This window comes from Oncorhynchus mykiss, chromosome 3, assembly GCF_057628025.1.
Source record: "Oncorhynchus mykiss isolate SJ-2025 chromosome 3, ASM5762802v1, whole genome shotgun sequence".
Lineage (NCBI taxonomy): Eukaryota > Metazoa > Chordata > Actinopteri > Salmoniformes > Salmonidae > Oncorhynchus > Oncorhynchus mykiss.
In genome coordinates this window covers 67734554-67787922 of record NC_143024.1, presented here as the reverse complement: position 1 = coordinate 67787922, position 53369 = coordinate 67734554, and the positions used below count along the sequence as shown (strand labels likewise).

The window sequence follows — 53369 nt, the reverse complement described above, 5'->3', positions numbered from 1 at the left end:
TTCGAGGTTTGTTAACACAGTGTCCAAAGAAGGGCCAGATGTATGCAGAATGGTGTCGTCTGCGTAGAGGTAGATCAGGGAATCAATCACCTGCAGCAAGAGCGACATCGTTGATATACAGTTGAAGTCGGAAGTTCTACATACACCTTAGCCAAATACATTTAAACTCAGTTTTTCACAATTCCTGACATTTAATCCTAGTAAAAAGCCCCTGTTTCAGGCCAGTTAGGATCACCACTTTATTTTAAGAATGTGAATCTGACCCACTGGAAATGTGAAATTAATAATAGAGAGAATGATTTATTTCAGCTTTTCTTTCGTTCATCACATTCCCAGTGGGTCAGAAGTTTACATACAGGTACACTCAATTAGTATTTGGTAGCATTGCCTTAAAATTGTTTAATTTGGGTCAAACGTTTTGGGTAGCCTTCCACAAGCTTCCCACAATAAGTTGGGTGAATTTTGGCCCTTTCCTCCTGACAGAGCTGGTGTAACTGAGTCAGGTTTGTAGGCCTCCTTGTGCATACACGCTTTTCAGTTCTGCCCACAAATGTTCTATAGGATTGAGGTCAGGGCTTTGTGATGGCCACTCCAATACCTTTACTTTGTTGTCCTTAAGCCATTTTGCTACAACTTTGGAAGTATGCTTGGGGTCATTGTCCATTAGGAAGACCCATTTGCGACCAAGTTTTAACTTCCTGACTGATGTCTTGAGATGTTGCTTCAATATATCCACATAATTCTCCATCCTCATGATGCCATCTATTTTGTGAAGTGGACAAGTCCCTCCTGCAGAAAAGCACCCCCACAACATGATGCTGCCACCCCCGTGCTTCACGGTTGGGATGGTGTTCTTCGGCTTGCAAGCTTCCCCCTCCTCCAAACATTATGGTCAAACAGTTATATTTTTGTTTCATCAGACCAGAGGACATTTCTCCAAAAAGTATGATCTTTGTCCCCATGTGCAGTTGCAAACCGTAGTCTGGCTTTTTTATGGCGGTTTTGGAGCAGTGGCTTCTTCCTTGCTGAGCGGCCTTTCAAGTTATGTCGATATAGGACTCGTTTTACTCTGGATATAGATACTTTTGTACCTGTTTCCTCCAGCATCTTCACAATGTCCTTTGCTGTTGTTCTGGGATTGATTTGCACTTTTCGCACCAAAGTACATTCATCTCTAGGAGACAGAATGCGTCTCTTTCTGAACAGTATGACGGCTGAGAGGTCCCCTTGTTTTAATACTTCTGTACTATTGTTTGTACGGATGAACGTTTGTGAAATGCTCCGCGGGATGAACCAGACTGGTGGAGGTCTACAATGTTTTTTCTGAGGTCTTGGCTGATTTCTTTAGTTTTTCCCATGATTTCAAGCAAAGAGGCAAAGAGTTAGTAGACTTTGAAATACATCCACAGGTTCAACTCCAATTGACTCATATAATGTCAAATAGCCTATCAGAAGCTTTTAAAGCCATGACATCTGTCACGACTTCCGCCGAAGTTGGTGCCTCTTCTTGTTCGGGCGGCGTTCGTCCGCTGGTCACTGGTTTTCTAGCCGCCACCGATCTACGTTTCATTGTCCATTTGTTTTGTCTTTATTGTACACACCTGGTTTCCATTGCATTATTGTTTATTCCCTATTTAACCCTCTGGTTCCCACATGGTTTTGTGGGTGTTTGTTCATTGTTAAGCGTTCGCTATTTTCTGTGAGCTGTAGTATTTTCCCTGCGTGGAATTTATTTTGTTGTTCATTCGAGTAAAGTACGTTTTTTACCCAGTTCTGTGTCCTGCGCCTGACTCCATCCTACCTGCTGCACATTCACATTTGACAACATCGTTTTCTGGAATTTTCCAAGCTGTTTAAAGGCACAGTCAACTTAATGTATGTAAACTTCTAACCCACTGGAATTGTGATACAGTGAGGTATAAGTGAAATAGTCTGTCTATAAACAATTGTTGGAAAAATGACTTGTGTGTCTTGCACAAAGTAGATGTCCTAACCGACTTGCCAGAACTATAGTTTGTTAACAAGAAATTTGTGGAGTGGTTGAAAAATGTGTTTTAATGACTTCAACCTAACTGTATGTAAACTTCCGACTTCACCTGTATACAGAGAAAAGAGTTGGCCTGAGAATTGAACCCTGTGGTACCCACATAGAGACTGCCAGAGGTCCGGACAACAGGCCTTCCAATTTGACACACTGAACTCCATCTGAGAAGTAGTTGGTGAACCAGGCGAGGCAGTCATTTGAGAAACTAAGGCTGTTGAGTCTGCTGATAAGAATAGGGTGATTGACAGAGTTGAAAGCCTTGGCCAGGTCGATGAAGACGGCTGCTCAGTACTGTATTTTATCGATGGTGGTTATGATATCATTTAGTACCTTGAGCACCCGTGACCAGCTCGGAAACCGGATTGCACAGCGGAGAAGGTACGGTGGGATTCAAAATGGTCAGTGATCTGCTTATTAACTTGGCTTTTGAAGACTTTAGAAAGGCAGGGCAGAATGGATATAGGTCTGTAACAGTTTGGCTCTAGAGTGTCACCCCTTTTGAAGAGGGGGATGACTGCAGCAGATTTCCAATCTTTAGGGATCTCAGATAATACAAAAGAGAGGTTGAACAGACTGGTAATAGGGGTTGCAACAATGACGGTGGATAATTTTAGAAAGAGAGGGTCCAGATTGTCTAGCCCACCTGATTTGTACGGGTCCAGGTTTGTAGCTCTTTCACAGCATCTGCTATCTATATTTGGGTAAATTAGAAGCTGGGGAGACTTGGACAAGTGGCTGTGGGGGGTGCGGAGCTGTTGGCCAGGGTTGGGGTAGCCAGGAGGAAAGCATGGCCAGCCGTAGAGAAATGCTTATTGCAATTTTCGATTATAGTGGATTTATCGGTGGTGACAGTGTTTCCTAGCCTCAGTGCAGTGGGCAGCTGGGAGGAAGTGCTCTTATTCTCCATGGATTTTACAGTGTCCCAAAACGTTTTGGAGTTAGAGCTACAGGATGCAAATTTCTGTTTGAAAAAGCTAGCCTTTTCTTTCCTAACTGGCTGCGTGTATTGGTTTCTGACTTCCCTGAAAAGTTGCATATCGCAGGGACTATTCACTGCAAGTGCAGTTCGCCACAGGAAATGTTTGTGCTGGTCGAGGGCAGTCAGGTCTGGAGTGAACCATGGCGCAGGGTCTGACCCAAAACATGACCCTGTAGGGACAGAACACACTGAACACAATTTGACATATGACATCAATGTATCTTAATGTTTCTGAGAAATTGCATATTTATTGCACTGATTAAATAACAGAGTAACTATATAATTGTATTTAATGGTCAAATGAATGTGTGATTAAAGGTTAGCATGCCTTAGAGTATGCCAAATCTACAACAACAAAAATTATGGAGGGTATCCCCGTTCCCCTTGCAAGTTTTTCTTTTTTTATAAATAATGTTTTGCTGAAGGCGTTTTATGTTTAAAACTCATCTGATTAACCTGGATTTTTCTAACACTTCACACCTTTTTGTGGGTGTAATTTGTCCTGTTTTCCTGTATCTAAAGCATACAGCTGCATGTTTGCAAAACCATTGTGAGATAGTAATTTTCTAAGATACAGTGCTGTCACGCCCTGACCTTAGTTATCTTTGTTTTCTTTAATATTTTGGTTAGGTCAGGGTGTGACGAGGGTGATATATGTGTTTATACCTGTCTAGGGTTTTTGTATGTTTATGGGTTTTCCAGTCTAGGTGTTTTTATGTCTATGGTTGCCTAGATTGGTTCTCAATCAGAGGCAGCTGTTTATCGTTGTCTCTGATTGGGGACTGGGGACCATATTTAGGTAGCCGTATGCTTTGGATAGTTTGTGGGTTATTGTCTATGGCTAGTTGCATGTCAGCACTCGTTATATATAGATTCACGTTTGTTTTGTATAGTTTGTTTAAGTGTTCTTCGTTTTCATTAAAGAAGAATGTATTCATATCACGCTGCTCTTTGATCTCCTCTATACGAAGTGCCTTCAGAAAGTATTCAGACCCCTTTACTTTTTTTCCACACTTTGTTATGTTACAGCCTTATTCTAAAATTGATTAAATTGTTTATTTTCCCTCATCAATCTACACACAATACCCCATATTGACAGTATTTTTTACATATAAAATGTATGTAAGTATTCAGACCCTTTACTCAGTACTTTGTTGAAGCATGTTCGGCAGCGATTACTATCTTCTTGGGTATGATGCTACAAGCTTGGCACATCTGTATTTGGAGATTTTCTCTCATTCTTCTCTGCAGATCCTCTCAAACTCTGTCAGGTTGGATGGGGAGTGTTGCTGCACAGCTATTTTCAGGTCTCTCCAGAGGTGTTCCATCGGGTTCAAGTCCGGGCTCTGGCTGGGCCACTCAAGGACATTCAGAGACTTGTCCCGAAGCCACTTCTGCGTTGTCTTGGCTGTGTGCTTCAGGTCATTGTTCTGTTGGAAGGTGAACCTTGAAACAAGCCATCGCTGGAAGATAATGCAACCCAAATGGCATGACTGTGAATTGGAACGGACCAAATCCGGTGCGTAATGCAACCCAAATGGCATGACTGTGAATCGGAACAGACCAAATCCAGTGCATAAATGCAACCCAAATGGCATGACTGTGAATTGGGAACAGACCAAATCCAGTGCATAAATGCAACCCAAATGGCATGACTGTGAATTGGGAACAGACCAAATCCAGTGCATAATGCAACCCAAATGGCATGACTGTGAATTGGGAACGGACCAAATGCAGTGCATAATGCAACCCAAATGGCATGACTGTGAATCGGGAACGGACCAAATCCGGTGCATAATGCAACCCAAGCAGCATGACTGTTCCTAGGTCTGTTAATATTGTCGGAACAGGCCAAGGCCTATTAATACGAGCATGGCATTATTAGGTGCTAGACAGTTACCAACTATTGAGTTATTTGAGGTAAGTAGAAGAATGTCTCCATTGGTACTGAATTATTTCCAAATGAATACCAGGTAAATATCAGTGGAAACATACACTCTTAGAAAAAAAAGGTCCTATCAAGAACCTAAAATGGTTCTTCAGCTGTCCCCATAGGAAAAGCCTTTGAAGAACTCTTTTTGGTTCCATGTAAAACTATTTTGGTTCTAGGTAAAACCCTTATGGGTTCCATGTAGAACCCTTTCCACAGAAAAACATGGGTTCTACCTGGAACCAAAATCTGAGCTTTTATGGGGACAGCCAAACACTTTTGGAAACCTTTTTTCCTTAGAGGGTATTAACCACTATACAAACCGTAACTACAATGTTTTGGATTCCACTTAAACAATTTGTCAATTGATACATTTTATGCAGCAGTTTTGTTGGAGGAAAGAAAATATCAACAACCATTTTATAACATTAGGATAAAAAAGAAATTCATCCACATGTATTAACACTGGGCAAGACCAGTTAATATGAATTTAAAAATTCAGTAATGTGTTATCTTTTTCTAATAGACTAATGTTTGAATCATTATGCTACTATGTTTTTGTGCTTTTTTAAATATAAAGATTTAAATCGTAATAACCATGACCAAATGTCCATTGGGTTTGTTGATATCTCTGAAAAGTCTCGATATGAAGAATTCGCCTTCATACTGTTATTCAACAGAAACAATAAAGAGATGGGCTTTCCTCACAAATGCACACAGCCGCAAATAATGACCCTTTAAAGGCCACTTTGAATTGAACTGTACAGGGTTGGCCTCTGTGTCATATTGCTCTGTCAGGGGTTTGAACAATGGAGCCACATATTCTTTGGCTGTCGGCTCAAGTATAAAAGCGATAGGGGAACATACAGAAAATTGTACAATCCTGAGACCAATACAGTAACCGCAACCATGTCTATGGGAAAGGTGTGGGGAGCTTTGACAGAATTGGACTTTTAAGCTTTTTCTAATTTGTTTATAACAATCAATCAATTGTACTGTACTGTTAGAACTATGATTTGTTTTTGTAAATTATGGTTTTGTTGTGTGTTTTTAGATAATCTTTTACGAGGACAGGAACTTCCAGGGTCGTTCCTATGAGACCTCCAGCGACTGCCCTGAGCTGACCTCCTACCTGAGCAGGTGCAACTCCTGCAGGGTTGAAAGCGGCTGCTTCATGGTCTATGATCATTCCAACTTCATGGGAAACCAGTACTTTGTGAGGAGGGGAGAGTATGGTGACTACCAGCGTATGGGCATGAACGATTGCATCAGGTCTTGCCGTAACATCCCCATGGTAAATTTAATGAATCTGTTCATTGACTCCCATAGGCCATACGGACAGCTCCAGCAAAAGCAATGTGAACGTATATTTTTCACAATTTGGTAAAACCCTTTTTCCCATATCCGTTTACAGCACAGAGGAAACTTTAGGATGAGGATGTACGAGAAGGAGAACTTCGGAGGTCAGATGCACGAGCTGAGCGATGACTGTGAGTCCATGACCGATCGTTTCCGCATGAACGACATGCAGTCCTGCAATGTGATGGACGGCCACTGGCTGATGTACGAGCAGCCCAACTACAGAGGCAGGCAGATGTACATGAGGCCTGGAGAGTACAAGAACATGAGAGATTTGAGCATGCACATGGGCTCCAACCCCATGAGGGTCAACAGCATGAGGCGTATCATGGATTCCTGTTATTAAACGCACCAATGTCTAAAATTTGAGTATAAATAAAATCACTTACCTTTTAAATTCAAGTCTCTTTCATTTTCATTTGAGTCCTTGGTTCGAGGTAAAGGTGCAATCAGAACATAATTCTGCATTTTCATATGGTTCGTTTTCCCAGTGCAACGGGAGCAGTACACCAGGACATGTCCTCCCCAGGTGATGAGGTTGTTACGATACATACCATTTCAAAACTTGATGTGGAGTTAATGGAATTCAAATCTGTTATAACCACTGATCATTACATAAGGTTAATGTTGAATGAAATGTTAGTAAGTACTGTCTATTCTAGTAGTAAGTCAACAATTTGTAGAAAATACTTTGTATCAGCATCAGTATACAGCTCATGCTTCAGCTGCATCAGCTCTTATTATTCATACTGTAAAGGAAAAACAGGAATTGTGGATATTTGTTGGGCATTCCTCTTTGGAATGTTTAAACAGCTAAGAAACAGTAAAAAAAATGTTTTTCTTGAAGTGGCAACTTACTGTAATACACCTCCAAGGCTGTACAACGTATGCTCCACAAATACTGCCATCCACAAGTCACAGCAAACCCAGGAGAGGGCAGCATCTCCACAGTATATTAGCAGAGTTCTGGATTATGTGTACAGATGAAGGCTCAAGAAAAGTGATTCAGTCAAATAACTGTATCTACATCCTGTACAGTGGGAGGTTTATTAGTTTAACCATTAGAAACAATCCTTATAGATGTCAGACTCATCCAAAGACTCGGAGGCCCACATTATGATTTCGATAATTATGATTCCGATAATATTTTGTATTTACATTTTATACTAATATATAATTTTATGTTATAAATGTATATCATATTTATTTATACAAATACAATGTATATATCATAATGTGCATCTATATATTCATGATGTAGATGTGTATACATTTCTATTAATTAAACAGTGTTGACGAATACTAAATAACACTAAATATACTAATTAGATTTAATGAATAGCAAACAGATTCTTTATATATACTATGTCATGAAGCATTTTAATATTGTTCATTAGGAAGCTCATATAGCAACCTGTACAGAAACAGAAGCAGAGTTGTTACAGAAAGGAAGAGCAAGGTGTTGTGGAAGCAGTTTGCTATTTGAATACATTACTGGTGAGCATGTTGGTACATAGTACCTTTTAATAGTTTGGCCTGTTCCAATTCACAGTCATGCCATTCAGGTAGCATTAGGCACAACCGGGAAGCAACCATTCATTACAGTCAAAATGAGTCCCACTGTAAATATTCAAGGTCACTCTCCTGTTGGCCACTGGGTGGTATATTGTAAAACTCAATACAGTCAATCACATGACCTGAGTTGTTGTCCACACCAGCAGCCACTCACTTGGCTGTGGGTCAACTGAGACCACAGGTGGCACGAGCACAAGTTTGGCTGGAAGTATTCCAAAACCTGACCACTGAAACAGTACTGAAACCACCAGGCAAGGGGAGTCAAATCCCACATTTTCTTACTATCCATCATACTTTTATTATAGTGTGCTGTGTGTTTGAAATGTTCATGAATTATATTTATAAGTAGGGTAGCGATGCAGAAAGTAGTATATGTCAAACAATAATGGTAATATTTGTGCGCATCCGATCATATTTCATATTCACCACAGTCAAGGTGATTCATAACAATCAATCAATGTATGTGTATGAGAGCTTACTTTTAAAGATCAAATAAATGCTTGATAAATACATTTTGAATTTTGGTATTCTGTCATCAGTTTTGGGTAGAATATTCTGTCATCTGTTCTTTTAGTTATCAGATTTTGGTTTTCCACTGATAAACATGTGTAGAGTACATGCTAAGTTAATTAGCACCATTGAAGCCTTTGTGTATGTAACAAAAAGGCAATTCACCCTGCTGACAAAGAAAAACAACTGTCTTTTGTAATTTGGCAGCCATGCTGTATTTTCAAAAAGGCTGACATCTAAAGTCAATTGATTAACATAACAATGTCTCTATTCCTATAGGATATAAAAGGACCATGGCTCGCTTAGTCAGTGTTGCAGTGTGATCACATTTACCTAACACAATGGGAAAGGTAAGGCATGTTGTTTCGCTGCACATCTTTTGTCCTGTCACACCTTCTTGCTCATTGTTTGTCTGACAGAACAAAGAACAATGAACACCTGGCTGCGAGATAGACACTCAGTTGTTCGATCCTTTGCATGGCACAAAACTCAATGTTCATTCCATTGTATGCATGTTTACTTCCATTCGTATTTTTAGATAATCTTCTACGAGGACAAGAACTTCCAGGGTCGCTCCTATGAGTGCAACACCGACTGTGCCGACCTGCACACCCATTTCAGCCACTGTAACTCCATCCAAGTGGAGAGTGGTAGCTGGATGGTCTATGAGCGGCCAAACTACATGGGCTACCAGTACTTCCTGAGAAGAGGCGAGTATCCCGACTACCAGCGCTGGATGGGCTTTAATGATTGCGTGAAATCCTGCCGGATGATCCCTCAAGTGAGCCTATATTCCTCTTTCCTGGTATACAAGTTAACCTATCATTGATGTAGGTAGTAATACACATGGCAAATAAACATGAAACTTGAAACTTAATAGTAAAGTGGCTGAATGAACGTACCCATCTTCTCCTCCTTGTTCTCAGAACCAGGGAGCTCACAAGATGAGAATCTACGAGCGCTCTGACTTTGGCGGTCAGATGCTGGAGTTTGCCGATGACTGCCCCTCACTCTACGATCGATTCCATTACAATGATATCAACTCTTGCAATGTTATGGAGGGGTATTGGCTTTTCTATGAGCATCCCAACTACAGAGGCAGGCAGTATCTCCTGAGGCCTGGCGAGTACAGGAGATACAGTGACTGGGGAGCCATCAATTCCAAGATTGGCTCCATCAGACGTGTTGTTGCTCACCCAAACTGAGAGGCAATACATGAAACTGAGCCTAACATTGAAATTAATAAAAGTTAGGTCCACCTGCCATCTTATTGTCTTCTCTAGTGTTCACTCAATAAGTATGAAAACATACTGTACTCTTTACACCTTGCAAAGTTTCAGCAAATTTGTTGAATTGAGACATCTAATAGTTATGTTTCATACTGTAGAGAGAAAACAACTGGTCATAGTCATCATCCAATTATTTTTTAAATGTTTTTCAAGCCATTATCTGAAGACGTAAGAACGCTTACTTCACACACCAAAAATATTTGACTACTAAAGTAAAACCATGAAATCACAACACTCACCAGCATCTCACAATACCTCACTGTGAGTGACAGAGAGAATACCTACTCATTCAATGAAAATCAAGCACAATTCTGCACAGCATAACAGTTAAAACAATTAACTAAACTGAATTACTGTAGTTTCTGTATACTGTATAAAAAATGTAGATACCACACTTTATACCTTGCTCTACATAATATTAGCTCTTTTTTTAGAATGTTGCTCTTCAAATCTGGTTCTTCATCATCATGAACCACACATAAAACTAGAAGTGAATAGTACCCAGTCGGTCACACACACATAAAACTAGAAGTGAATAGTACCCAGTCGGTCACACACACATAAAACTAGAAGTGAATAGTACCCAGTCGGTCACACACACATAAAACTAGAAGTGAATAGTACCCAGTCGGTCACACACACATAAAACTAGAAGTGAATAGTACCCAGTTGGTCACACACACATAAAACTAGAAGTGAATAGTACCCAGTCGGTCACACACACATAAAACTAGAAGTGTTCTGAGCACATTTCCCTTATTTGTCTTCAACCTCCCTCTATGCCTATTTTGAAATTAAACATAAATACACCTTAATCTCACATTAGATTTGTTTGCCAATCAGCAGCCCAACACTTTTTATTATCCTAAACAGACTTGAAAACGTGTTTGACATTTGAGGATATGTTCTCAACTGGTTTACTGTATAGTTTACTAATTAAACGGATATGTATTTGTGCAGATGGATAACAAATCAAAGTTGAATTTGGTGTTCTTCAAGGTTCAGTGCTTGGACCCCTGCTATTTTCTTTGGCTGAAATAATAACAGAACCTCAGGCCATTCTCATATGGAATATCAATCCCGGGTTCATAAATGCAGGCTCCAGATTACGATTATTTCCATTGCAATTTCAAACAGTCTACTAGGGGAAACATGTGCACATATTACGATCTAGTAGGTTCTTTGCTTGCTAGGGTGTTGTGGATGGAGTTAGAAGAAGAGCTTAAACTGTGAGCTACGTCTTCAAGGATCACAGGTTAAGTCCCAGTGCTAGGCACTTATTTTTAGCCCATTTATTTTCTGTTTTAACCCTATCCCAAACCTTACCTTAACCATTCCTAATTAATACCTTAATTTAACCATAGAGTTGAGTTTCGGTTTCACTTTTGCAGAGTCTGACTGACAGCTTACATACATCAAAATATTCCGTATTTAATATGGGCCCACAGTGCTTTAGTAATTGAGTTGCATAATGTTAATTTGACCTCAAAGCATGATTTACAAAAAAGTTTGAGTTTAGCACGTGGACCTGTGGTTTCCAAAATTGATTTGGACATTTATGTACGCTATCCCTTGGTAACATATTCCATAAATATGTTATGCTATTTGTTTGATATGAGGACCATCTACATCCACAGTTGTGGGCCTCCTGTTGAGACGTTATAACATCATCTTCCCATCTGATGTGTGAAATAACACTCTGGGAAATATGCTAATTAGGTCATCCTCATAGGAATATTTTCCTAACTTTAGAATTGTATGGATCAGCCCAGAGTCTGGTCTAGTGGTAGAGCTGCCGACTCAGGACCACAATACCCCCTGGCAACGGGGTTACGAACCCCATCTTGGTCATTCCCCTCTCTCTTACTCACTGTATCTGTCTCCTCCTCTACATTCTCTTTCCATAACACGAGGCTTTAACATATTCAAAATGTATTTATATATATAATTATATGGAATGTAGTTAATTAAATAATTTTCCAGTTGTTCCAATAAAATGCATATTAAGGTAAAGGGATTTCTGTTCATGTTAATTATTAGTTTATAGATCAGATAAATAGCTAAACAGTTATAACCAAATGTTTGAAATGACGTGATTGTTATCTTGGTGCTTGCAAAATAGTGAGTTTATAGATGATTGTAATGTTACTGATTACTGCTGAAATGAATACTAGTGCAGCCATGTAAGCTCAGGCAACCAGTTAACTGACAAACACATCATTTCAACCCTTCTATTATAACTATTTCTTACTGATTTGAAAAACGATCCATGAACTACAGTCAATAACTAATAAACTTTACAAAAGCATTCAGGTATGACCTGAAACTTGGAGGCAGCTTGCACAATTTAAAAGGTTTGCTTGAAGATGTTGTACCATGTGTACCCTACTAGATACTTATACAGTACATGTACATGGCCATGCCCATGTAATCATTGTGGGAATATTTACAAAGCTTCAGTGATATTTTAAATATTGTGTGCAATTTATTTTGCCTTAAGATGAATACTGGTATGAAAATCAGAAAGACAATTAAGTTATGAAAGATCTTCAATTATTTTATTACCATGAACAATTAAAGACATTTAATTGCACATATCATTGATACGCTTCATGCTCATGAACCTCATGGATCCCTGGCTCATGCCTCCCATTCCCATGCTCATCTCCCTGAAGTTCCTGTACTCTCCAGGCCTCATGTACATCATCCTTCCTCTGAAGTGGGGCTGCTCGTACATCAGCCAGTGGCCGTCCATCACGTTGCAGGACTGGCAGTCAGACATGCGGTAACGCTCCTGGATGGAGTCACAGTCGTCCATCATCTCGTGCATCTGACCTCCAAAGTTCTCCCTCTCGTAGATCCTCATCCTGAAGGATCCTCTGTGCTGAAATGCAATAAAAAAGAACAACATTATTTTAGGACACTTATGTACTTTGAATTTTGTATATCTTCAAATAGGAAACTACACTATAATGTATCATCTATGAGATAAGGTGTCTTACCATGGGGATCATTCTGCAGGACCTGATGTTGTCGAACATCATGCCCATGCTCATCATGCGCTGCATGTCAGGGTACTCTCCCCTCCTCATGAAGAACTGCTGGCCCATGAAGTTGTTGCGCTCATACACCATGAAGCAGCCGCTCTCAACCCTGCAGGACTGGCAGCGGGACATGTAGGGGGACATGTCAGGGCAGTCGCTCATGCACTCATAGTTGCGGCCCTGGAAGTTCCTCTCCTCGTAGAAGATAATCTATAGGAAAAGAGAGACATACTGTATAACAATTCCTGAAAAGGCAAAAAATCATCAAGCCTATAGGCTAATTGCATTTTTAGACTCTGTGTAATGTTGAATTACTGAATTCCCATAAGAACTGATTCTTATAACAGATAACTAACTAATGTTACTGTACTATTATATTTACAGAATATAGGATGTACATTTCACTTTTGTAAAACTGTAGCCTACATGTAGCTACTGTGAGTCGGATCAGATTACCTTGCCCATGTTGGTGGTTGGTGGTTGACAGTGGATCAGCTTGTGCTTCTACCATCATTGTGCAGTCGTTTTATACAAAAACCAGGGGGCCATGATGTGTTGTTATTCAAATTGTCCAAAGCTGATGATTGAGCAGTATGACACTTTCGCTGATCAGGGCCTATGAAGTGTAACAATGGTTTTCATCCATACATTTCTGGCAGTGATGACCTGTGTTGTCTGTTTCATTATAAGCATCACTTTTGTGTACGCTTCTCAGTAAGAATGTTCTTTGCATACAGTATGGTCCAGTAATCGAGGATGTACAGTAGAGAACTGAGATGAGGTCGATTTTCAGAACACATCTCTGTTGAACACACAGAGACCAACATTACAGTTATAGTGAAAGAAGAAGTGCGTTTATGATGTCCTTAATCTAGTAGAGCATACTGGTCATGTTTGAACAGCACTTTTATTATGATTTTATGTACTTGAAATAATAATATGTTAATATACAACTATAGAATCTTATTCAAAGCTGTTCTCTCCCTTAGTAAAGGAAAAGGCTGTTTAACCTGTCTGTAAATTGCATTTGTCATTGATCATTTGAGTTTATCCACTGGATAGTGAACAGATAAATAAATTGAAGAATGTCAGTTTAATGAAATTAAGATATTAATTGGTTTTGATGGGTGATTGATTTACAATGACAACAGTTACACCTTCAAGTCACAAGTGTATGTATTTACCTTCAGTCCAAAAATGTAATTAGGTCTGAAAGGGGCTGGCGTTTATGTGAGGCTTGCATGTGAATATATGATTGTTCTGTTAAATTTGGAGTTTTCACTAACCAGGTTTCCATCCGACCTTTTTATGCCAGAAAGTACATGTTGGATAAAAAACTGTCACGACAGGCCTGATGTAAACAGCACATTTTCTGGTAAACTTAATGTCGACAAGACAAAATAAGCTAGACCAGGTGGGATATTTTTGTGTTGGTAAAATTAATGATGCAAGAAATAGCGGTGGAAACGCCTTCATGCATATTATTGATATAAAACCATCATATTGAAGTAAAGGAGATATGTTGTGTGGTCCTCCTGCTATGATTCAGGAAATCATGCAGTTTGTTAGGCTACAGATGAAATAAGTGATGACGAACTTCACAGGGTGGTGAGTGCACAGTGATGAGCTTGATACTTCTTTCCAATAAATATCAAGGTTCTTATTCTGGTGCCATTTGACAAATACAAATGATCTCACTCTCATAATGTAGGCTATACCCTCACTGTATCTGCCAACTGTTGGCTAAAGTGCACATGCCAAGACTACAGTGGACACATTCGCTATACAACACAACATTTCTTCTGACAAAATCATCAGTAGAGTTGAAAATGCGATGGAAACCAGTGGACACTGCTGAGGTGAGGACGGCTCATAAAAATGGCTGGAACTGAGTGAATGGAATGGCATCAAACACATGGAAACCATATTGATACCATTTCACTTATACCGCACAAGCCATTACCACGAGCCAGTCCTCCCCAATTAAGGCGTCACCAACCTCCTGTGATGGAAACCCATTTAACTCATATTTTTTATTCAGCTCATAGGAATTTAACCACAAAATAAATTTTTATGTGCACTACGGCATCATGCACAGACTTACAACAGTCAATTTGATGAAAACATGTGTACATAATGTTGCTACTACCGTCTCTCATGACCAAAAAGAGCTTCTGGACATCAGAACAGCGATTACTCACCTCGAACTGGACGAAGATGTTTTCTTTAATGAGTCCGATGTGAAGGATATACTGCATTGTCAAGACAAGGCCTAAATCCCCCATAATCAGCGTGAAGAAAACATGGAGGAAAAGGGGAGGGCAGGGTGACTTGCCAGACGAGTAGGTAAACCACCACTTCCCAATGTGCAATCACGTGCAATCGTTTGAAAATAAACTGGACCATCTACAATTAAGACTATCCTACCAACAGGACATTAAAAGCTGTAATATCTTATGTTTCACTGAGACATGGCTGAACGAAGACACAGATAATATAGAGCTGGCTGACATCTCTGTGCATCGGCAGGACAGAGCAACAACGTCTGGTAAGACGAGGGGCCGGAGTGTGTGTCTATTTGTCAATAACTGCTTGAGCGCGATGTCTAATATTAAAGAAGTCTCGAGGTATTGCTCGCCTGAGGTAGAATACCTCACGATAAGCTGTAGACCACACAATCTACGGAGAGAGTTCTCATCTATATTATTCGTAGTCGTCTATTTACCACCACAAACCAATGCTTGCACAAAGAATGCACTCAACAAGTTGTATAATGCCATAAGCAAACAAGAAAATGCTCATCCAGAAGCGGCCTTTAATGCAGGGAAAATTAAATCCATTTTACCTCATTTCTACCAGCATGTCACATCTGCAACCAGAGGAAAAACCTCTAGACCACCTTTACTCCACACACAGAGATGCATACAAAGCTCTCCCTCGCCCTCCATTTGGCAAATCAGACCATAATTATATCCTCCTGATTCCTGCTTACAAGGAAAAACTAAAGCATTTGGTACCAGTGACTCGCTCAATACGGAAGTGGTCAGATGACGCGGATGCTCCGCTACAGGGCTGTTTTGCTAACACAGACTGTAATATGTTCCGAGATTCATCCAATGGCATTGAGGAGTATTCCACCTCAGTCACCGGCTTAATCAATAAGTGCATCGACAACGTTGTCCCCACAGTGACGGTATGTACATTTCCCAACCATAAGCCATGGATTACAGGCAACATCCGCAACGAGCAAAAGGCTAGAGCTGCCACTTTCAAGGAGCGGGACACTTGTCCAGACGCTTATAAGAAATCCTGCTATGCCCTCAGACAAACCATCAAACAGGCAAAGCGTCAATAAGATTGAATGCTACTACACCGGCTCTGATGCTCGTCGGATGTGGCAGGGCTTGAAAAATATTACAAACTACAAAGGGAAACCCAGACGCAAGCTGCCATGTGACGTGAGCCTACCAGACGAGCTAAATGCCTTTTATGCTCACTTAAAGGCAAGCAACACTGAAGCATGCATGAGAGCACCAGCTGTTCCGGATGACTGTGTGATTCTGCTCTCCTTAGCTGATGTGAGCAATATCTTTAAACAGGTCAACATTCACAAAACTGCAGGACCATACAGATTACCAGGTCGTGTACTCAAAGCATGTGCGGAAAAACTGGCAAATGTCTTCACTGATATTTTCAACCGAGTCTGTAATACCTAAATGTTTCAAACAGATATCATAGTCCTTGTGCCCAAGAAAGCGAAGGTAACCTGCCTAAATGATTACCACCCTGTTGCACTCACGTCGCTAGCCATGAAATGCTTTGAAAGGCTGGTCATGGCTCACATCAACACAATCATGCCGGAAACCCTAGACCCATTCCAATTTGCATACCGCCCCAACAGATCCACAGAGGACTTAATCTCAATCGTACTCCACACCTTCCAAATATTGAGTTACACACCACCCTCACAGGGATGCTGGCCCATGTTGACTCCAATGCTTCCCACATTTGTGTCAAGTTGGTTGGATGTTCTTTGGGTGGCTTTTACCTGGATCCACCTGATTAGTCTATGTCATGGAAAGAGCAGATGTTCTTGAAGTTATGTATAGTCTGTGTATATACTATTCACACACTTTGTTTGTTTTGCAAATTTGAAATATTTTCCTGAATTCCTAATCCACCCCACTCACATGTTTACTACCGAAACAGTGGCAAAAAGTCGCAATAAAGGGAGAACCGTGCACAGGATGATCATTTAGATTTTAAAAACCTTTAAATTGAATTTAGAGAAATATCATATATATTGTTCTCTGTAAAATGTTCAGTGTTGACTGTATGAATCTGAAACTTGTTGATTGATTGTATTACTTATGCAGCTTATCAATTATGTTGTTAGATGATTAAACAACATAACATTACATTAAATAAATCCAAAATAGAATATGAGTTATATATAGGAAAGACACCAAGAGACAACAAAAATAATATTTACATACTATGAATATGGTATGTATACCAATTGTGCAAGTTCTCCCACTTAAAAAGATGAGAGAGGCCTGTAATTTTCGTCATAGGTACACTTCAACTATGACAGACAAAATGAGGAAAAAAATCCAGAAAATCACATTGTAGGATTTTTTATTAATTTATTTGCTAATTATGGTGGAAAATAAGTATTTGGTCACCTACAAACAAGCAAGATTTCTGGCTCTCACAGACCTGTAACTTCTTCTTTAAGAGGCTCCTCTGTCCTCCACCTGTATTAATGGCACCTGTTTGAACTTGTTATCAGTATAAAAGACACCTGTCCACAACCTCAAACAGTCACACTCCAAACTCCACTATGGCCAAGACCAAAGAGCTGTCAAAGGACACCAGAAACAAAATTGTAGACCTGCACCAGGCTGGGAAGACTGAATCTGCAATAGGTAAGCAGCTTGGTTTGAAGAAATCAACTGTGGGAGCAATTATTAGGAAATGGAAGACATACAAGACCACTGATGATCTCCCTCGATCTGGGGCTCCTCGCAAGATCTCACCCCGTGGGGTCAAAATGATCACAAGAGTGGTGAGCAAAAATTGTGTGGCTATGCACATGTATATTTGTATTTAATGCAATAATTAATTCAATACTGATTGCTAAAGTTATATAATACTGATTTCTAATTTTGTTGAGACCAGAATCAAAGTTATTTATCTTACAATTGCCTCGTTTAAATGTTCTAACATTTGGCAAACACTTTTACGGTGAATCAAACATTTTAGTCCACCAGTGGCAGGATCAAAAATGGTTGAGGATTCATATGATATTATTTAGTTCTTATGGAAGCGATTACTCAACTGATATCAAGTAATAACTCAACTCACGTTAATGATAATGATGGTTTTTATTTTTTGTTATAAATAACTGTGTCACAAAGTCTTTTTTTAAGACATCAGATCTTTACTGTTGTTTAAGATTATTTTCTATATTTTCACAGAAGTGTGGGCTCATTTGTACGTGAAATGCATTATTCATTTCATACTGTACTGGAAGTCTGTATTTGAATGTATATTAACTTACATGAAGAGGCCATTATAAATGTTTCTAAATATGTTTGAATGCTTTACAAATGATTATATGTGCTTAGGAATTGTACTACTTGTAATGAGTAATGAAATATTGATTTCTTAATATTTTCTTAATGCTGTGGTGTTCAACTTTAGATTCAATATGTTCTGAGTTATGCTTATTTCTTCTTAGTGGTGTTTCCTTCTACACATGTTGTTGTCCTGCCTGCCTCCTTAGATAGCCACTTATGGTAGCTAAGGCCATTTGATTTTAGTGTCCAAAAGTCTAGTATTCTGAAAACCCTCTAATTGGTCAAGTCGTTAGAGAGAATTAAGTGGTATTTGATCATTGTTTGTACAAGTAATAACCTGACTTTGATTGAATAATTATTGAATATGGTAGTGTCATTTTATACTAACTTATGAGAAACCACAAAAACACAGTGAACATTTAATGAATATTAGTTATTTAAATCATTAATATTTAAACAAGTCAAAGATCATTCATACACAAAGGGGTTAAAAATTGAACCATTTTAATAACTAAGCATGTATTTACAGCAAGTGCTTGAGCAGGATGGCTAAAAGTCAGTGACGCGTCTAAAGGAGCCTACAATGGCGCAGGTGGCGCACCATTCACGGTATCTTCTGTACTCTCCTGCTCTTAGGAAGTACTGTCGACCCCGGTAGTTGGGATACTCGTAGAAGATCCAGAAGCCGTTCATGATATTACAGGAGTACACGTGGCGGTGATGGAAACGATCAGACACACAGGGACAGTCATCCATGAACTCCATCATGTGACCGCTGAAGTCGGCCTTCTCGTAGATTCGCATCCTATATGAACCCCGGTACTGTGGAACAACAAGAAGGAAAATCAAAATGGCAACCAGTGGATACCGAACGGGATACCGAGATATGAAAAAACATTTCCTGGATAATTACAGGAAGTACATAAATCTAAAGCATAAACAGAGATAATTTGAGAGTGATAAATGATGTTCTTATCCTTGCTCCAACTCTTGTTTTAAAAGTCATCTTCAGGTTCCTTTCGTTGCTTCAGTAAACCTTTCACATATCCAGTCAGAACTTACCATTGGAATCATACGGCATGATCGGATACAGCTACTGAAGCCCATCCAACGCTGATAATCAGGATATTCTCCCCTTCTCATGTAATACTGGTGGCCCATGTAGTTGGGGCGCTCATAGATCATAAAACAGCCACTCTCCACCCTGATGGAGTTACAGCGGCTGAAGTAGGAGTGCAGGTCTGTACAGTCATTGCTGCACTCATAACTACGACCTTGGAAGTTCCTGTCCTCGTAAAAAGTAATCTGCAAATCAAGAAAATCCAATGATAAGTTTCACTTTGGGCTGCCGTGGGGGGTGGGAAAATATACTGAACACATTATAGAGCAGAGAAGAGAGTAAAACTGTCAGAGTTTACAGTTCATTAGCACAGGGAAAAAGCCCTACCTTGCCCATGGTCTCCGTTGGAGAGATTCCACATGTTTTCAGAGCTTTTTATACTACCTCTTGACAAACAAAGTATTGTTATTCAAATGCTCACATAGTTATAACTCAGGGTACTGGCACATGTGTACCTTTTTGTTGTAGCACAACATTGGGTGAGAAATATGGATTTGTATTTGGGGAAAAAAGGATCAATAATTACTGGTTTGGTGCTTTGACATGCATAGACAAAAGAAAAGACTAGTATGGTATCCACACATCCAATGGACAATAGGTACAGAACAATATGGAACAGCCCTTTAGCATTAAATATGTTGCCCAAAGAGGTAGCCATTCACTCTCTCTTCTCATCTGCATTTGCAACCCATTTTATGCAAATGAGTACATTTAGAAAGATTGCATCCTGCGGGTAACACACAGACTATTTACAGTACATCATGTGTGAATATTCAATGTGTCATGGGCTAGTTACTGTACATTAATCACAACCCCAAAATGATTAGGAACATAATATTACTACATTGTTACCTATTACCTACCTATTATTATCATTATTATAACACTTCCACCACTTTTACCATTACTAGTACACTAGTACACCTCTCCTCCCTGTAGTTAAAACAATTCAAAAGTGAGTTTTAACCCATTTTTTCCACATTCTAGCAATTGTTTTCATACCATAACATAACTTACCATATCCACAGCCAAGGACAGTCCAAAACCTCTTTCTTACTGGCCCTGCTTAGCTGCGCTCTTCCCATGACCATCCTTGACTAATTGCAGCTTGCTTTTATGCAGTAAACAAGCCATTTGTTTGTGTCATTCCTTTATCCCCAGAAATACCAATCACCTCTGTGTTTCAATTTAAGCATAAAAGTAAACAATGACACTGTGCTGGAAAGCAAAATGTAATTTCATGAACATTACATAGGTCTCTAGTCAACGGTAGTTGGCTATGCTGTAGGCTTATGTCAATAACAGCCAAGTAATGAAGCCGGGAAGCAAAGGTTGATATAATGTAGTTTGTTTTTTATGACAGGCGATGTATAAGACGACTTATTATTTTGGCAGGCTGATGGAAAACTAACTGAAAAGCCACATTTGCCCCACAATACGTTTAAGAAAGACCTTAATCACAAAGTACTTGTGACATCCAGATCAAAACGTCAAAACACATTTATTAGTCAAAAGCATTGAATCGTCCATAAATGCTCATTGTTGTTCCATAGAAGGCCTGAAGGTTCTACCGTGAAACTGGCGAATGTTAGAGCCTTGTACTTCACAACTTTATATAAGAACTGTCTTGTAATGTGAAAGGGGATGTGAAATAGGGTATAACAAATGACTGGCTTTAGTGTAAACCCAGTGGCCAAAGCTGGTTGAAATGCATCCATTGGACTAGTTGTACTGTCATTTCAACCTGTTTTGCCCACTACGAAGGGTCCAGTTGTACCTCACAACCCCCAGAGACTAGAAGAGTGTCTAGTTATTGGCCATGCTTTGTTGTTGTCTATAGTTAGTTCATGTGCCCATGCAGAGCTGCTGTATCATTCAGAGACTGGGTTCATGCACTGAACAACGAAGTAGTAACTTTTCCATCTCATTTCATGAAGCATCCCAGGACATGAGTGGTGCCTGTTGAACATAGATGATCATGTGACCTGTAAATGTCTTATGTATGACTTGACTCTTGGAACTTTTACATGAACATTGTGAATGTTATCTGTTATCAGAATCTGTCTTGTCTTACCCCACATCGTATTGCTTTATTACTTGGCTGTTAAACACAAGATTACTTTATGTTGAGAGGGGTAAAGTAACGTGTGTCAAGTTGTGACACGATGTGATGCCACTACGAAGACTGTGGTAAGTGGAGCAGAGAGTCAGTTAGGTTTATTGGCATGTTAAGGAATTCTCAAGACGTTTAACACACACTGACCAAGACAAAACGCAGCTTAACAAATATTGCCCTTAGAAATATTGAAATAATTGTATTTTACAAATATTGTTGGTTATAGTACATAGCTCATTAAACTCCGCATCTAACCAGAGAATGATCCAGTATCCTTATTGTTTTCCTTTAAATATTTGTATCTTTCTATTATTTGATAGGTGCGTTCTTGTAAACAAGCTGCATTCATATATAATGAAATATGACATATAAATAAGATCAAAGGAAGAAGTAAGACCAAAACAACCTTGTAAAAATCGGATTCTTCTCGTTTAACTGTAGCAGGTACCGAGAAAGAAAAGGAAGTGATTAACAGGTATTTGAATTATGGTTTGTACAATTAGTAAACATATTTACATGATGTTCATCAATGCATTTTTATGATCCGTAATAATAACTGTATATGATTTAGGCACAGTTAAAGTTTCAATATCACTGCAACTATATGAATGTAGGATTTACAGGGGCACTCATCATTATTGATGGGATGCCTCAAATTCACTACGTTCCCCAGTCAGCACTATTGTATACAGTTAGGATCATGGTATGGATAAATTCAGCCACAATACATGTACAGCTGGCTAATCCCTTATGGGGCACCAAACAGGGAGAGAGCGGATTCATGCTTTGTCTGATTAACAGGCCAAAACACACTAGGCCAAAGTACGAGCGATAGCTGTAACGAAAAGTATTTTCTCACGTATAATGTGGGATTTGGTGATTAATCTCTATTTTTTTACATGAAAAAAATATATTCTAGTAATGATTAGGTGTTTTGATATGTAACAAGGAACATTCATGGTTGTGGTGCTGTGCTGATTTGTGTAGGGTTTAGATATCTACAGCCTACTGTAGAACAAGATAAATAATCTATCTCTAATGCTGTATCAAGAAGCGTATTTGGACTGCATGAAGAGGTTTATTGAAATCAACAAACTTTGCATGAATTATCAGTGAGGGTTTCTAGCAATGGGGTTGAGTTCTGAGAAGATACCAATAACCTTCTCAAAGAGAAGTGGAAGACATAAAAGTTTTTTTGATTACGAATCAAAGTTTATTGTGGACAAGAGTGACAGTTGATAGTTCAAATTGGAGCTCTCGTTCAGTTGAAGTCGGTGATCCTTCTGAGGGAGCCGATCTTGGGGCTCAATCCTCCCCAGTCGTTGAACCTCCTGTACTCGCCGGGCCTCACATAGTACTGCCTGCCCTTGTAGTTGGGCTGGTCGTACATCAGCCAGTGGCCGTCCATCACGTTGCAGGAGTTGATGTCGGACATACGGAAACGGTCCTGGACGTTGGGGCAGTCGTCGCTCAGCTCATTCATCTGGCCGCCCATGTCAGGACGATCGTACATTCTCATTCTGTACTGGCCACGGTGCTGTAACGGGATCAAACAGGTGTTACATAGTTATTAGACAGTAACTGCATAGTTACTGCATAGTTATTACGTAGTTAAATAGTTATTACATGGTTACTGTATGCTCAAATGCAGTGTCATTTGTATATTTCTTACATTGACTTAAATATAATGGTGATTTCAGAGATAAACGTTGCTACAGGCTTTAGTTGGCATTTAGACTAGAATGTTAGAATGTTACATTCAACAAATGTGTGACTGATTCATCTGATGGCAGCTTCATGTTATATGTAGGTAGCTTATTTATGCACAACCACTCTTTCATAATTAATCAATAAAATACATGTAATACAATTACAGAATTCAAATGTATCTGGTTATGACTTTGGCTCTGCTATAAAACTAAATATATGCATATATTTGCATAATTCATTGATAAACTGTTACTTTCCTTCAACCCACCGTACAACGTGTTGGCCCTAGATGTATTACATGTATTACTTGTATTTGTATTTGTGTTACTTGTATTTGTTTTACTTGTATTTGTTTTACTTGTATTTGTGTTACTTGTATTTGTTGTACTTGTATTTGTTTTACTTGTATTTGTGTTACTTGTATTTGTTTTACTTGTATTTGTGTTACTTGTATTTGTGTTACTTGTATTTGTGTTACTTGTATTTGTGTTACTTGTATTTGTGTTACTTGTATTTGTGTTACTTGTATTTGTGTTACTTGTATTTGTTTTACTTGTATTTGTGTTACTTGTATTTGTGTTACTTGTATTTGTGTTACTTGTATTTGTTGTACTTGTATTTGTTTTACTTGTATTTGTGTTACTTGTATTTGTTTTACTTGTATTTGTGTTACTTGTATTTGTGTTACTTGTATTTGTGTTACTTGTATTTGTGTTACTTGTATTTGTTTTACTTGTATTTGTGTTACTTGTATTTGTTTTACTTGTATTTGCATTACTTGTATTTCGAACCTCACTCACCATGGGGATCATACGGCAGGACCTGATGCAGTCATTGATGCCAATCATTTGCTGGTTATCTGAGTACTCTCCCCTCCTCACAAAGTACTGGTTTCCCATGTAGTTGGGGCGCTCGTAGACCATGAAGCATCCGCTCTCAACTTTGATGGAGTTGCAGCGGTTGAAGTAGGAGTGCAGGTCGGCACAGTCGCTGCTGCACTCATGAGAGTGACCCTGGAAGTTCCTGTCTTCGTAAAAGATGATCTGCAACCAACCACATCACAGAACATCATTATCCCTAAGATCTACAGGACTACTGTTGCTGAACTGCATGAGATCTGTCTGCTAAACTAGTAGCATTATTTTATGTATTTGTAGAAACTGTGCATGTAACATTTATTAAATACTATAAAATATTACTGTGAAACTGTTCCGTTTTAATGCATACAAATCTGGAATGTTGTAAAACCATGGCCTTCTTCCTTACCTTTCCCATAGTCATGTTGGCGGTGGATGGGGGTGACGGCTCAATGCTCAATGTCCCTCAATCCAGCACTGTCTTTTATAAAAAAAAATCACACACACAGGGCAGCTGTGTGATTGCACAGCACAAAGTATTGTCATTCAAATATATCCCTCAGTCATAGTGTGTCAATGGTGGAGGTGGGTGAAAAAAATCTGTTTCTGTATAGATGGCAGCGCGTAACCAGTTATTGTTCTCTCCCCCATATTCATCACAATTCTCAGAAAACACTACTGTATACCAGACTGATACAGTACACTGCACAGCATCAGCAAAACCTATCAACACCATATTCATTATACAGTGGTAGCCAGCTAGATGTTAGAGTGCCCATACACGGACCTGAAATGAAAAAATAGTAGTATTTCTTTGAACTTTTTAAGAATCCACTTAGCCTAGTTTATTCATATAATTCAATCTTTGTCAAATAAATACATGGTAATTATCCATTTACAGTAGCATATGTGTTGTATACTGCATCTAATCAGAGTGATGAACATGGCCCACATAAGACATAGATCTACCTTTACCAACATGGTCTTACCTGTCCTCGATATTGAGAAGCCATGCATGGACACCTTTGCTTTATAATTCACTGTTTCATGAAGTCAAGGTTACATCGCATAGGGGCTGCAAATGAAAATAAGCTAGGTAGCTAAAATCCAGTGAAACAATTGTTTTGCATGGTCCCTGACAAATATATCAGTAAGATAAATAGCCAATCAAATAGAGCGATCAGAATATGCATCTCTATAATAAACCAATTGTCTGGCCGATATTTGAATTGTGTGATATGCCATCTGGTAATTGTGGTGGGATTATTGAATAGTTAATTACTAGAATATCAGAGTTCCATGTTTCCATTTGTTTATTGTAGCACTGAGTCATTGGTCAAGAACAGAGCCAGACTTGCTACCATTTGCAGACTGAATGTGATCAAATTATATAGTCAGAGATCATCATTGATAAGTATTGGTCCATCATATACAAATGTCAATATTACATCAAAAATTAAGAACCTGATCAGCTGAACATGCCATAACAATACAGGTATTTTAAAATTGTGAAGTGTTTATTGCATTGGTCCTCTTTGTTTTTGTCTGAAGATATTCCAATTTAAAAGTATAATTTTTGCCCATAGGCTTTGTAATCAGTTGTCTCTCCTTGGAACTTCTTATATCCCATTATGTCGTTGTGGTTTGTTCGACATCTTCTCTGATTTAATTTTCACCTTCTCTATACTTTTATGTTTGTGTTTTATACCAATAACAGGAAATTAGATTATCCATTAACGTGCAGTGAAGGTGGGGTATACAATCTCTTGACTTGAGTGATTGAGCTATTGTCCCACCATGAGTCCTAGCTATCCACAGAGATGCCAGCCACAACGTCCAATTAATTGATAGGATGGTATGTTTAGTAGTCCATGATTCGTCGAATAGAACCCACTCTGGCACTCCTGCCGCCCCATTCGCTGAATCTCCTGTAATACCCAGGCTTTATAAGGTACATCCTCCCCCTGTAGTTTGGGTGCTCGTAGAACAGCCAGTTTCCTCCTTTCACATTGCAAGAGAAAATGTCATTGATGTTGAAACGATCCATGACGCTGGGACAGTCATCCACCAGATCCATTATCTGCCCACCATACTCTATTCTCTCAAAGAGACGCATGTTGTAGGATCCAGGCACCTGATATTGATTTGAGAAGGTGAAAAAAACATTAGAATTGTGCCATCTTAGAACTTCTATCTTTATGTGATAATCAGAGGAGCGTTACAAATCATTATGGTTACACACCCCCACCCCCAACCCCACCCCCACCCCCACACACACACACCTGCACCAACTTGTTACAAATGTAATAAGTGACATTTCATCACAAGATTAAAACCCTTCAAGAATTTAGCAATGATCTCTCAGAATTCCACACTTTATCATTTGCATAATTTATGTCCCAAATTAGAATGCTCCAAGTTTACCTTTTGAGAGTGAAATATATATAGATTCCACTATATATACATCTGAACATACTTTTATAGCGAATGTACTATTTGTACTATGGGAAAGTGAAATAAACATAGAATACAAGTAAATGTTTTGCTTTTATTTCAGGAAAAGGTTAACTGGAGCAATATATTCATGAACTTTTGATAAACTGTTCATGAATATACATTTATTAACTTCATTTTTGTAATGGCAGTCCTACAAACAGAGAGCTCACCGAGGAGATGATGTGGCATGAGTTGATGTTGTCATTTGTGCCCATCCAACGATTGTAGTCAGGATACTCTCCTCGACACAGGTAGTACTGTTGACCAGTGTAGTTGGGCTTCTCATAGATCATGAAGCATCCACATGTCACCTTGATGGAGTTACACCGGCTGAGAAGGCCGAGCATGTCTGTGCAGTCACCATTGCATTCAAAGTGACGGCCACCATAGTCCTTGTCTTCGTAGAAGATGATCTAGGCATAAAGTTTACATCATGTTGTTAATATTCATAAAGACAGAACATTGAAGATTGATCAAGGATTAATACAAAGATTAATTGATCAAGGATAAGCTTAATCCTTTCAATTCTAATCAATGGTGGTACAAGAATACCAGAACACAAAAACACTCACATGAATTCAATGGGAATGCCTGAAATTGATATTGCCATGCACACCCTTTTTACTATTCTACTCTATGATCCCTCATAGCTGTTTCGAAGGTTTACCTTCCCCATGGTAGCTGGGCTTGTTGTGCCTTGTCGGTGTGGTCTGCCCAGCCCTTTGAAGACTCCACCTGTCACATATATAGTGAACATGAATTGCAGACTCTGCATGTGCCATTCATATTGTAATACCCAGTGGTCCTTTGCACATAGTGCCATTGTGTCGTCCTGAAGAGGTCAAAGGGGAGGAGAAAAGGTTGGGTACACCTTTTTTCCCAAATGGACAGGTTATGGTAGCATTTGGCTATGACCAAGAGATCATGTAGCTTTATTTTGTATGTACTCAAACATGGCAATGCATGACCGTTGGTTGGTTTGGTAATCGTAGCTCCTGCAGTGTTTCTTTCTTTTAGATTTCGTGCCAGCCATTAGTTATAATTATTTGAAGTTATTCTCTCTTTATGAAATATACATTTCTCTATTAAATATATTATGTTATTCAATACATTTTTGTGAATATTTCATGAATTACACATTTTGTAATCACAACCATTACACTAAGTAAACCCAGGGTATGGACACCTCTTTGTCAAAAGGTTTTAATGATAGACTAGAGAGGTTAATCCTATAGTGAATATCACATACATCTTACCATTATATAACGAGACAATAATACAATAAGTGGGATTCACACAAGGAAATATTTGTCTGTTTGGTCTTTTTCACCTTTTTGTATGTTTCTGCTTTTCTTCCAATTGAAATGTGATGTGCTTTCCAATGTCTCCACACTACATAACTATACTTTGATGAATGGGTTGAACTGAACTATTTGGGATGGGTGGAATCTATCACACATATTTCTTTCAGTATATAGTATATGATAGTATAGATTCTGTTCAGTATATAGTATATGACAGTATAGGTTTTTTCAGTATATAGTATATGACAGTATAGATTTTTTCAGTATATAGTATTTGACAGTATAGGTTTTTTCAGTATATAGTATATGACCGTATAGGTTTTTTCAGTATATAGTATATGACAGTATAGGTTTTTTCAGTATAGGTAATCTAAAAAACAAATGTATTTGCATGTATGTTATTATCTGTACTTGGTATTATTTTGCCACCCTCAGTATAGAAATAGGCCTACAGTGGGAGATCCTATTTTAAATGCAGTTACAAAAATCCCAAATTGTATGTAGCTTGGCACTTAAAATATATTATTTAATGTTGTATTTTCTTAAATTAAATGTAATTATGAAATATTTTATACATTAAATATTAAATGTGAAGACTAAAGATTGATGTTGAAATTGAAATACAAGTGATGTATGTTTACAAATGCATGTCTCAAAATATAAACTTGATGTGAGTCACATTCGTATGTTATTTGAAAAGTATTTGATTTATTGTTTCAGTTATATAGGATAGTATGTTTCCAATCAAATCCTTCATCCTATCCTTACTATCTATACATAACTCTGATTTCTTTGTTCGATTCAGTTATTTGTAAGAAATTGTTCTTATATGTACTATTCTCCAACATAATATGTTCTCCAATAGCATGACAACACAACTCGCTACTAGGTAGTATGTAATCAGACATATGAGCATACAAAATTGACTAACTATGATAGTTTATGCATAGACAAGATAGTTCTGGCCCTTCAAATATTTAGCTCTATAGGCTTCACATATCTGCACCCTTGGCCTCCAGTGGAAGCAGGGAGGTCCTGACGTCTATGAGGCCTAGTAGAGATAGCCACATAGTACCTTGTTACGTTAGAAAGGGCTTTATGAATGCATTTATCTGTGGATGTGTAACTCTGCACAGCAGCCACAAATGCACAATATCGAGTACAGTATGTTAACTCCATTAAGGAGGATAAACTTTTCAGTTGAATGGCCTTTGTGTTTTTAAGACATCTCAGAGTATAATTTTCTCATAAATCACTGGCCTTTAGACCGCTGTGAGCACTGAAACTGGTTTGTTTGGTTAACACTGAACAGTAATGAGGGTAGAGCATGAATGATCCAGTACAGTATAATAGAGATCACGCTTTGACTCCTGTCTGATCAATACTGCAATAGCTTTATTGATCCCTCTAAGCAGAGCGAGGATGTCGGGTGTCGTGGTGCCACCCCTGCTGCTAACATCCACACTGGAGAGCAGGCCTGCAATGCTCAGAGAGCAAGAACAAAACTGAAAACACTTGAGCACTGACACCATTTTATTCAGTGTGTGAAACAAGGCATAAAGTAGACATTTTACAAGGACCTTTCCTTCTTTAGAGGTCCATAATGCGCCTGATTGAGCCGATCTTGGAGCTCATGCCTCCCCAGTCGTTGTATCTACGGTACTGGCCGGGCCTCAGGTAGTAGTGGCGTCCTCTATAGTTGGCCTGATCGTACATCAGCCAGTGGCCGTCCATCACGTTGCAGGAGTTGAAGTCGGACATACGGAAACGGTCCATACAGTTGGGGCAGTCGTCATCCAGCTCCATCATCTGGCCTCCCATGTCAGAGCGGTCGTACAGCCTCATCTTGAAGTTACCACGGTGCTGGAGGGGACAGAAAAGAAAACAGGGTTATATTCCATGATCATCTGTGTTCTAAATATAACTTTTCTTTATTGTTAATTAACACGCCAATACAAAAACGACTATTTAGATGCTCACAGAAAGGCTAGCAATCTAACTGATTTAAGGAATTGAAGATTGATTATGTAAATGTTTGATGATTAACCACTAAGGATAACATGATACACCCCCCATAGATGGTTTGGTGATATACTATGATCAAAACCTAGATTATGTGTAAGTACTCTCAAATACACAGTGATACAGTAAGTAGATCATATGTGTTTGAGAAATAATGGTATGGGACAGTTCCCTTACCATGGGGATCATGCGGCAAGACTTGACACACTCGTTCATTCCCATCATGCGCATGTAGTCGGAGTACTCTCCCTTCCTCAGGAAATGCTGGTGTCCCATGAAGTTGGGGCGCTCGTAGATCATGAACATACCGCTCACCACCCTGATGGATTGGCAGCGGTTGAACATGGAGTGAAGATCAGCGCAGTCACTCATGCACTCATGGTGACGGCCACCGAAGTTCTTGTCCTCGTAGAAGATGATCTGATGGAAGAACAAGGATCATGTTTGAAGTAGCATTAATAAGGAAATCAATGGAAAAACAACAAAGTAAAGATGTGATATAGGCAGCCTACAGATATACTGTATGATGAAATTAGTCTAAATAACACCATATATGTGTTTGATTAAATATACAATGTGTTTGTATGTGTGCTTGCATATTTCGTTTCTGTAAATGTATAATGGCCTAAAATACAAACCTTTCCCATCATATTTGCGTTTGGTTGGTGAGCTGCTTGTTCTGCTTGCTGTGCTGGTGGCCAATGAGGTGGCTTATCTTTATATACATTCCCCTAGGGGGAAAGGTAACATTGCATGTGTTGTTATTCAAATCAGTCATGCCAGCATGTCAGCACAAACACAACATACAGGAGTTTTGCTACTCTTGTCCAACCATGGTGATGGCTGTGTTCACATCCTAGCGTCCAGAAAAAGCCGCACCCATCATTGACAGGCAGGCACTGGAAAGATCAATGAGCTGATGCCAGTCAGAGAAAGTATCACAATTGCTAAACCAGACCCAGGTTAACAAGCAATTTAATCAAATTAAGTAATTTGCCATCATATTTAATTTAATATTGTGTACTCAAATCATCACAAATGTATGCATTTCAATCACTTGAGGTTGATGGACTAAGTGTTGATATGTATTATAGCTATACTTTTTTGGTATAGTCAAAATACTTCATAATGATCTTATAAAACAATTTGATCTGTGATTGTGCATGTTTAGCTGGGTGGTATGTTGATTGATAGATCTGATAGCCATTTACTGTATATGATGAGTATACAGTTCTCTTTACAGGAAGATACCAAACACGTGTTGCTATGATATGTGTTACATATTCATAGGAGGATCCTTTCAAAACAATAAAAACTCACACATGAAATTCCATGCTTTTGTGTGTGGCCCGTTTTTCCGATTGGGAGCTTTGCCAACATGGTATGTTTTTAACAGTGTAATCCTGTGTTGTACTATTTATGGCATAGAACCCTGGGTGAACACATCTATAGGAGAGGCAGCCAATAGCACCCAGACCCCGCCCGCCCGCCATCCATCCATCCACCCTTCTCTCTAAAGCTGTGCGGAAGAGTGCTGTGTCACTGTCTTCGGAGGACTATGCAGACTTGATATCAGAATGGGCTGTATTCTATTGTCCATGTCAGATTTGCATATATGCCATTAGCAAATCAATTGTTTTCCTCTTACTTTGATCTGAGAGAGAGCACACAACTTCAGGCTATATTATACTCCTAAACCAATGATTTAAATATACACTAGATCACAAATGGGGGCGCTGTGTTGAAGCCACAGTGCCACCATCTTGGCACTCCCCCAACGCTGTAAGTACACGATTTGAATATGAACTGGGTCCATATCAAAATGGTTCCCTTACTACTGGCCTATCACCAAACTGCATTTACAGTATGTGTTGCAGTGAATTGGTTTCAACTTCACCCAAACTGTTTAGCTAGCCTATTCAACAACAAAAAATCACAAGAAACATTCACAATAGATTAATTTATTCAGACTCATTCAGAGTTACCTTTGTAACTTAATAATGACCAAATATCTATTTCAAATTCATAAAATATATTGACACAGTCCTGTGTGTTAGAATAGGCATACTCTTCTATTGACAAGCCAGTGCCAACTAGAGACGAGCTGCGTTTAGGGAGGCAGAGAAGGTGTTCTTATCTAAAACTCGGTGATCCTACGGAAGGAGCCAGTGGTGGCACATGTGGCGCCCCAGTCACTAAACTTCCTGTACTCTCCAGGCCTCATGAAGTACTGGCGGCCGCGGTAGTTGGGGTGTTCGTAGAGGGTCCAGTAGCCCTCCAGAACGTTACAGGAGTAGACATCACGGCTGCGGAAGCGTTCCTGGACAGACTCACAGTCCTCGGCGAACTCCATCGTCTGGCCCTGGAAGTTGGGGCGTTCATAGATGCGCATGCGGTATGGGCCTCCGCTAGTCTGCAGGAAGGGAGATAGGAATCAGGGTGTTCAGGACATTCTAGATTCTTGCTGTATTGTGATATTGTGTTGCTCCATGTCATTCAATATAATAACCGTCATGTCCTACCAAGGAGATTCACCCACTCAATCAGGTTCTCATCACAGAACCTAGGAATTTGCTGTTTTTTTGTAAAGAAGAAACCCAAATGTGTTGCATTATCAACCTGCCCTCAGAATGGATGTGAACATTCATAACCACACATCAATCAGAAGGTAACCCCATTCACTCCATAGGTAAAATATTCTACATTCAAAACTTTGTCATCGTTTGATTGATGTCTGAAGTATTACTGAATGGAGTATCAGCCTGGCAGGATAACACGGCAACACCTCAAAGACAATTAGGTTGCTCACATAGGAGAAGGTACGGCAGGAGCGGATGCTGTCATTGTATCCCATCCAGTGCTGGTACTCTGGGTACTCCCCTCTGGTCAGCACGTACTGATAGCCTGTGTAGTTGGGACGCTCGTACAGCACCCAGCAGCCGCTATCTACCTTGATGGAGTTACAGCGGCTGAAATGGGGGTGCATGTCAGCGCAGTCTGCATCGCACTCATAAGAGCGCCCCTGGAAGTTGCTGTCCTCGTAGAAAGTTATCTGTAGTCGAAATGGGAGGTAGGAGAGCACACAACTTAAGACCGTAGTATACACCTGAACCAATTGTTTATATATTCACTAGATCACTGATAGGGGGCGCTGTGTTGAAGCCACAGTGCCTCCATTTTGGCACTCCACTCTACATTTGTTTTTGCCACATTTATTCCATTACAGACACCTTAATGCATACTTTGAAATTATATTATGTGAGCTAAACATAAAAATAAAAGTATCATTTTTTTAGATTACTAATGTTTACTGTCCACACAACAACAAAAAAAGACTTAAATACATGTAATTTTGTCCTTGAAACATTTAATTGAAATACTGTGGAATTCCATTCATTCCTATGGAGGACTGCTCTCCTGGTGAGTGCCAATATGGCCAACAGGTGGCTTCAAACCCTCTCATTGGCCAATATATAGAATCAGCAATACAGGGTTTATATACTTCATGGTCCTGAAACCCACAATGGACTCAACCGTCATATGTTGTTAAATGCATGCATATGATTTGTGTCATTTCCTCAGTCTAATCAACATCACCAATTTCAACACAATGCCAATGTTTCAAAGTCTAGGTAATGACAATAAATGTGTGGCCTTACTGTCCTGTTCAGAGACAGTTAGACCCAGGGGCGCCATGCCATAAATCCTGAGAATTTTGATTTAATGATTCATTGTGTGTGTGTGTGTGTGTGTGTGTGTGTGTGTATATACATACACACACACACACACACACACACATACATATACAGTGCCTTGCGAAAGTATTCGGCCCCCTTGAACTTTGCGACCTTTTGCCACATTTCAGGCTTCAAACATAAAGATATAAAACTGTATTTTTTTGTGAAGAATCAACAACAAGTGGGACACAATCATGAAGTGGAATGACATTTATTGGATATTTCAAACTTTTTTAACAAATCAAAAACTGAAAAATTGGGCGTGCAAAATTATTCAGCCCCCTTAAGTTAATATTTTGTAGCGCCACCTTTTGCTGCGATTACAGCTGTAAGTCGCTTGGGGTATGTCTATCAGTTTTGCACATCGAGAGACTGACATTTTTTCCCATTCCTCCTTGCAAAACAGCTCGAGCTCAATGAGGTTGGATGGAGAGCATTTGTGAACAGCAGTTTTCAGTTCTTTCCACAGATTCTCGATTGGATTCAGGTCTGGACTTTGACTTGGCCATTCTAACACCTGGATATGTTTATTTTTGAACCATTCCATTGTAGATTTTGCTTTATATTTTGGATCATTGTCTTGTTGGAAGACAAATCTCCGTCCCAGTCTCAGGTCTTTTGCAGACTCCATCAGGTTTTCTTCCAGAATGGTCCTGTATTTGGCTCCATCCATCTTCCCATCAATTTTAACCATCTTCCCTGTCCCTGCTGAAGAAAAGCAGGCCCAAACCATGATGCTGCCACCACCATGTTTGACAGTGGGGATGGTGTGTTGCTTTTACGCCAAACATAATGTTTTGCATTGTTGCCAAAAAGTTCAATTTTGGTTTCATCTGACCAGAGCACCTTCTTCCACATGTTTGGTGTGTCTCCCAGGTGGCTTGAGGCAAACTTTAAACAACACTTTTTATGGATATCTTTAAGAAATGGCATTTTTCTTGCCACTCTTCCATAAAGGCCAGATTTGTGCAATATACGACTGATTGTTGTCCTATGGACAGAGTCTCCCACCTCAGCTGTAGATCTCTGCAGTTCATCCAGAGTGATCATGGGCCTCTTGGCTGCATCTCTGATCAGTCTTCTCCTTGTATGAGCTGAAAGTTTAGAGGGACGGCCAGGTCTTGGTAGATTTGCAGTGGTCTGATACTCCTTCCATTTCAATATTATCACTTGCACAGTGCTCCTTGGGATGTTTAAAGCTTGGGAAATCTTTTTGTATCCAAATCCGGCTTTAAACTTCTTCACAACAGTATCTCGGACCTGCCTGGTGTGTTCCTTGTTCTTCATGATGCTCTCTGCGCTTTTAACAGACCTCTGAGACTATCACAGTGCAGGTGCATTTATACGGAGACTTGATTACACACAGGGGGATTGTATTTATCATCATTAGTCATTTAGGTCAACATTGGATCATTCAGAGATCCTCACTGAACTTCTGGAGAGAGTTTGCTGCACTGAAAGTAAAGGGGCTGAATAATTTTGCACGCCCAATTTTTCAGTTTTTGATTTGTTAAAAAAGTTTGAAATATCCAATAAATGTCGTTCCACGTCATGATTGTGTCCCACTTGTTGTTGATTCTTCACAAAAAAATACAGTTTCATATCTTTATGTTTGAAGCCTGAAATGTGGCAAAAGGTCGCAAAGTTCAAGGGGGCCGAATACTTTCGCAAGGCACTGTATATATATATACACACACACACACACACACATATATATATGTATGTATATGTATGTATGTATATACACATACATACATACATACATACATACATACATACATACATACATACATACATACACACACACACGTCTATTTTTATGCAAATCTAAGCATACCTCTTAAGCTGTCTGCATCCTCCTGACTGGTGGTTATTTTGTTTAAAGAAACTAAATATTCTTCTCTGCTTAAATCTGGGTAAAATATTGAAAGTAATGTGAGTATTATTCAGTACATTTAGTCATTGGTTCCTTTTCTAAAGTATACCAATCTTGCCAGCAGGCATACCAGATAAGATAGTTAAACAGCCTACCTACTCTAACTTGATTGACAGCCTGAAATGATTTCAGGCGGTAGCTAGTTATGAGGTTGTGAGTTTGGGAACCTATCTGGGCAAGCTAAAGCCAACTTCATACAATTGCTATGTGGCTAGTAGTAGCCTATTACAGAGAAAAAACTAACAAAAAAATAAAGTGCAGCCCTAATTTTTTTAGCAGGACAAATCTGAGGGTGCACGTGCCCCCTATGGGCATGACGCCTTACTTTGACCTAATATAGTTCTGCTATGATGCATGTTTAGGCTGTGAGTTAAGTTGCAATGGGTTAGCAGAGGGCTGGGAGGAAGTCTACACTGGTTCGGCCCACTATCTTACAGTGCAATATAGAGACAGATAGTGAAAGTGTCCCCTCCTCCCAAGGTCTTACCTTACTCATCCTGGTAAATCTCCCTGGAGCCCGTCCTCTACAGGAGTGATGATCTGGCTCACCAGGCCCAGGGACCACTATATAAACCTCAATCGGCGGATAGGCTGATCCCACTTTATTTGTTATTTTAATGAACAGGGATTTGGTGGCCTGGCTGCGCTGCCAAAAGTCTTGATCCTGGGCATACAGTAGAGTTAAAAGCCCTGATTCATCAGTGCTAAAAGTCCTAGCGGGCACATTACAGACCAGATCTGACCCTCACTTTTTTCTATGTCCAATCAGACTGTACACATTTATCCACTGATCCGCCAAAACAGGATTAATGTTTACCACACAGAATGTTCGAAGTCATCACAAAGGCAAAGCAACCAAGTGTCTGTCTAACCATCTGGTGAGAGAGGGTGAGATATGGGTTCATGTAGTCAGGAGTTAAAGTGGGGGAGCCCTATTTGGGGAGCGGGGTTCTCAACCTAACCCTCCGGCTCAAACCTAACTTAATTTCCACACACAGGCTCAATCCTAACCTCATCCCTTACCCTAGCTTCAAGGCCACACCACATCTCAAACCTTAATTCTAGCCAATGCCATAAACTCAATCCTAACACTAGCATAATGCCTAACACAAGCATAATGACCACACCTCAGTTTAACTCTAACCCTAGCCATAATTGCAATCCTAACCCTAATTTAATGTCCACATCCCGGCTCCTGTTCCACCATCCCAGACTTCCATATTCAAATAGGGCCCAATTCAGAATTAGGAAAATGTACGCCTTTCCTAGGCACTTCTTAGTAGATGGTATTCAGACTTACCTTATGCAGGTGCTTAAATGGGCTTTGCAGGCGTGATTCACCTGCACGCACTGAATGCCTTGTTCACGTCATGTCAGAAACTCGGGACATCACAGTTAAAATTAACAATAGTTATTTGCGTAGAGCTTCCCATTGGTTGATTCTGGTACCTCCCAAGTGGGAAACTCGAGATCCAACTCTTCCACCTAGGTTAGCAAGTCAGAAATGTCAGTTTCCGACATGATGTGAATGCAGCATTAATTTTATTAAACTGCTGAAAACCATCCCACCTGCTGGCCAACAGATTGTTCTCGTGGCGATTTCATTCAATCGGGTTTTCAGTATATTTATCTAAAGTCATCCATTTAAATGTTATTTGGTGTACCTTTAATTAGAATTCTCTCGACAGACTCACTAGAATATCTGAATATTAGGGATCAATTAAAGAAAGTCATGTAAATATTAGTCTCCTTTTCATCACCAACTGGTAGATTAAAAAATATTCTAATCTTGCATAGTATTTAGGGTAGGAAAGTATTTATGAATAATAATAAAAACTGGTTTGGTTTGGAGAGCCTTCACACACTAAATGTATAGTGGTTTGATTCATCCTGAAAGTTACCATATTCAATTGTTCAAGCCATTAAATATTGAAATGTGAGAAAAGTGTACAATAGGTGTTGAACAGTAGTCTATATAGTAGTCTAAAAATCTACCCTAATAATCCTCACTAAACATGGAACTGTGATGACAACGGTCCAGACGTCGTGAAAAGTGCTCCAGGCACAAGGTTTAAACTGCTACTTATGATCTGTGTTCCATAAGGCTACATGTCCCGAATTATTGCACAACTTGTAATACGTTAGCCTAATATGATCCACTACTCCTAGCAATCCACAGGAACAACCACATAAACATGACAGAAGAAGGAAAGGTAAACCAAGGATGTAATGGAATGATGCAAAATGTAAGGAAAACAACACTAAGGCGACAGTTATAAATGTATGTGGGTATTACTGACGGTGGCTACCAGATAGTGGCTAATAATATTTATATTGTGTAATATTTTACACAATATAAATACCGTGTAAAGTCCGGCATATAATTAAAACATTCTACAAATCATAAATCAACTTGGTAAATTTGGCGCTATACTGTCATTTGATTGGGTCTCCAAATGTCATCCCTGCAAATTATAAGGCCATATGACTGGTTTCACATTTGTCTCCAGCGATCACAAAGTAAAATATAGTAGATCTAAAACAATTGTTATTTACATTTACAATCCTCTTATCCAAACGGTTTACTAATTGACCTAGCTTTTGTCAATAGCTCTCATCAAAGTGTAAATTACCGTGCATGGATAATGATGTTATCAGAAAAAAGCAGATGTTGTTCCACTTGGAACCGACAGATTGCTCACGTGTAAAGGAATTGGAATTAGGAGGGAATTAAGTCAAAGTCAGAATACAGTGTATACAATGGGGCAAAAAAGTATTTAGTCAGCCACCAATTGTGCAAGTTCTCCCACTTAAAAAGATGAGAGAGGCCTGTAATTTCATCATAGGTACACTTCAACTAGGATAGACAAAATGAGGAAAAAAAATCCAGAAAATCACATTGTAGGATTTTTAATGAATTTATTTGCAAATTATGGTGGAAAATAAGTATTTGGTCACCTACAAACATGCAAGATTTCTGGCTCGCACAGACCTGTAACTTCTTCTTTAAGAGGCTCCTCTGTCCTCCACTCGTTACCTGTATTAATGGCACCTGTTTGAACTTGTTATCAGTATAAAAGACACCTGTCCACAACCTCAAACAGTCACACTCCAAACTCCACTATGGCCAAATCCAAAGAGCTGTCAAAGGACACCAGAAACAAAATTGTAGACCTGCACCAGGCTGGGAAGACTGAATCTGCAATAGGTAAGCAGCTTGGTTTGAAGAAATCAACTGTGGGAGCAATTATTAGGAAATGGAAGACATACAAGACCACTGATGATCTCCCTCGATCTGGGGCTCCACGCAAGATCTCACCCCGTGGGGTCAAAATGATCACAAGAACGATGAGAACCACACGGGGGGACCGAGTGAATGACCTGCAGAGAGCTGGGACCAAAGCAACAAAGCCTACCATCAGCAAGGGCATTGAAGATGAAACGTGGCTGGGTCTTTCAGCATGACAATGATCCCAAACACACCGCCCGGGCAACGAAGGAGTGGCTTCGTAAGAAGCATTTCAAGGTCCTGGAGTGGCCTAGCCAGTCTCCAGATCTCAACCCCATAGAAAATCTTTGGAGGGAGTTGAAAGGCCGTGCTGCCCAGCAATAGCCCCAAAACATCACTGCTCTAGAGAAGATCTGCATGGAGGAATGGGCCAAAATACCAGCAACAGTGTGTGAAAACCTTGTGAAGACTTACAGAAAACGTTTGACCTCTGTCATTGCCAACAAAGGGTATATAACAAAGTATTGAGATAAACTTTTGTTATTGACCAAATACTTATTTTCCGCCATCATTTGCAAATAAATTCATAAAAAATCCTACAATGTGATTTTCTGGATTTTTTTCTCTCATTTTGTCTGTCATAGTTGAAGTGTACCTATGATGAAAATTACAGGCCTCTCTCATCTTTTTAAGTGGGAGAACTTGCACAATTGGTGGCTGACTAAATACTTTTTTGCCCCACTGTATGTTGACACAACTTCCTCTCTTTGATCTCCACCCCAAACGAATAGCGGGTGATTGGCATGCTATTCTCAAGGTCAGAATATGCATAGAGAAAAAAAAATGCATAAAAAATACATTCCATTTAGGAGCGCTTAACTCGGGTCAGAATTCCCCCATAATTAGCACTTAAACACTACATGCCTGATTGTCACATAACTGATATACATATGTATTTTTTAATTGAACCTTTATTTAACTAGGCAACTTTGTTACAGACAGTGAATGGTTTATTGTACAGTAAAGTGTGTACAGTAATGTCTGATGTAGTCAAACATTTGTATTGCTTATAGATGGACATGGTCTGAGCTACAACCTAATATAGACGAAACCCCTAGTGACATGATAACACACTGGAGGATTGATACTTACTATTGGCCAGGGTTCCTTGAATGTGAAGGCCCAGTAGTAGCAGGCTCATAGTAGCAGGCTCATAACAGAGACGTCACAAATTTCACCCAGTGTAATAACACAGGAATAACCATGTAATAACCATGTAATAACAATATAATAATGGTGTAGTAACACAGAAGAGGAAAGGACTTTGCTTAATCCTGTAGAGATTATTGTGGTACTTCATAATGCTCTGCTTGTTCTTTCAAGGACTCACCACTGTCCTGTGTAGGGGACAGAAAACATGGAGAGTAAAGAGGAGTTCTAGTTCAAAACACAAGAAAGCAGTAGAGTCCATTCCAGCAGTATTTTTCTACTTTATAACAAGGTTGGGATGTTTGTTGAAATAATGATCAAATTCACAACTGCTTTAAATGTCACGTCTACACTCCCCTACATACTTATTTGGAAAGTGAAGCTAAAACTTTTAATTTGGCTCTACACTTCAGCATTTTGGATTTGAGATCAAATATTTCATATGAAGCGACAGTAGATTCATACTGTTTTACTGTTTAGAAATGAAAGCACTTTATGTATCTAGTCCCCACATTTGAAGGTGTCATAATTATTTGGACAAATTCACTTATAGTGTATTACATTTAGTCAAAAGTTTTGTATTTGGTCCCATATTCCTAGCACGCAATGACTACATCAAGCTTGTGACTACAAACTTGTTGGATGCATTTGCAGTTTGTTTTGGTTGTGTTTCGGATTTGGTTGTGCTCAATAGAAACTAATGGTAAATTATGTATTGTGTCATTTTGGAGTCACTTTTATTATAATTAAGCAATAAGGCACGAGGGGGTGTAGTATATGGCCAATATACTGCGTCTAAGGGCTGTTCTTAGGCACAATGCAACAAACCCCGGGGTGCCTTATTGCTATTATAAACTGGTTACCAATGTAATTAGAGCAGTAAAAATAAAGGTTTTGTCATATCCGTGGTATTCGCTCCGTTATAAACTGGGTGGTTAGAGCCCTGAATGCTGATTGGCTGACAGATGTGGTATATTAGACCGTATACCATGGGTATGACAAAACATTTATTTTTACTGCTCTAATTACGTTGCTAACCAGTTTATAATAGCAATAAGGCACCTCGGGGGTTTTGGTATATGGCCAATGAGCATTTAGGGCTCAAACCACTCAGTTTATAAATAACAATATAATATGTTTCTGAACACTTCTACATTAACGTGGATGCTACCACGATTACTAATAATCATGAATGAATCATGAATAATGATGAGTGAGAAAGTTACAGATGCATAAATATCATACCCCAAGAACAAACTTCCCTGTTATTGGTAATGGTGAGAGGTTAGCATGATTTATTGGATTTTCCATGTAGTCTATATTAAAGGCAACTCCATTTAATATAACAGGCTTTTCAAATTCAATATTGGTGCACAATTTCTACTTAAAATATCAAAGGGAGATAAAAGGTACTCTCGTGGAACGACCCTGCTCAGAATATGGGACCAAAAAACGAAACTTTTTCCTGAATGTAATACACTATAAGTGAATTTGTCCAAATACTTATGACACCTTCAAATGTGGGGACTAGATACATAAAGTGCATTCATTTCTAAACAGTAAAACGGATATGTATGAAGAACCAAATAAAAAAATGTAGCTTCACTGTCCAAATACATAGGGGAGTGTATGTCTATGATTGCCACTCACACAGAGAAAGGAGTTAGATGTGGATGAGGAGGACTGCACCAAGGCCCTCCGTCCATCAGGGGCAGCACCTCGTTTACCCTGCACAGATAGCCATCGCTTCAAATTCTGGGCTGAAGGAAAATAATCAGAGAGAAGGTCGAGCCAATACTGGTCAGGGTTCTTACATAACTTGTTCTATACCGTAAACACAAGTGAGGAATGGCAAGTCACATGTGAGCAAGGTAGAGGGAGACTGGCATAGTTGATGCGTTTAACGAATGGTAGTGTAGGATGAACACGCACGCACACATCTCTCATACACACACACTGACATACTGTGCTTTCTGGAGTGGTCCACGGCCTTGAATGAGCCCAGCATGGCAAACGGGTGATAGGACAAGGTGAAGGGATGAACAATGGCGCTCTGTAGAGACAGTCATCAGATACATTTTTCTATTTTTATTTTAAGACCTTCTAATTAATGTTTTATAATGTAGTGGTACATTTAGGCCTACTGAATATGTGTACAGAGCAACACAGCATTATACCACAGCAAATGATCATTATAGACGACCAGATAACACTACACTGAGGCTGAAGGCCTACTTACTATACACTGAGGTGTTTTTAATGTTTTATACACTCAGTGCATGTTATATATGATATCCCATAATACCTTCTTCCCACACAGACAAGTCTAGGCTGTAGGATTAGGCTATACTAACACTGGGGAAATGTGCAGTATTCTAAACTCAGTCTACCTTGGAGTGCTGGTGGGGATAAGCGGCAGACGGTTTGGTGGTGTAGAGGGCAAGAATGTCTTTTACAGGCAAGCTATTCTGGAGCAGAGAGGACAACAGAACGGAGGTTAGAGCAGAGGGGAAATATAGTTAGTAACACAAATCGCAATAATCATAAAAGGACCACATGGTCAACCCAGGGAAAGATCATGATCTAGGCAATGCTGCCCAGTTTGAAATATACTGTTGCAGTTGATTTAGAGATTAAAGGGGGAACTTAAACTCAACAAATTTGTAACATTGTACAAATTGCAAGCGTAACATACTGGATCATACGAAATAGATGACGTAATACACAATTGTGTGCTTGAGACCCGTTTTGGCTCGTGAGCACTACTTTCAAAACTACTGGTGGAAATTATACAAAACCTTTATAACGTATCTTTAGTCAAAGTTTAGCAACAGAGGAGCATGGCTTTGGAGACTGGTGATTCATTGTGTAGTAACAAGGGAGGTTAGCTTAAGGGTCATTGACACTTTGGACTGAGCCGTGGTAGTAGACTCCCAACTCTGCCAAACGCTTCTAGATTACAAGGGTTACTAAGGGTCAGTAAGACTGCAGACTGAGCCATGCTAGACTCACAACACCTGGCATACTGTATGCCCAAGTACTCAGTCTACTCACCAGGATCATCCCAGCGAAGGAAGAAAGGATCATGGCTTCTCTCTCCAGGTGGTTGGGGTACTGGTCATTATAACCTGGGCTGCCCACTCCACTACAGGGAACAAAGTCAATCAATCCAATTTGATTTAGAAAAATCATTTTCATATCATCAGTTGTCATAAAGGGATTTACAGTAACCTGGCTTAGAGCTAAAGCCAATGCAGTAGATAAGGAAGTTAGTAGAAGTCTTCATGTCTCAGATAAGGTTACTCAGGACGACACAATCAAGTGGTATTGTGTTTGGAAGTCAATGTTTCAATGTACTTACACAATGTCTCTGTCCATCACATCATGTCGCTCCTCTTTCTCTAGCCACCAAAGGGCAACACTTATGGCCAAGTCATAATGGGCCTGGATGGAAGTACAGACAGATTAGGTACAGGGTTTGAATAAATGTTGAAATAATCATAAAAACAGTCAACCGTTTAACTGTATATAACATCCCACATTAACCCCTGGTGGAGGATGGTGCACTCCAGAACGTGTGTTGAGATTCCTACCAGGTCATCCAGCATGCTAGTGGATCCTTTCCCCTTGGGGTCAAAGCCATTCTCTCTCAGTTTCTGACCAATGTAATCTCCCCTGTTCAAAACACAAAACTCTTTCAAGCGCCTGAAGAAATAGAATGGCAATTCATCTAAATTTCCTCTTCCCACAAACCATTCCTCTAAATCTATAATTTTATAATCCACAGAAAGCAACTCACAGAAGGGCTTCAATGTCTCTTCTCAGTCGCCTTGTCTCCATTTCTCTGAGATAGCGCTACTCATGCAGAGGGATAACTCCTTGGGGGTCCTGTAGCCTACACAAAACTAGGTTTGCAAATATAACGTCAAAGTACTTGACAATGACCGTAGGAGTTGGCATGGCAGCACAAACCGATCTTGGACCAGGGTAAGAAATTGGAGGAAGGGAAGTTACATTGTAGATAAAGGATGGAGATGGAAAGAAATCAACAGGTGATGATATAGTATGATACTGCATGTCTGTTTGCGTATCCACGCTGACCTCAGCTGGGGCTCATATACAAGACATAGTATATGAGACATAAGACATAGTGCAGACTGCAGAGTAGTCTTGAACCTGGCACCTCTCTGGCCCTAGACAGGGTCCAGGAAATGTGATACAAGCCATTAAACTCACATCCAGCAGAAGACATATGTTTTTACTAAACCTTTAATCACTGACGATTATTGTGCAGGCTGAAGTGCTTAAGCAAGGCAAAAGCAAGGCGATTAGAAGTAGGTCTAGACTTTGTCTGACAAAGATTTGGCCTCACAACCTTTTCCCACAACTAGTCTCCAAAATGAGATGTTGACCTAAATAGGTCACTGTTGATTTACATAACATTTTATGTAGCATGTGCCTGGTAAAATGGGTGCTTATTCAAATCTGAGTTACATGATCAAATTGGCTATCTAAATCCATATAACATTACAGCTGGTCATATTTTTAATACAGAGACACACATTCATGTTGTAAAGCAATCTGTACTTACCACACGATGCAGAATTATCAGCAATGGTTACACCCAAAAACTGCAGTACTACTCCAAATGTCAGAGTAGCACAAAATCACAAATGTGTTTCATGTAAATAAACCAACCAAAAGACACACTGCAAACAGTAGCCGCTTCAGGGGACACCTGCTTGTGGAAAGGCTGTGTACAGTAGAGACCGAGGGGAGCAGAAAGACAACCACAGCCTCCTAAGTGAACAGCCTACTCTGAATAATTCACACAGGGCCTCCAGTCAATCACTCACACAATACAGGTCCAGATTATTTTAGAAACATAAGGAGGTGCGTTGGTCGGCACTTAACCATGATGTGATCCAGCCATAGATTAGCTAGATGGTGCAGTCAGTCACCTAAGGATGAGTTGAACAACCTTAAGCAATAGCTAGCTGCCCCAAAGGGTATAATTAAAGTTGTTTTGTAACATGCTCCTTTGAATCATATTGCAACAACTTTAAATATACCATTAGAGGCAACTAGCTATTGCGTAAGGGTGTTCGACTTACCCTTAGGTGACTGACTGGACCATCCAGATAATGTATGGCTGTATCACATATCTGTTACTGTCACAAAACAAAAAATGTGGTATTTCTTACAGGCTTATTCAATTATTTATTCCTTCATGACTAATAAAGTGGGTGCTATATTAACAAAAGGATTTTCAACCTAAAATGTATTGACATTTTATTTGTAAACTTATATTAAAACAAAAGGGAAAAACAATAAAAGCATTGGCAATACGTGTAAGAATTAAATTAGATCACAGAATAAAGTCAATTAACTGAATGCATGTTCTCCAAACTGTCAGGTTTATGTGTGTCCTTCTGTTGTCGTCTTTTCTTCTTCTTCGCTTTAAAAATGGGAGAACTCAGGTACTTGGTGTCTGAGAACTTATCTCCACGTCTCATTTTGCTGTTAAAAGAAAGAAACAGTTGAATAATCAAGGGCTGGTATCATAGCCTGATAGAACCAACCTGACCACTAGCAAAACCAACCTGATCACTGTGCAAGCTACTGATAACATACTACTAAAGGTAAGCTTTAGTTTCATTTCCAGAGCATTCCTCACCAGTTAATGGGTGGCAACTTGTAGCTAATGGCAGCTCCCCGTCGCCTGGCCCGTCCTGTGTCCTCATCATCCGTCCAGTTGGTGTTGGTTAGTGACTTCAGGGCTCTTTCTGCTACTGTTGGTAAAACATAAACCAACCATTAGAATACCTACATCTCACACAAATAAAAATACAGTCAACAATAAAATCCTTCGTACCTGGAGATCTTTCAGCCATAACCTCAGCCGACTCTTTATATACAGCAACCTTGTGAGCAGAAGAAGCAACCCTTTCAGGGCTTGAGGCTGGAGTGTCAAATCCAGTCTCATTTGAACAGCTGACATCCACAGAGGACTCCCACGGAGGCCTATCGTCCATGAGCAGCTCCCTCAGGCTCTGACGTACTCCCTCACCACTGTCAGGCAATTCTGTGTTGGTCTCAACAGTTGATAATGACACATTAGATGTCCGGCTGTTTGTGTCACCATCATCCTGGGACAAGGAGTCAGGAACAATGTGGTTCTTCCCGTTTCTGGTGGAATCGCTAAAACGATTGGGTATGACAAAAGTGGCTCTACATCTCGGTTTAGGGCCATGGTTGGACCGGGGCTTGAAGCTGCTGACTTTGAAGTCTGGACTCAGGACCTCAAGTGAAGACAAACGTTCATGAGTTTCACAGCTCTCCTCAGCGGTGGCAGAATGTGTGAAGACGTGCAAAACTTTGGGATCCGCCACAGGCTGTACTTCTGCATTTTGTGCTGCAGTGCGTACACCTATACTACTCTGGCTATCCAGAGTAGACAAAATATTACCTGCAACCCCAGGCGCCAATTCTTTAGTGATGCTACTTTTAGTCTTTTTTTTCCTTTCCTTCACAGGGGCAAGACAGTAACCCTTCTGTGAATCACTCTTCATTCTTGATTTTGCCATCTCCACTCTCCTGGCTTTCTTAGGCTTTTGCTTTGCAGCAACTGAAATGGGGTCACCGATCTCCCATGGGGGCATTTCTTCCTCAACGCATAAGCTTTCTTGGCCCTCTGAATTCCTTGCAGGTTCCTGGGTAGCAAGCCATGGACGTTTAGAGGAGGCATGAGTTTCTTCAACCCCAGAGTCTGTAGTCTTGCGCCCAGCAGCTAGACAGTGATCTGGGTGAGGTCCAGTCAGATGCTCCTCTATGCTTTCTTCCCAGACCGTTTCTTTCCCTTCTTCTGCAACAGAGTCATACCCTGTAGTCGGAGTGCACGCCAGCTTTTCAGCCCAAGCATCATCTAATATTGTACTGTTCAACGAGGAGCTGTCCCTGTTCACCGAGACCACAAACGTCCCTCTGCCTTTCACTTTGGTGGGTCTCTTACTGCTCCGTGTAGTGGACCGAGGTCTGGAAGCCCTGTGTGATTCCCTGTATTCATGCAGGGTGGTATCCATGTCTACATAGGCTGTGCACCCTTCAGGAGAATGAGACTCCTCTTCAATGAGAGATTGAGGCAGAAGGAATGGATCCTTTTCTGTTTCAATGAGTAATTCATGGTCCACCATGACAGGCTGTGCTTTAGTCTTCCTGCGTTCTTTGGATTTCTTCTGGCCCTTTCTAGATGTAGGCTCATTAGAAATCACAAAATTAGAAATCACAAAAGTCTTGTGACCTTTAGTTTTAGTGACTTTGTTCTCCGTGGCATCTATGACCAATGGGTTTGCCCCAGCTAGTTTAAATACAGACTTCTGAGCTTCAGGGTCATTGAAAAAGTCATCTTCAAACGGGTCAGGTGAGACACTTCGATGGGATTTGGATTGGAGAGGCACTCCAAAAGTTTTTCTGGGGTCAAACGTTTTTGGAAAATCTTGTGTTGTTTTATGGGATTCTCGGGTAGGTTTTTTGTGTTTGGTGATGCGAGAGGTGACATAAGTCTTTCTGCGGGAAACAAGGGATTCTATTTCACTGTCTGAGTTCTCTATGAAGTTCTCTTCTCGGTGTTCGACATCCACACCCTCCGCTGTAGGGTTGTCTGTATGTAGTGGTGTTGCGGAAAACACCTTTTGTATCGCTGTCGGCAGCTCCACGTTTACAGCAGAGCTCTTCACCTCTAGATTCTCAACAACACGTGTTGGCCCACAGTTCTTATTTCCAACCTTCACTAATAGACAAGGGATTTTTGTCTTTGGCACCTTCAGTTTCTTCGGTCCACCAGCTTTCTTGGGCTTGGTCTCCACTGTAATGATTTCAGCAGCGCTGTCCCCAATAGTTATCTCCATCTCTGTATCATTGATGGTGGTCTTCTCTGCTTCCCCGACAGCAGTCTTTATTGCATGCGCCAATGTGGTCTCCACCTTTAAGCTGTTTGGATGGTGCACAACTTTATCAGTACCAGAGGGCTGTAGAATATTAATTGTGGAGACAACAGAAGGCAAGACTGCTGGGATAGGGTCAAGTCCAGCGTCAGAATAAATCTTTGACCACTTTTCCACCTCATCTTTTAGGCTACTGGATTGCCGGGATGTTCTCTTTTGGGTCAATTTCAAAGTATTGTCCACTTGTTGCTCCATCTTATTAATGCTGTCTGTAGGTTAAGAATAAATGTGAGTTACTGAAAACCTTCAATAACCAACCTAATGCTGAAAGGTCATGCATTCCAAAATGTGGGGTAGTTCTGAATTCTCCATGCTCCAGCCCCCTTACCTTTACTGGCATTGGACTCTGATGACCTACTTTGGGTCCCAAAAGGATTTGTGGACGTGGTTCCTCTGTCATTTACTACAACCTCTTGGCTCATGCTGGTCTGTTTTGAGGGGGACACCAAATCCCTGGACTGCTCTGCTATGATAAGAGGTATCTGAACCGCTACCCTAGAATGAAAATAAATATGGGGGGAAATGTGTGAACAGAAATAATTAACAATAAGACAGTAACTGTATTGCTGTAACAGCAAACATGAATAGGAGTCTCATTATTACCTCTCCATCTGACCATTTTCCTCTTTTTTATCGGGGGGTGGCTTACTGCGGTCTTCAGATATTTCAGGGGAATCCTTTAAAAAAAAGAAAAACAATTTAGCAGGGCTTTACGCTGACATTTTTTTTTACAAGGAGCACGTGCTCCTAAGTAAAAAGTTAAAAAAATGTTGTTTTTTTAAATTAGGAGCACGGTGAATGTATTTGAATAATAAGAAATGTGTACTCATAAGAAATAACTAAAACTTCATGAATAAAACGTTTCTGGGGCATTCCATGCTCAATCAAGTACAATGCACCCTCAAATATTTGACTCACTTGTGAGACAAAAACCTTCAGCTGCCCCTTTAAGGGGCGGGAGCCGTTACCGTGGTAATGGTGGGACTCCCATTCAAAATGAGATTCTCCAACGTCCCTTCCCTAACAGTCGAGAAAGTTCAAGCTAGTATGTGAACAAAACGATGTAAATAGCAAAGAAACACAAGAAGAAAGTCACACTTTAATAGACTTTTGGGTAAACTCAACCAACTGTATGCCTGTGCACTTCTAAAAATGAATCCTTCAGCACTACACTCAGTGAGCACAGGGTCCCAGGCACTGTTGCTGCTCCCCAGACCACTGAGGTAGATATTACTGTATGAGCAGATACTGTTGCACAAGGTGAGATAAATAACTATGTAGAGTCCTGTGTGATTAGCTACCAGTTATGAAACAAATTGGCAGAAATAGTTTTGAAAATAGCTACGGTAGCAATTTATTTAGCTATAAATCACAACTTACACATGTGCTCATACTCTACTTTTTCAGTTCGCACACATCTACTTTTAGGTGCATATGTGAGTAAAATGGTTGCAATGTATAGAGCCCTGTTTAGCATAGTAGCATAGAGGACATACTGGAAGAGGACTTACATTTTCATCAGAGAAGAGGTCCACAGCCCTTTCCAAGTTATCCAAAGTGTTGCGTTGAAGGTCTTTCAAGATTATAATCTAAAAGGATATGTTGTTTTTAGTTGTTGCTTTACAGCACGAGATTTCTTTATGTAATGAATAGCGCTATAGAAGTTGAATAAACAATTTTTCTCATTATTACCTGTCAACAACTACCATGCTTTTATGTCAAACTAACACTGAAGTCTGTGAGAGAATAGATCAATATTGTTACGAAGAGCACCTCTAAATAAGTGACCTGGTAAGGAGCAAAATTTGGATCCCACTAGGTCTTATTCAAAGAGATGGACTCAGAGTCCCTCTCTAACCCACCAGTTGGTTGTGCTTGAATCTGCGAATAGCCAGGTCAAAATTCAGAGACTCCACTTGTTTCCGTAGGTGCACAGTTTCCACTTCAAGCTGTCTGCTTCTCTCCCTCTGAGCCACCAAGGCCAGAGCCAGAGCCTTGTTGTTAGTCTTCAGGGAGACCTTGAAGAACGAGGATGTGTCTAGAAAATACATCAAACAGAAATTCTAAATAAACATATGATAATGCAGTATGACTTACCAAGTTACCTGTCATTAACCAACAATAGGCTATTACGCTACTTACTGAGAATCTTGGTCTTTATCTTCGATGCCACTGTTAGGGAGTTATTTTTAGCAGCCTTCGAGGGCATAGGTTTCTTCCCTGGTAACATAGTTGAGAGGATGGTCCTTCCCTCAGCTGACATGTTCATCCTGATCCTGGAAGCATAAAAAGGACAGTTGATCAGCCTTTAGTCGACAATCAATCTACCAATAAAGAATGTGCACGCGCCTCCTAACTACCAAAATGAATATGCAAAATCACAACTGCACAGTTTCGCTACTAAAAATAGCTATAGCCTGCTGTCAGAACTAACGTTATCTAGATAGTTATAGCAATGATACTTATTGACATTTCATCTGTTATCATAATCGTTAACTACAATATACCTAGTTTACGTTAGCTAGCTAACTTGCTAGCCAAAATTAAGAAGTTAACGTTAGACAGTTAGCATAGCTAGATTACGTTAACTTGCTAACGTTACTTACCGGGCGTTATGTCTTCTTATTTAAAGTGGACGAATTTGCTATAGCTATGTAATTGGAACGTTAATATAGCCGGTGAAAACGTTAACTAGTTGTATTTACATGCTAGCTAGATTACCGGTGGCTCAGCTTAAACATAAACATTCTAGCAACCAACCGGCGCCGCTGTTTCAAGTAAAAAATAGGCGTGCTCTTTGGACTGCAACGAGCTAATCACAGCTGAGATCGCTCATTCTAAATTCTAGCCCTGTCTGGGTATAGACCAATCATGTCTATAAACCCTGGATAAACAGACCAATCATGTCTATAAACCCTGGATAAACAGACCAATCATGTCTCTAAACCCTGGATGACTAAGAGGGCGCTGTATTGAAGCCACAGGGCAGCCATCTCCTCAAGTATAAATGTTTTGGAAGCTATAGAAATGCAATTATTCATGTCTACATTCATTTTTACACGTTTATTCTATTACAGACACTCTAATGCACACATTTAAATTATATTATGTGAGCTAAACATAAAAATAAAAAGGAAAAATATATTAAAACATTTTCCTTAAAGTATTATTCTTTAGAGAGTACTAATGTTACTTTCCCCAATAAAACAACAAAAAATACTTAAATACATGTCATTTTGTCCTTGAAACATTTGATTGAAATAGTGAAGAATTACATTAATTCTTATGGAGGACTCCTGCTAGTGGGAGTACCAATATGGCCGACCGATGACCTCAAAGATTCGCAATGGCAAATACATACCGTTTGCAATCCAGTGTTAATATACGTCATTGGTCTAGACTAGCCAGACAAATCAATCTAAATTCTTCCCCTGCTCTGTGGTTTGCTACAAACTTGCAAAGAAGAATCGAACGTCCGTGGGGCCTGATCGAGAAAAAAAATAAACAGGGATGTGAAGAAGATGATGTAGGAAGTAACAAAAGTGGATCAATATATTAGTAATACGTGTATTCCTGCCTTGACGTGTACATATATTGTTCAGGGGTTCAAAGGATCCCATGAACGCTATAACTGGAAGGAGCAGGTGTATTCATTCCTGAGTTCTGCGTTAATCTATGCAAGAGGCCAACAAATGATTACAAGAGACTAACAAATGATTCATGTGTATTCAACAGAAATGGTTGCGGTAATTGTTCAGGGGGTGCTCTTCTGCACACCAGTATCTCTACTTGCACATCATCATCTGCTCATTTATCACTCCAGTGTTAATCTGCTAAATTGTAATTATTTCGCTACTATGGTTTATTTATTTTCTACCTCCTCACGCCATTTGCACACACTGTATATAGACTTTCTTTTTTTATATTGTGTTATTGACTATGCTTGTTAATTCCATGTGTAACTCTGTGTTGTTGTTTGTGTCGCACTGCTTTGCTTTATCTTGGCCAGGTTGCAGTTGTAAATGAGAACTTGTTCTCAACTAGTTTATCCGGTTAAATAAAGGTGGAAAAAATAATAATAATAATCCTTACACTTTCAAAAATACTAGTCGAGTAAGACATGGGAGAGAGGACGAATTTTGGCAAAGAGATGTATTAAATCAGTAGCGGATTTAGGTACGGGCGAAAGAAACGTTTAGCGATTTTCTAACAAATGTAATGCAAAACTACTAATTTTTCAATGGGGCAGAGAGAAATGTGCCGTTTTGAAGCTTATTTCCTGCAATTCTACCAATTTTGCAATGGTGTGGAAAAATATTTTCGCAGTTTTAAACACCCACATAAACTGAAAGACAATGCCTATAGCTTATCCATGATGTTGCGAAACAATTTAAATCAATACGTAATCGTTCAGGTAATCCTTCGCGCTTCAGCAAACAAAGGAAATAATTAGTCGAAGTAAGACATATTTGGGGTTGAAAGGGGAAATACGAAGTGGTAACTTTGGATATTTTCCATGCCAATTCCATCTGTTTCCCCTATGAAATGACGTGCTAATACTTTGTCATCTATGTTTCGTTTCAGGGCAGGGCTTTTATCTGAATGTTATCACCCACCCGCATGGCATTGTTTAGTAATGCGAGTAATGAAAAGCCACCCGCGAAAGAAAATTCCACAGACTTCTTTATCTATTTTGTGCTGTTGTTACATTTGTGTTAGTGTTTCGTTTCGTGTCCAATGCGCTCAGGGTGTTGTTACATACAGTATCATTTGCGCCAGCATCATGAGCAAAGTAATTGTTGCCTATCATTTCACTTTCCCTAGCCATGGCATGAGCACAACCGTTGCACCGTGTCCATTACAAAGTCAAATCTAGTCTGAACCGTTAAATAGTTAGGCTATCCATATAACCAGATGTTATTTAATATTTCTATGGCGGATTCGCGGCAGCAATTTATGAAACGTGCAAAAACTTTGGACGTAACAATATATGGCAAGGATATTGGTTTTCCCTATCCATCTGTGGCAAAGTTTCCCCTAAATACTTATGTCAAATCCAGCTCCAGAACTAACCATAGCCTAGCCAGCTGGCTAATCTTTTGGATAAAGTATAGCAACAACACATTAGCCATTAACTAGCTACAATTGAAGTCGGAAGTTTACATACACTTAGGTTGGAGTCATTAAAACTCGTTTTTCAACCACTCCACACATTTCTTGTTAACAAACTATAGTTTTGGCAAGTCAGTTAGGACATCTACTTTGTCCATGAATCAAGTAATTTTTCCAACAATTGTTTACAGACAAATTATTTAACT

General features: G+C 39.7%; 10 protein-coding genes across 12 annotated transcripts; 2 read left to right on the top strand and 8 right to left on the bottom strand.

The window, feature by feature from the left end:
* Positions 1-5831: 5831 nt before the first annotated feature.
* LOC110520250 (gamma-crystallin M3-like) lies at positions 5832-6714 on the top strand. The gene is made up of 3 exons (XM_021597424.3): positions 5832-5877; positions 6008-6247; positions 6368-6714. The coding sequence occupies exons 1-3, from the start codon at positions 5863-5865 to the stop codon at positions 6656-6658; spliced, it is 546 nt and encodes a 181-aa protein (XP_021453099.2). The 5' UTR covers positions 5832-5862; the 3' UTR covers positions 6659-6714.
* Positions 6715-8019: 1305 nt separating this feature from the next.
* LOC110520251 (gamma-crystallin S-1-like) lies at positions 8020-9662 on the top strand. The gene is made up of 3 exons (XM_090229980.1): positions 8020-8747; positions 8936-9178; positions 9324-9662. Exons 1-3 carry the CDS (start codon positions 8739-8741, stop codon positions 9600-9602), a joined length of 531 nt encoding a protein of 176 aa, XP_090086106.1. The 5' UTR covers positions 8020-8738; the 3' UTR covers positions 9603-9662.
* A 2553-nt stretch (positions 9663-12215) lies between these two features.
* Positions 12216-13253, bottom strand: LOC110520249 (gamma-crystallin M1-like). Its single transcript, XM_021597423.3, has 3 exons — positions 13187-13253; positions 12689-12940; positions 12216-12570 (listed from the first exon to the last, which is right to left on the bottom strand). Exons 1-3 carry the CDS (start codon positions 13193-13195, stop codon positions 12271-12273), a joined length of 561 nt encoding a protein of 186 aa, XP_021453098.1. The 5' UTR covers positions 13196-13253; the 3' UTR covers positions 12216-12270.
* Positions 13254-18792: 5539 nt separating this feature from the next.
* LOC110505314 (gamma-crystallin M2-like) lies at positions 18793-20521 on the bottom strand. The gene is made up of 4 exons (XM_021584479.3): positions 20450-20521; positions 19760-19818; positions 19375-19617; positions 18793-19134 (listed from the first exon to the last, which is right to left on the bottom strand). The coding sequence occupies exons 2-4, from the start codon at positions 19766-19768 to the stop codon at positions 18862-18864; spliced, it is 525 nt and encodes a 174-aa protein (XP_021440154.1). The 5' UTR covers positions 19769-19818; positions 20450-20521; the 3' UTR covers positions 18793-18861.
* Positions 20522-22731: 2210 nt separating this feature from the next.
* On the bottom strand, positions 22732-26139 carry LOC110520247 (gamma-crystallin M2-like). The gene is made up of 3 exons (XM_021597419.3): positions 24525-26139; positions 24059-24301; positions 22732-23085 (listed from the first exon to the last, which is right to left on the bottom strand). The coding sequence occupies exons 1-3, from the start codon at positions 24537-24539 to the stop codon at positions 22810-22812; spliced, it is 534 nt and encodes a 177-aa protein (XP_021453094.1). The 5' UTR covers positions 24540-26139; the 3' UTR covers positions 22732-22809.
* On the bottom strand, positions 25398-27326 carry LOC110520248 (gamma-crystallin M2). Its single transcript, XM_021597420.3, has 3 exons — positions 27279-27326; positions 26782-27024; positions 25398-26249 (listed from the first exon to the last, which is right to left on the bottom strand). The coding sequence occupies exons 1-3, from the start codon at positions 27285-27287 to the stop codon at positions 25977-25979; spliced, it is 525 nt and encodes a 174-aa protein (XP_021453095.1). The 5' UTR covers positions 27288-27326; the 3' UTR covers positions 25398-25976.
* Positions 27327-29430: 2104 nt separating this feature from the next.
* Positions 29431-30726, bottom strand: LOC110505308 (gamma-crystallin S-1-like). The gene is made up of 3 exons (XM_021584468.3): positions 30576-30726; positions 30115-30357; positions 29431-29778 (listed from the first exon to the last, which is right to left on the bottom strand). The coding sequence occupies exons 1-3, from the start codon at positions 30585-30587 to the stop codon at positions 29506-29508; spliced, it is 528 nt and encodes a 175-aa protein (XP_021440143.2). The 5' UTR covers positions 30588-30726; the 3' UTR covers positions 29431-29505.
* A 1262-nt stretch (positions 30727-31988) lies between these two features.
* LOC110504321 (gamma-crystallin M2-like) lies at positions 31989-33053 on the bottom strand. Its single transcript, XM_090229982.1, has 2 exons — positions 32732-33053; positions 31989-32350 (listed from the first exon to the last, which is right to left on the bottom strand). The coding sequence occupies exons 1-2, from the start codon at positions 32921-32923 to the stop codon at positions 32075-32077; spliced, it is 468 nt and encodes a 155-aa protein (XP_090086108.1). The 5' UTR covers positions 32924-33053; the 3' UTR covers positions 31989-32074.
* A 6734-nt stretch (positions 33054-39787) lies between these two features.
* c9h2orf80 (chromosome 9 C2orf80 homolog) lies at positions 39788-45078 on the bottom strand. Of its 2 annotated transcripts, none has more exons than XR_016494789.1 (8): positions 43848-45078; positions 43642-43723; positions 43410-43492; positions 43103-43193; positions 42439-42511; positions 42014-42101; positions 41699-41808; positions 39788-40236 (listed from the first exon to the last, which is right to left on the bottom strand). XR_016494789.1 is itself a non-coding variant. In XM_021597418.3 (8 exons), exons 1-8 carry the CDS (start codon positions 43886-43888, stop codon positions 40183-40185), a joined length of 627 nt encoding a protein of 208 aa, XP_021453093.1. In that variant the 5' UTR covers positions 43889-44600; the 3' UTR covers positions 39788-40182. The 2 variants fall into 2 exon arrangements, 1 of the variants encoding a protein (XP_021453093.1); XM_021597418.3 differs by having other exon boundaries at positions 42439-42516; positions 43848-44600.
* A 244-nt stretch (positions 45079-45322) lies between these two features.
* sgo2 (shugoshin 2) lies at positions 45323-50901 on the bottom strand. Of its 2 annotated transcripts, none has more exons than XM_021597416.3 (9): positions 50658-50901; positions 50194-50327; positions 49914-50089; positions 49563-49640; positions 48655-48728; positions 48380-48546; positions 45924-48260; positions 45726-45840; positions 45323-45568 (listed from the first exon to the last, which is right to left on the bottom strand). In XM_021597416.3, exons 2-9 carry the CDS (start codon positions 50318-50320, stop codon positions 45430-45432), a joined length of 3213 nt encoding a protein of 1070 aa, XP_021453091.3. In that variant the 5' UTR covers positions 50321-50327; positions 50658-50901; the 3' UTR covers positions 45323-45429. The 2 variants fall into 2 exon arrangements, with proteins under 2 accessions (XP_021453091.3, XP_090086102.1); XM_090229976.1 differs by having other exon boundaries at positions 45726-45837.
* Between the last annotated feature and the right edge of the window lie 2468 nt (positions 50902-53369).

Bases quoted from the DNA above. Each gene is read 5' to 3' on its own strand.
- LOC110520249 (XM_021597423.3), bottom strand. The intron at 12,571-12,688 runs GTAAGACACCTT...ATTGCATTTCAG, and splicing joins CCTGCAGAATGATCCCCATG to CACAGAGGATCCTTCAGGAT.
- sgo2 (XM_021597416.3), bottom strand. From the start codon at position 50,320: ATGAACATGTCAGCTGAGGGAAGGACCATCCTCTCAACTATGTTACCA. The intron at 48,261-48,379 runs GTAAGGGGGCTG...CTTAACCTACAG, and splicing joins AGAGTCCAATGCCAGTAAAG to ACAGCATTAATAAGATGGAG. The intron at 45,841-45,923 runs GTACGAAGGATT...TTTTACCAACAG, and splicing joins TATGGCTGAAAGATCTCCAG to TAGCAGAAAGAGCCCTGAAG.
- LOC110520250 (XM_021597424.3), top strand. The intron at 6,248-6,367 runs GTAAATTTAATG...ATCCGTTTACAG, and splicing joins CTTGCCGTAACATCCCCATG to CACAGAGGAAACTTTAGGAT.
- LOC110520251 (XM_090229980.1), top strand. The intron at 9,179-9,323 runs GTGAGCCTATAT...CCTTGTTCTCAG, and splicing joins CCTGCCGGATGATCCCTCAA to AACCAGGGAGCTCACAAGAT.
- LOC110505314 (XM_021584479.3), bottom strand. The intron at 19,135-19,374 runs GTAAGTTCTGAC...GTTGTTCCACAG, and splicing joins CATGCCGTATGATTCCAATG to TACCGGGGTTCATATAGGAT.
- LOC110520248 (XM_021597420.3), bottom strand. The intron at 26,250-26,781 runs GTGAGCTCTCTG...AATCAATATCAG, and splicing joins CATGCCACATCATCTCCTCG to GTGCCTGGATCCTACAACAT.
- LOC110520247 (XM_021597419.3), bottom strand. The intron at 23,086-24,058 runs GTGAGTGAGGTT...ATCCCGTTACAG, and splicing joins CCTGCCGTATGATCCCCATG to CACCGTGGCCAGTACAGAAT.
- LOC110504321 (XM_090229982.1), bottom strand. From the start codon at position 32,923: ATGCACCCCCATTTCAGCCGCTGTAACTCCATCAAGGTAGATAGCGGC. The intron at 32,351-32,731 runs GTCTTTGAGGTG...CCCTTCCTGCAG, and splicing joins CCTATGTGAGCAACCTAATT to ACTAGCGGAGGCCCATACCG.
- c9h2orf80 (XM_021597418.3), bottom strand. From the start codon at position 43,888: ATGGAGACAAGGCGACTGAGAAGAGACATTGAAGCCCTTCT. The intron at 43,724-43,847 runs GTGAGTTGCTTT...TGTTTTGAACAG, and splicing joins AGAGACATTGAAGCCCTTCT to GGGAGATTACATTGGTCAGA. The intron at 42,102-42,438 runs GTAGACTGAGTT...CTGTCTCTACAG, and splicing joins ATCCCCACCAGCACTCCAAG to AGCGCCATTGTTCATCCCTT.
- LOC110505308 (XM_021584468.3), bottom strand. The intron at 29,779-30,114 runs GTAAGGGAACTG...TGTCCCCTCCAG, and splicing joins CTTGCCGCATGATCCCCATG to CACCGTGGTAACTTCAAGAT.